The sequence below is a fragment of the Chenopodium quinoa genome, unplaced genomic scaffold (genome assembly GCF_001683475.1).
Source record: "Chenopodium quinoa cultivar QQ74 unplaced genomic scaffold, ASM168347v1, whole genome shotgun sequence".
Taxonomy (NCBI): Eukaryota; Viridiplantae; Streptophyta; class Magnoliopsida; order Caryophyllales; family Amaranthaceae; genus Chenopodium; species Chenopodium quinoa.
The window spans coordinates 296,678-368,766 of NW_018743921.1; the positions used below are offsets into that span (position 1 = coordinate 296,678).

The 72,089-nt window shown below is 40.5% G+C and overlaps 2 protein-coding genes across 2 annotated transcripts; one reads left to right on the plus strand and one right to left on the minus strand.

Moving 5' to 3' along the window:
- The first annotated feature begins 25,521 nt into the window (after positions 1-25,521).
- LOC110688661 lies at positions 25,522-30,538 on the plus strand. Its single transcript, XM_021865395.1, has 8 exons — positions 25,522-26,020; positions 26,110-26,185; positions 26,308-26,406; positions 26,487-27,194; positions 28,658-29,018; positions 29,117-29,198; positions 29,388-29,598; positions 30,180-30,538. Exons 1-7 carry the CDS (start codon positions 25,847-25,849, stop codon positions 29,589-29,591), a joined length of 1,704 nt encoding a protein of 567 aa, XP_021721087.1. The 5' UTR covers positions 25,522-25,846; the 3' UTR covers positions 29,592-29,598; positions 30,180-30,538.
- Positions 30,539-47,527: 16,989 nt separating this feature from the next.
- On the minus strand, positions 47,528-49,601 carry LOC110688662 (transcription factor HEC2-like). The gene has a single exon (XM_021865396.1). It carries the CDS (start codon positions 49,069-49,071, stop codon positions 48,280-48,282), a length of 792 nt encoding a protein of 263 aa, XP_021721088.1. The 5' UTR covers positions 49,072-49,601; the 3' UTR covers positions 47,528-48,279.
- Between the last annotated feature and the right edge of the window lie 22,488 nt (positions 49,602-72,089).

Sequence of the window (72,089 nt, forward strand, 5' to 3'; positions counted from 1 at the left end):
CTAGTATACCTTACGTTCCCAGGGAAGTAGTGATGCCTCGCTTTGGCGTAATCCATCACGTACGCGCATTAGTTCGGTAAGTGTTGTTCTTGGAACGGCAAATTTTAGCTCAATATTATTAAGGGACCTAGGGTTTCTATGTTGGTTGATTTAAGTGAACTTAAATAATCGTCGCAACATAATAGAAATCCTAGACATGCATCTAGCAATCATATATATAACAACAATATATAAGGCATAAAAATAGATGCATTTGGCAACTAGCATGACCCCTTGAAATCTTCAATTTCCATGGGTCTTCATCTTGGCTCGTCTTCGTCGAAACTCCGTCTTGAGACATCTTGGCCAAAAATGAAATAAAAGAAGCTTTCTAGAACGACTAAGATTAATCTAATTGTACAAAAATACTTAACGGTTCGTAGACCGTATTTAGATTTATAAAAATACATAACGGAACGCATTCCGTATTTTCTATCCTAGCCGGGCCCACTAGTTGCCATTTTCAAAGAACCTGTTTTGAAAACAATCTTCCATTCATCCATTCACTATTTGTGAATGGCCCATGCAATTTTACAAAATACATAATTAAACACGTAAAAATAGTAACTAACTTAGGTGGTTAATCCAATTAACGCACCTAATTAAAACTAGTCAAAGTGGTTTAATCCATTATTTCTAAACGCAAAATGCTAACACACTTAATTAAGCTCCCACTAAATTCCGCATCCGTACTTAATTAATCCGATTAATTAAGTTGGCATAACCCATAATTTGTCAAAATTTTGCAAAATCGAATCGAGGTATTTAGCCTCGTTATAATAATTATTTAAAATTATTAAAATGGCCCAAAAATTGCAAAAACATAGCTCAAACTTAAGCAAAACCGTCCCACAAAACCCTTTGAGGGTGCGCACCATGGCTGCTAGGCAGCCCATGGCATGGCTCTATGGTGCGCGGGCGAGGCCTGGAATGCCCAGCAAGCATCGCTGCTAGCCCAACTGCCTGTTAGCATGCTACGCATGCCTGCTAGCATGTTGGTGCTTACGAGCTGCTTGCGTGTTGGGTTGGCGCCTGTTGATGCTAGCCAACATGCACAGGCAGCCCCTGCCTATCCATAGCCCCACGCACAGCTGCGCCCAGCCAGCTCCCCGCCACACAGCCCCACGCATAATCATGCCACACCCTTGTGCGCACCATAGGCAGCCACATGTGGGCTGCTGGGCAGCCCGGCTAGCCTTGGTGGCGCTTGGGTGTTCTTGCCTTTATTTGCGTGCCAATTCTCAGAATTTAATTTCGATTTGTGTGTGACAATAATTAATTCCAAATTACATTTTAGAATTAATTTGAGGAAAAATAAAATAAAATAAAATAAAGTCCTACTTAAATAAAATTTATTTTATTGGTGCACAAGCCTTAATTATCCAAAATTTCAATTTTGAACAAAATTAGGTCTAACTTTATGCTTAAAATAAAATGAGCTATGTCCAAAATTAATCTTGCCAATATGCAAATTAATAATGGATTTGACAAATGGGAGTTGGAAAAATAAATTAACCATCCAATGATAAAATTTTCCAACTTGCATACTTGTGTAAAATACCAAGATTACATCTTCCAATATGAAGATTAATCAAATTTTACTCACAAGTAATTGAACTTGATGGATTTTAATCAACCAAACATGAAAAAATCCAAACTTTGTTCAACATGGAATTTAGGGTTAGGGTTCCAATCATTTAAACCTTTAATGATTAGAACTTTAACATTATTTGGGAACTTAAAATACAAAATCACAACAAGTTTTCACACTTTATTGCAATTTATTTGCAAAATTTGTGAAAAACAAGTTTATGTGAAAAATTGGTATATCAACTTAAGCACTAATAAAAATTCCATTATTATGCTTAAGGATATTTTAAAACCAGTAGATTAGTGATGCAAATGTGCATTTAATCTAACCATGTAATGCTTGCATTAATCAAGGCTTAAAAAGAATTAAAATTTTCGTTGAAAAATAAAAAACTCCATAATAATTGGGTTTCTGGTTTGAATTTGGCTTCTGGACAGGTTTGAAAGGGATCAATCTGTTCCAGAATGTCGATTCCACCCAAAAATCACTATTTTTGAGCCAAAATCTGGGTTTGATAGCCGAATCGAAAATAAAATCGAGTTTTAAAATTAATTAAAACGAGCATCTAATCTAATTAGAAGAACATGAACCAGAAAATTAAATTCTTTTAAATCACTTAATTAAAAATAATTGCAAAAATTAAAAGGAGCGTGGCTCCGTTACCGCTGTAGGGTTTCGTAGTGACCCGACACTACGCGAAAGGAAACCCACCAAGACCCGCCCCTTAATTAAAACAATTAACAAGCATAATAAACTTAATCAAACAAGATTAAGAACAAGAATTATACCTTTGACGCGTGCTTCGCTCCCAAAGAGCTCTTACTTCAAAATCCCGAAAACACGAGATCTCCGACGGATCGTACCCTCGACCCGACCCGAGCGTCCTAAGTCTTGAAGGTTAGTCAAGACCCGGACAAAATAACTATGAGTTTTACGAATCAAAGGTTTACTCTTTCTTAGAGTTGCCTTTTTAATTCCACTCAAGGTTGTATTCTCAAAATCCCAACCAAGTGGGTATTTATAGAGAATGGGGACTTGAAACCCCTTTTCATGATCAATGTGGGATCATGTGCAATTGCCATAATTTATTTAATTTTAAAATAAATAATTAGGCAAAAGCAATCACAAGACAACAAGTGGCAAGAGGAGAGAATGGGTTAGGTGAGGACCATATCCCATGGGGGGACCATTGCCTTGCTCCCCAAGGGAAGCTTGGAGGCTTTGGTCCCCACCTCTCCTAAACCGCCACTCACAAGGCAGCTAGGCTGGCTGCCACCTGGTGTTGCCTGCACGCACAGCCACCTCGCATGTCTGGCTGGCACATCACGCATCTCCCAGCCCAGCACTTGCGTGCTGCTAGCGAGCCACGCCTTGTGCTAGGCGCTGGGCGCTGGGCGCTGTTGCATGCGTGGTGCTGCTACCTTGCTATCGCAGGCACACGCACATGCATGGCTCTCGCATAGCCAGCATCACACGCATCATTGCTGCACCCTTCGCATATGCTCGCACACCCAGCCAGCCAGCACCACTCGCCCATGCTCGCACATCTACGCGCATCCAGGCCAGCACGCACTAGCGTTGTGCTTGGTGCGTGGCCTGCGATGGTGCCTAGCACACACACAAGGCCAGTGCTGCCTGCCAGCTAGCTGTGCTTGGTGCGTGGCCTGCGATGGTGCCTAGCATACACGCAAGGCCGGTGCTACCTGCCAGCTTGTTGTGCTATGGTGCACACGCACACGCACACGCACACGCACACACGCATGTGCCTAGCACTGCGATGGTGATGTGCATGGTGCTAGGGGGCTGCGATAGTGCCCACGCTTATGCACACACACATGGGTACTGTGCTTGGTGCAATAGGGCTGCGGTGGTGCCTACACTTATGCACACACACATGGATGATGTGCTTGGTGCGATAGGGCTGCGATGGTGCCTAGCATACCATGGTGCGCCTAGCACACACATAGTACGCCTAGGCTTGTGATGAGCTAGCCTAGCCTAGCTACGGCTACGCTCATACTTGTTGCTTGTGATTTTGCGACGCTCGGTCCCGACGCCTAGGCTCGATATCCGACGTCTGTATTCGTAAAACTCTGCTGACTCATTAAATCCTTTCGGATATTCGTCGTCTCGGATCGGTGATTTGATTGGGTTCGACCCGAAGGGTTCAGTTAAGATTAAGCTGTAACATCAATTGTACATTGATATTACTGATCGAAAGCGGCCTCCACCCAGGCATTCCGATCACTTGACCTTACTGAAGAATTAGCTCCGTAATAATTCTGAACCCTCCATTGGTAGAGTACACTTGTTGGAAGGACACCATTCCTTTCAAAATTTCCATAATCACAAGTGATTAGGGCCTTCCAAATCTTTGTGAGTCGTTCGGAATAAAATCCGAGTAAAGCAATGTCAGAATGTCTACTGAAATATACATTGAGACTATTGTTGCCTGGAAGGCAATAAAAGGAAAGTGTTCAATGGAAAGTTCGTTGTCGAACATTGATTGTAGGTTGTCAAGTTGAAAGATCTCAAGTCATGAATATGAGTGGGAGCCTTCACTTGGACAATAAATCCTAAATCACATATGATCCATAACACTCTCAAAATCTTGTTATCTTATTATGAAATTGTTCGATAATGAAGATGCTAAGATTTGCAAAGTAAATAGTGGCTAAACCTATGCAATAAGTGAACGACAACATTCGCAATTGCATGAAAGAAATCAAGCATATTAGATATGGGTGTGATTTCTATAAATGTTTAATGAAAAGTATTACTCTTGAAACATTTGAAGAAAGCCATTTATCATAAGATGAAACGTTTAAGAGTTTCATAGTGGAATTAAAATTTTACTAATAAAATTCCACAAACTATTTAATTGTGGTTTAGAATTAAATAATGAGTCCATTCGATTTATGGAAATATTCAAAACAGGGTATCAAGACCATATCTTAGATAAAGAAACACCTGTTAAGTGAACATTGAATATTTAAATCGAAAATTATCCCTAATCAAGGTCATCTAACTGATGGACGATTGATGACCACCAGAGATTAGTGTGTAGTATGATTTACAGCACCGTTTCTTGTGTTGCAAGGACATGATGGTCATAAATCATTTGCACAGGTGCCAGTTTGGAACTACACTGGATCGACCTATGAGAGTACTTTAAGAGATTCAAAATTGTCATAAGTACATTTCTCATTATAGCTATCGGAACTCGTTTCCTCGACCATGAGCATTGTGAAGTTTTCTTGTTTGAGAACTAGTCCCTTTGATGTTGCCTAACGTCTGCCATAACTGGGGATCATAACGAGAACACTCGGGAGATTAGGTCCTCTTAGTAAGAGAAACTTACAATGCAAGACTGGGAATGTTCCCCTATTAACAATAGGAAACATGTCTTTGTTGTTTATAAGGCCGCTCGATGAGCAAGACTGTGAAAATGCATGGTCGTGCTCAGATGGATTTTAGAAATCATCTGCTTATTGACAGTCGAACTTGGAGATCGAGAAACACTTCTGAACGTAATAAGGATGATAATGAATCTTACCTTACAGTTCACGAAGAGACATTAAGTGACATAGGAAAAGGGTTATACACTATATGCACACTTGTCCAGAAGGACAAGTGGGAGATTGAAAGGAATGGTATCCTTCAAACAAGTGTATTATTCCGATAGAGGGTTCAGAATTATCGGAAAGCTAATTCTTCAGTAAGGTCAAGTGATCGGAATGTCTAGGTGGAGGCCGCTTCTGATCAGTAATATTAATGTACAATTAATATTACAACTTAATCTTGACTGAACCCTTCGGGTCGAACCCAATCGAACAACTGATCCAAGACGACGAATCAATCCGAAGGATTTTGATGAGTCGTCAGAGTTTTACGAACAAAGACGTCGGATATCGAGCTTAGAGCGTCGAGATCGAGAGTCGCAAGTCGAATCGTATTTAGAATTCGACAAGACATGAAATCAATCGAGTTACAAGTAGGAGCCTAGACGTAGCCTTGCATTGGCCTAGCAAAGTGAGTGCTAGGCTAGGTAATACCCATCGCAAGCCTAGCATACTAGGCGTGCTAGGCTCATGCAAGCTAGCTAGACACCGCAAGCATTGTAGCCTTGCGTGTGTGCTAGCAAGCCATGCGCCCAAAGCATCGCAAGGCTAGGCCTTGGTTGCTAGGCGCTGGCACAAGGCATGGGCTGGCACTGCTCGCCTAGCCATCGCAGCCTCGCACCATGGCATAGCAGCATGCTATGTTATGTGTGGTGCTGGGCGCTAGCAGCCTTGCTTGCATGATAGGAAATAGCAGCGGCAAGCCATCGCATCCCCGCACCGAGCATCGCATAGCAGCATGCTTAGGCTATGCGTGGTGCTAGGCGCTGGCAGCCTTGCATGGTGCTAGGCAATGGCGCTCGCCCAGCAGCCAGCCTATCGCAAGAAGGCAGCATCGCAGGGCTGGGCCTTGTTAGCAATGCGTGTTGTGCATGCAAGAGCTGGGCTAGGCATATTGCGAGGATAGCATTGGTGTGGGCTAGCAGCCTTGCTAGGCAGCACCTAGCCCAAGGCATGGCACATTAGCAGCTCACATGGTGTGCGTAGCTTGCTGGCTGTGCACATGTGAGTGCTGGCTGGCTTGCTAGCACGCCTAGGCGCCAGGCGCCAGCAAGGCTGCCTTGGCAGCCAGTTGTCCCTAGCAGCCACATGGAAGAACCGGTTTGAGCAAGGTGGGGACCAAGAGTTGTGAGCATTGCCTTGGGCACCAAGGCCATGGTCCCCCCCTCTTGGAATGGTCCTCACCTACCCTCTCCTCTCCATGTGCCACTTGTAACTCATTGATTGCATTGCTTATTAATTTGTTTTTGATTAAAATAAATTAGTAGGAAAATGCATTTGTCCCACATTGATCATGAATGGGATGACAAGTTGATTTTTCCTATAAATACCCAACGGTTGGGCATTTGGGAAGACACTTAAGTAGAACTCAATGAGGCATCTCCCATTAGGTGAGAAAACCTCTAAGTTCGTAAAACTCCAAGTTTTATTGGTCAGGTCCCGACTAACCTTCGGGACTTGGACCGTTCGGGTCGGGTTCGTGGGTACGAGCCATTGGAGGCGTTCACACTTGTGTCGCTCGAGCTTTCGAAGTAAGAGCTTGATTTGCAAGCGAAGCACGCGTCAAAGGTATAATCTTTTATCCTTTTATTATGCTTTTAATTATTTTTTGCTTGTTAATTGCATTTATTTTGGGGGCTGGTCTTGGCGGGTTTCATTCCGCGTAGTGTGGGTCACTACGAAACCCAACAGATTTTATGCATGATGTTGAGTAAAATTGTGTTTCGATGGTGATTGAATTTAGTGGAGATTGAATGGTGGTAGGATGGCGAAAATGGTGGTTTTGATGGTGAAAATGATGGTTGGAAAGAAGACAAAGAGGAAAACAAAGCATTTGATGAAGGCACATGCTTTAAACGTAATAGTCAATACTGGAAAGTGGCGGTCAATGGCTAGAATTTGGAGCAAAGGTTTTGATCAACAAAAAAATTATACTTTAAACATTATTATTATTTTATTATATAGAAAATTGTATTTTACCATCCCTAAAAAGCCTAGTTTTAAGTTTAACCATCCTTTATAATTTTTAAAATGCCACCTAAAAAATTCACCACCACTTAACAGTTTTTGTCAAGGAAACCGTTAAGTGCCACTTTCTAGCCTTTAGAAAAAATTTCTCAATTTTAGTGCCAAAAATTTTGCCCTATGAAGGTTTTTGGGGGTCATTTTGGTTTTTAAGGATTCAATTTGAGGGAAAAAATGACATATAATTATCGTAAATGCTTCATTTTGCATGCCGCTATTTTCAAAACGAGAAAATTGCTTTGGTAAAGTTATTAACCAAGCAATTTTCTCGTTTTGAAATTAGTAGCATGCAAAACGAGGCATTACTTGGCAGGTAAAACGGGACATTTTTAATCATTTTTTTTCAGTTTGGGCCTCAAAACGGATTCTTAAGAGCTTAAATGATCTCAAAACTTTAAATGAGCAATTTCGGTTAGAGAATAAAGACACGTAAAACGAGGCATTTTTGACAACTTATTTTTTGTCCATTTTGACCTCAAACCAAAACTTTAAGGGCCAAAATGACCCAAAAAGGCCAAAATACCTTAATACTCCTTCTGTTTTTTTTTTTTTTTAAATGCATCACTTGAGTTTTCATACATGTCGATGCACAACTTTGACCATAAATATCTTTGATTAGATATTAGTAAAAATTATAACAAATTATGAAAATAGACATTGTAACAAATTCAACAATATATTACATGTCCATATTTATAAATTATATAGTAGTAAAAAAATTCAGTCAAAGGTGTTTTGGGGTTATTTTGAATCACTCGGGATACTGTCTTGAACATAGCCGGATGGACACGGACACCTGCAAAAATAACGAATATACCGGTTGACGGAATATTCGATATTCGCCTCCGACGATCAAGTTAGTGACCGGAAAATGAGATAATTGTAGAGAGAGAAAGTAAAGAGAAGTTGGAGCTATTCAATGCTCTTTTTATGATATGTCTCAATCCACCCCTCCCATCATAAATGATTAGGGTATTTATAGGGGTGGGAAAGTGTGCCATCTAGAGTATGATGACCTAGAATGGTGTGCTCTGATTGGTGGCGCAATCAGGTGAGAGCACGTGTCCTATGGAGGCATCGTTTCACAGCTTTCTCGGGATTAAGGCCTCCTGATGTAAGGAGGCCTTTCTCTCCTTTTAAGGTGCTCTTATGTTTGACACGTGTCATTTTCTATAGGGACAAATTTCGCCCTTTTATTGGGCCACGTGTCTCTATGGGATTGGACCACATTTTGGGTATTTTTTACCCTAAACATTTGCCCCTCAAAGGGGGTGACTCGTACCATATGGGACGCCTCCTCTAATCCTTATCCGTCCAGTGTTGGCCGCATGTTTGGGCTGATGGAGCATCATCATTAGTGGGATACGGGCAGCACCGTCCATCTACCTCTGGGATCTTACCCTTGGGCTGGCTGCCTTGATCGGTCCGCCTGATTTTATTATTGGACCTGAGTCTTAAAATCAGGCGGACGAGTTGTGCCGACTGGCTTTAGGTAGGACACCTGTCTCCCGTAATTTCCGAAAATACTGTTCAGGTTCTGCTTATTGGGTTTCGTGATGTCCAACATCACGCGGAAGCGAACCCGCCTAAAATCCGCACACAAATTAAAGTAACTAAGCATGTATTAAAACCATAATCACATAATTAACAAGAGTAGAGAGAAAGAATCATTACTCTTGATGCGTGCTTCGCTCTCACTTAGAGCTCGGACTTGAAAGCGTAGAGTCCCGCAAATGCGCGAACCTCCGACGGCTAACACCCTCGCTCCCTGAACCACCCGGCCCTTACCCCGAAGCTTAGTTGGGGCTAGGCCAAAAATAACTTAAGAGTATTAGAACGAAGGTTTTGTCTTCTTGGAGACCCCTTCAAGTTCACAACTCAAGTGATTTTTCCCAATGCCAAATGATTGGTATTTATAGGGAAAGAAGCCCTTGAAATCTCATCTCCCATCAATGTGGGAGAGTTGGTGATCCGGAATTGGACCTTGATCAAGACTTGGTGCAACCTAATGAGTCTAATGGGTCAAAAGGTCCAAATACACGGTTCAAGGTTCAGCAAAATCAAGTTCCTTTAGTCCATGGTTTGTTCGTTCATGGGTAGAAGATAAACAAGTGCCACTCATGGGTTTTGATGTTGCTCCATTTCTAATCAAGTCATGCATGACTTGGATTGATGAGTAAGCAAGGCATCTTGGCCTTGGATTCTTGTTCGTGGAAGCCTAGCATAGAGGAGAAATATCTTCTTGTTCCAAGTTAGTCAACACGCAAGAAATGAAGGCTCTAAACATGGCATTAAAGGCAAGGAGGTTACATTCGGTTTTATGAGCTTTAAAAGGGGCGTTACACACCCTCTTTGGACGCCACTTTTGATGATCAACTTCCTTAGTTTTAATTCTTTTCAATAGTCTTAATTTGTATGTTTATTATCAGTTTATTGTACTTAAATAGCTTAACTTAATTGCTGTAATAATAGGCCATAACCACAAGCAGTTGATATGGGGAGAGTTGGGCAGTTTGTGCAGCGGTTTCCGCCATAACCACTGCCTATTAAAGGCAATCTGAAGTGATTTTCCTTAAAAACTGCTGCCTATTAAATGCAACTGATTTCGGCTGTTTGAAGCCTTCAATGAGCAGCATCCCTTTAGGAACCGTTACACATTTGAGGCAGCAAATGGCTGACGGTTATAGTGTGCTCTTTAGCTAGTTTAATTAATTAAGTATACTTAGCTTATTATTATATGTAACTTCCTAAGCCTATAAAAGGAAGTTTTATTCTAGTTTGTAATCATCCAATCTTTGATGAAATACAACATTTTGAGATGTTTTTCAAGTATTTTTCTTGTTTTAACTTGTGGACTCAAGTTGACTTGAACTCGTGGACTCGAGTTTGTAAGCTTTACTCGGAGTGAGCTTGTTTTTCGTGGCTAGTAAAGTGAGTGTTTAACTCTAGCCATAGCTATCCCTAAACTAGTCCATTAACGTGAACTAGTTTGTTGTCCTTAGCAATACCCCACGTCAAACACTAGCCAAAACACTAGTCTAAACACTAAACCACCTAAAAACCTAACCTAAACACTTGATCCCTAACCAAAAATCACCTAACTCAGACTTAGTTTCCGCATCAGTTGGAAAAAATGCAAAATGGAATTTAATTTAATTCTAAATTAAATTAAATATCCAAATGAATCACCAAACGACAAGTGGTAAGGGGAGAGCAAATGGTTAGGTGAGGACCACATAGAGGGGCCATCCACCCCTTGCTCCCCAAGCAAACTCTGAACAAACAAAGCCAACAAGCACATGCTAGCTGGTGGCCTGCCTTGGTAGCCAAGGCAGCCTCGCTAGCGCCTAGCGCCATGGCTGGGACTGCCAGCCAGCCCGCATGCACGTACACACAGCCAACAGACCAAGCACGCAATGCGAGCTGCTGCTGCGTTGCTTGTGCTAGGATGCGCCCAGCTAGTTGTTGTGCTGCTATCGCTAGCCTAGCTAGCTGTTTCTATCACTCACAAGGCCCAGCAAGCATGTGCGTGCTGCTAGCGTTGCTAGCAATGGTGCGTGGCTGGTGCTAGCATATGATGCATGCGCGCCAGCAGTGCTGGCTGATAAGTATCATTTATAACACATTTTAAGGAGTTTTTCTCCCTTAGTTTTAGGTTTATTTCGGTGTTTCTTTGTTATTACTATTCCTTTTAGTCTTGTTTTAGTTATCTTTGTCTTAGTTTATGGTTTTAGGCCTTAGTTGTGAATAATATGCTTTTTGCTCGGTTTCTAGCTTGATTTACGTGTTTTTCTATGTGTTTTTTCACTCTTTTCTCTCTTGGTCTATTTGTGTAGGTGCTTAACACTTTATTTGATGCTTATGACCCAAGAAAAGATAAGAAAGTTCAATAGAAGAAGCTTGAAGCTAAGAAAGAAGCAAAGAAGCTTGAGGCAAGAAAGCTTGAAGCTCATAGAAGGCCTTAAACCGAGTCTTGTTCACTCTTTCAACCATAACGTTTCATCTAAACATAAAATTGAGGCGATTCAAATTGTGTTGGAAACTAGACTTGAAAATCTTTCCAACGGTAGGTCGCACACCCCAAGAGGCCTCCTAGAACAAAAGTTATGCCCATTTGAATCTGCAAGACACTACCAGGCTGCGCGGCCGCCGCGGGCGCGGCTATTGTTGCTGCGGGCGCGGCCCTCTGTTCTTCCCAGGTGTTGCAACTTTCTGGAGATGCCTCGAAGAAGCCTTGCCGCGGGGGCGGGTTTTTTGGTATTGTTCGAGCTTAATTTCCAGATATCTTTATTTCTCATCTTGTAATATAAATAGAGGACTTCTTAGACTTCCTAAAGGGGAGTTTTACATTTCCTTGCTCCTCTAATTAGGATTAGGGTTAGATTAGGATTTTCTCTCGCTAGTTTAGGAGTAGTTTTAGAGAGAGAAAGCTTGGATTTCAATGGAGATTTGAGAGCTTGAAGAAGCAATTTTTTGGTTTCTCTTCTCATCTATTCCATATTTCTAACTTTCTCTCACCTTTATTGCTTTGTTTAATTCTTGTTTTTGCTTATTTCATTTTTTATTAGAGTAGTTAATTAGTTTACTTGTTTGATTCTTGCTTTAATTCTAGTTTTACCTTGTTTTCCATGTTTTCCTTCATTATGTTTGCTTATATTTTGTTCTAGGGAAATGGATGAAGGTTATGTTGATGAATTGAGTGATTGGTTGTAATTAGTATGCAATTGATTCTTGATTATTGTGTTTGGATGATGCTTACATTGACTAGAATCTTTTTAGATAATTGATTCTTGGTTCTTAATTATGCTTTCAATCAATTGTGCGTAAGTGAGTTGATTGAGAGTCTAGATCCTTCCATACCTTTGCAAGGCTATTTGCGCGGGAGTGAATTAGCTTAGTAGGATAATCAGCATGCTTAATTGCAGGGGAGTGAGTTGAGTGTGTTAATCGTTCCTAATTGAGATCATGATCATCTAATTGCGACTTGTTATTGAATTCATTAATGTAATTGGATTCCCCTTTCCCTAATATCTTGTTCATTGCTTTAAGTAGTGTTTTAGATGTTTCTCTCCATATCTCACAACCTTTCTACTAGTCTAATTACCTCAAATTAATACACTTAGTCCTTAAGGTTCGACCCTAGCTTGTCACTATCTAGTGAGAACTTGGTAGAGTTAGGTTAGGATTATAAATTGTAAATTTGATCTAAGGTAGTAGACCAACAACCTATTGTCCCCTTATCACTGGCCTTGTTGCGCGAGCTGGCCAGCAATGCTAGCTAGCTCGGCATGCCGCAGTATCCAAGCCAGCACGCGTATGCTGCGACTGGGCTTGCGGGCATGCCTCGCGTGCATGGAAACCTTGCTAGCCTTATTACCCTAGCCCTCGGTTGGCTCGGCCATTCCGAGGCTAGGGCTATATATTATAATTTGTCGTTTGGCTGATTTTTCCGTCTCGTGTTTTTCTAAATTCGACTGGACTTACGACACTCGGTTTTGACGCTCTAAGCTCGGAATCCGACGTTTTTGTTTGTAATACTCTGTTGACTCATTTAATTCTTTGGATTAATTCGTCGTTTCGGTTTGGTTACACAATTGGATGCGACCCGAAGGGTTCAGTCAAGATTAAGCTGTAATATTAATTATGTGTTAATATTACTGATCGGAAACGGCCTCCAGCTAGGCATTTCGATCACTTGACCTCACTGAATAATAAGCTTTCTAATTAATTCTGAACCCTCTATCGGAATAATACACTTGTTCGAAGGACACCATTCCTTTCACTGTTGACCTGATCGTCTATTTTGACGCGCCGTTATGGTGGCCGTACACCTTCCCGTCTTAAATGACGGAGCGGTTTTTTAACTGTTTTAGCTTCTAGATTAAACTTTTCAAAAGTTATCATTTGAGCTTCTGAGCGGGAAAAGAGGTTATACCATTTTGCCCACATATATTTTGCCTATAAATAAGTCCGATTTGACTTCATAAAACACTTTGGATTTTTGTGTTTTCTAGAGAGCAGTCAGAGCTTCTAGAGAGAGAAAGTGATGTTCTTCGTTAATCTTCAAGAGCAACGCCGAGTGTTTGAGGTTTCCGGTCAAGGGTTTGAGTTCTCCGGTCAACTTTGTTTAAGATTTTCAAAACTTCTTGAACCTCCTACTCGTACAGAGGTAACCGCTCGTTTCCTTTCTTTTAGATTTTTTCTTTTTCTTTTTCCATACTTGTTTTATTTTTTAAGCACGAATTGGCACAACACTCGGCTTCGTCCATTTCTCCTCATGAGGCCATCCGTTCGCCTGGGACTAAGGAGTCTAGAGTGGACGGGGACGAGTCCTCTTCTCTATGGAGGGGGTCCATTTCTAATGCGTACCAACTCACCCCCACCTATTCTTCTCTGTCCCTGCAGTCGAACATGGCGCGTACAAGGCAAACATACGAGCGAGACGTCCCCAGAAACCCTGATGGGAGTATGGTGGACCCCCTGATCCCCTATGATCCAAGTAATACGGACAAGGAAACCACAAACACTACTACTAGTGGTAGTGCCTGCTCCGTAGTAGAAGTGACGCCTCATTTTCTAATAGATAAAATTAGCCAGGCACTTCTTCTTCCAGGGGAGCGTCCAGGCGAAATCCAATATACCAGCTCGGTCCTGATGCCGGTCGAGCTACCTTCTTCTGAGAGGCATCTTTCTTCATTTCAGGCGAACGCTAAAGCGTCTCTCCAAAATCTTCAATAACCCTCAATCCAAGCTACCAGGTCGGTTAGGCCTAGAACTGACATTCATATAGCTGAGCCGGCCGACCTGCTCCCTCACAGCGCTCCTCCTTCTAGGAGTTAAGCGGACGCTGAAGGGAAGAAAGATAAGGGTAAAAACCCTCTGGTGCCCGAAGGTCTGGTGATGGCTATGCCGGGGCAAGGCTCGGCTGGTGGTAGCTCAGCCGAGGCGACTGAATTAGACAGAGTGTTGTCCTCCGACTTTGGTTCGGCCAAGATTGCCGAACCACAACCAGCCGAGCAGGGTGGCTGAAAACCCTGACGCCGAGGGAGCTAACAAGGGCGAACTTGCAATAAACTATGACGACCCGTATGCCTGCCCCGTTGGTGATATCCCCTTGGCTTTTCTCAACGATAAGTTTGAGAAATTTGAGAAGTTCCTCATGTTGGGGGAAGACTACCAGATCCGGCTACCCAGACATTCTAATTCGATGGTCTCTTTTGATGACGAGGGAGCCCAATCGCCAAGGCTTCAATGTTTATAGGGCCTCCCTAGAGGCCGGCCTGCGCTTTCCCCTCCATCCAATCGTCCAGGATCTGCTTGAAGAATATCGGATTGCTTTGTTCCAGCTGGCGCTAAACAGCTTGGCTAATATCTTTGGGTATTTGGTGACTTGCCTTATGAAGGGCTTCACCCCTAACTTCCCGGTGTTCTGCAAGATGCACAATATGATGGTCTTCTGCGAGATGCACAACATGATGAGGCTGAGAACACCCCATCCGGACTACCTGGTGGTCTTGCACAAGCCGTCCAAGTGGCGTGACTGGAAGCATCGCTTCTATCGCATTAAGACCAAGGACAGGAGCTTCAACCGTGAGATGAACTGGTTCAATGCCGAGCTTGTTCAGCTCGGACAGGGGGATCACTGGCCATATAAGCCTCTTGTCCATCTAGACCACGCCCATCAACTTGACTACTTTAAGGTCAAGAAAGTGTACCGGGGTGGGAAGCAAGTGCCCATCATTCCTAAGTGGATTCCCCTGACCGACTGGCTCAGGGATCCACTCTTCATGTCGTCGTTAGGCTTGCTCCGGAACTATACCCCAGGTGGATTTTCATGACATGACCGTCCGAATGAGTTTTTAATAGAAATATAATCTAACTTTCTATTCTTTTTTGTTAACAGAATGAGCCATGTCTCAGCTTGATCCGGAGCAAAAAGGGGAAGTCGATATGAACCACTTCAATTTGGAGCGTTACAAGCTCCTTAGGAAGAGGTACGAGGAGGCCAAGGGGGTACGAACTCTTTTCAGTTCCCACTTCTCTCTCTCTCTCTCTTTTTTTTAGTGTCCGATCTGCTATGCAATTAAGGACATCCTTCTGACTTCTACTCGGACGCATTAGCCTTTTTCCATTTTAGCTGAGTTGATATGCTGGAGAGATCTTTGTTCCCACTTTCACTCAGACCGGGTGAATGGGTTGATGTATTTGCCAAGCTGGTATGTTAAGAAATTTATACTTTCCAATTTTACTCGGATAGCGCATCTTACTATTCTTGTTTTTATTTTGTAGATAGCTACCCCAAGCCAACAAGGAAGCGGTCCACAGGAAATTGAAGTGGCCCAAGATGAGGGGTCGTCCAAATCTCGCAAAACCTCTACGTCCAAGACCCCCTCGAGGGCGCAGGCAGCCAAGGCAAGGTCGCGGGTTGCCAAGAAGTAATCTAAAGGAGGAGAACCCTAGCTGACACCAAGTGGGGCCTCCAAGACCTCGGAGCCACAGGAAATTGAAGTGGCCCAAGATGAGACCGTCCGCAAGGACGAAGAGGAAAAGTCGTCCCTTAACCAAACGGCCGGCAATGACTCGACTCCGCATGTCGAGTACCTGGGGACTCGGTTGACAGGTTCCCAGATGGATGAAGGGTTGCCATCTCCGCCTCGGATGGCCGAGCAGCAACCTACGCCTACTCCTACTCCGGAAAGGCGTCCACAAGCACCACCCTCCTTCTCGGAAGGTATTCCTCCTGCCCTTTCTTGTGAATTTGGCAATTTAACTATGCTTAAATTTTTTTAACGTGTGCTTTTCACAGATATTGCCAAGGACATGGACGTTTGAGCTCCTGGCACATCGCTAAAAGGGGCCGAACAGAAGGCTGTTCGGGAGGCCATGTTGAGGGTCGTCCCGGCTGAGACACAAGATAAATTCCGGGGTATCCACGAAGGATACCTCGGCCCAATGTTAAAAAACTACGTTGAGGTATTTAAGCTTATTTTAAACTTTGACGCTTAACTTATTTTCTGGTTTTTCTTTTAATAACTTGTTTCAATTCGTCCACAACTCTTTCTTAGGCTCTCTGCCTTCCAAGACTAGTGTCCGCGGGAAAGGTGCGAGATCCAATCAGCCTGGGAGGACATCTGGAGAATCTAGGACGAGAACACCGGGCTGCTGGCCCTCTAGAAATTTCAGCATCAAACTTCCCTTGATGCCGTGACCGAGAAGTCAGCAAAACAGACCAAGGACATCGTCAAATTGGGCGATGCCCTCAAGAAGGAACGGCTGGCAAATGAGGCTCTCGCAAAAAAGAAAGATGAGGCGGTCACTCATGCTGCCGAATGGAAGGAGGTGGCTAAGGCTTCGTAGAAGCTCAAGGCCGATTTGGAGACCAGCCATCAGGCCCTCGAGACGACTCTTAAGGTGGGAGAGGAGTGCAACCAGGAGGCCAAGCACCTCAAGAAGGAGGTGGAGGAGCTGAAAGAACAATTCAAGGCTTCCAAGAAGATCTCCCCTCAGGAGATGGTCCAAATCGAGTAGAAGGCCATCACTCGTCTCGAGAATCCCTTTGAGGAGGCCTTCTCTATGATGGTGGACATCAGTGAGATCGGCTACTATCTAGAGCGCTTCACCAGCCGGCTGGACTATGTCACCATTAAGGAGGAATGCCAAGCTATCGAGCAGCCTGTCCCTCCATTTGTCGCCACCCCCTCTCCTGCTCAGAGTGATGATGAAGAACATAAGGAGGAGGAGGAGGAGGAAGAGCCGGCCAAGGACGATGAGCCGACCAAGACGAATGATGCGGCCAAGGAAGGCGAGTTGGCCGCTGGTGATGGTGGCTAGGAGGCGGCCAAGTGAAGAGCTCTCCTCTTCTTCTGCAGCTGTTTAAGCTTTTTGTTGTTTATTTTTATTTCTTTTTTTGAAATAATTTCATCTTTGTCGCCTGTTTGAGCGGTTTTGTAATATACTGTTGCTAATTTTGCCGCCTGTTTTTAGCAGTTTTTAATTTATGCAAGTTTCAACCTTTCTTCATTCATACTTAGCATTTTAGCAAATTTTTCAAGCCTTTATATGCTTTTGTGTACGAATGCTTGCTTTTTACTAGGGGTATGCCCCTTTATTCAGCATTTTCCTAGTCCATATTCTAAGAGGTTTGATTAACTTAGTAGATTTTATACCTCAAAGGGTATGATGACTAATAAGTTAATCAAATCATAGTAATGATTTCCCTTGGACTAGGTGAATGCCGAATCAATTTTAGTTAGACGACCGCTTAATTGGCTTGTGCTGAGCTGTCCTTTTGTACTATCTCTCGGACACGCTCATGAAATATCAAGTATTTTCTTAACTTGATTATTTCTAGGTTTATTGGGCTCGGACGCCTAGGTATACCTTTGTCATTTGGGTAAAATTACCTTATGCAATTTTTAGGCTACCTTGTGTTATATCCGTCCGACCGTTCTAAGGTCGGATGGAGTATTTAGCATTTTGACCTATATGGCCGAGTTGCTTGGTTGGGGATGCCTTTTCTAGGCATTTTACTCGGCCACTCTATCATGCCCCCTCTTAGAGGCCAAGCTGTTATATTGCAAGCAGCTTTGGTTCATTTTTAGAGGTGGCATTGCTTATTTATCTTTGCCCTTGTTAGGGGTCGAGCTGCTATGTTGCAAGCCACCCTTGTTTTTGTTTTTAGTCGTCATTTTTGCCCATAAATAAGTAAACATAAATTGCAAGAATTTTATAACAATGTTTGACTTTTTCATTAATATTGTCAAAATTACATTGTTTTTTGGTCGTATGGCTTTAATTACATTACTCGGCCGTTTAGACCTAGTTGTATGTACAACTTTTGGCTAAGTACAAAAAATTTATACATAATATTTTTTCAGATTGTCCGTATTCCACGTACGGGGAATAAGATGGCCATCTAAGGCTTCGAGACGGTAGGTACCATCTCGAACTTCTTCTTTAATTCGGTAGGGCCCTTCCCAGTTTGGGGTTATCTTGCAATCCTCTTTAGCTCGGCCTACCGCTTCCATCTTCCTTAAGACCAAGTCTCCAATCTTAAGCGGCCGCTAAGACACTTTGCGATTATATGCCCTTGCCATCCTTAGACGATAAATTTCGTGTCTAAGCGCCGCATTGCCCCTAACCTCTAGGAGGAAATCTAGGGTGGTCTTTATGGCCTCCCAATTGGCTGATTCATCATATAGAATCACTCGAACAGTGGCCTCATACATCTCAATCGGGAGCACGACCTTAAATCCATAGACTAAAAAAAATGGGGTCTCCCCTGTAGAACTTTTCGCTGTCGTTCGAATGGACCATAACAGCTGACCAACTCATCAGCCCATAGGCCGCCTACTTTCTCAAGCTTGCCCTTGATACCATTTGAGATCAACTTGTTGTATGCTTCAACTTGGCCATTTGCCTTTGGGCGCCTGACCGAGGCAAAAAAATGCGTTATGCCCTGGTCGCTCAGCCAATCTTTGATTTAGCCCGTCTCAAATTGCGGTCCATTGTCGAACACCATTGATTGCGATACACCAAAACGTGTGATAATGTTCTTCCAAATGAAGGCAGATACATCTCTCCATATGATCCCTCAGACGGCCTCGACTTCTACCCACTTTGTGAAGTAGTCAACTACTACTAGCACATACCGCCTCTGTCCGAATGCAGGAGTATACGGCCCCAAGATGTCCATGCCTCATTTTGCAAAGGGAAGTGGACTACTTATGGCCGACAAGTTGTTTGTCGGGCGCTGAATAAGGGTTGCAAACCTGTGGAACTTGTCACATTTTTTCACCATTTCCATGGCGTTTGAATTCATACTCGGCCAGTAATATCCCAGGTGGGTAACTTTTTCAGCTAAGGCTCGTCCACCTATGTGTGATCCGCAATGCCCCTAGTGGAGGTCGTCCAACACCTCATGCCCCTTCTCGGGCGTAATGTATTTCAAGTAGGGCTTTACAAAGGCTCGTTTAAAAAAGTCTTCCCCCTTCATCTCAAACCATGTCGCCTTTTTCTTCATCAGCCGGCTCTCTTTTGGGTTATCCGGAAGAAAACCATCCTTGAGATAGGAGATAATTCCGTCCATCCATGTGGAGCTTCTGTTAATGATTTGTACGGGCTCGGCATCAATACTCCTTTTTTCCTTGAATTCCCAGAACACAGATCTTAGAGTATCATATGACGCCAAGGAGGCTAGCTTGGAAAGGGCATCCGCCTGATGATTCTCAGACAGGGGGACTTGCTGCAACGTGTAGTGCTCTAGGCTCTCGGCCTCATCCTTCACCATTTGTTGATACTTCATCATTGCGGGCTCCCTAGCCTCGTAGTCACCATTCACTTGGCTGACTATCAGCTGAGAGTCTGAAAAGGCATCAATTTTTGTCGCCCTGGCTTCCCTACACATTCTAAGCCCAGCCAGAAGGGCTTCATACTCGGCCTCGTTGTTAGAGGCTTGAAACTGAAATCTTAATGCATACTCAAACTTGTCTCCTTTCGGAGATTGACATATGATACAAGCGCCACATCCGTTCGTTGTTGCACTTCCATCCACAACAACCTTCCAAATCTGATCCCCTCAACTCGGCCAAGAAATCTACAAAGGCTTGGCCCTTGATTGCTTTTCGGCCAAGAAATCTGCAAAGGCTTGGCCCTTGATTACTTTTCTGGGTTCGAATGTAATATCAAATCCTCTCAACTCCAAGGCCCATTAAGCATTCGGCCATTGGCCTCCAATGTTGTGAACGGCTTCTTCAAATGTTGATCCGTGTAGACCACAATCGAGTGAGCAAGAAAGTATGGTCTTAGCTTCTTTGATGCCATGAATAATACCAAGCCGAACTTCTCAATGGGTGGATACCTAAGCTTGACGTTGTGCAGAACGTGGCTAATGAAATACACAGGATTCTGATGGCCGTCCTATTCAGCGAGCAGGACGGCACTTAAGGAATGATCTGAAATTGCAAGATACATGCATAGCTTCTCATCTGTGAGTGGACTGACGAGCCGAGGGAGGCTATGCAAATTATTTTCAACTGTACGAAGGCTTCCTCGGCCTCCTCTATCTACTCGACCATTGCTTTCTTCTTGATAGTCTGGAAAAAATAACGGCACTTATCCCCTGATCTTGACAGAAATCGTCCGAGTGCTGCTAAGCAACCGGTCAGTCTCTGGACTTCTTTTATGGTTCTGGGCGATTTCATGTCTAAGACCACATGGATCTTTTCAGGGTTGGCCTCAATGCCGCGCTGATCAATTAAAAATCCGAGAAATTTGCCAGACTCAATACCAAAGACACACTTCTTTGGATTTAACATCACCTTATGCCGCCTGAGTTCGGTAAATGTTTCTCGGAGGTCACCTAGATGGTCGGCCGACCTTTTTTATTTAACAATCATATCATCAATATAAGCCTCCATGTTCCGGCCGACCTGATCATTGAAGACCGTATTTACAAGTCTCTGAAACGTAGCAGGGGAATTTTTCAGATCAAATGGCATAACTTTGTAGCAATATAGCCCCTGCTCGGTCATAAATGCTGTTTTTTCTTGATCTTCCTCCCACAAAGGGATCTGGTGAAATCCGGAGTATGTGTCTATAAAGCTCATTAGGGCATGCCCGGCCGTTAAATAACCCAGACGATCAAACTTAGGCAAGGGAAAGCTATCCTTAGGGCATGCCTTGTTGAGGTCAGTGTAATCCACACACATCCTCCAAGTTCCATTCGGCTTTTTGACAAGAACTATGTTGGCTACCCAATCACGGTAGTAACATTTCCAAATGAAACCGGCGTCCAACAACTTCTTAACTTCAGCTGCTGCCGCCTGTTTCTTTTCTTCACCATGATTTCTCTTCTTCTGATGAACAGGTCTCACAGTCGGATTCACTGCTAACTTGTAAACAGCTAAGTCTAGGCTGATACCCGACATCTCATGAACTTCAAAAGCAAACACATCTTTGAATTCTCTTAACAGATTCACCAAGTCATCTCCAAGCAAGCCCATGGCCATAGTGCCCACTTTGACCGTCTGATCAGGCTAATCTGGGTCAAGCACTACATCCGTATGATCGCCGACCAGCTGTGGCCTCAACTCTTCTGGCCAATCGAGGGTCATTAGTTGCTATGCTTGCTCTTTCTTGATCGACTTACGCTTCTGGCCGACCTGGTATGCTTGGAGTGACCCTTCTTCAGAGTTTTTCTCAAACGCTTTTCCTCGTCCGCAAGTTGTGGGCTTCATGGCCAGCTAATTGCATTCTTTTGCCATCTTCTGATTTCCTTGAATGGAACTTATCTTTCCATCTGACCACTCAAACTTCATCAGCATCAACTAAGGGACAATTACCGCCTTTGCTGATGTCAAAGTTGGGCGGCCAAGGATAACATTGTAGCTCGTGAGCTCTTTAACAACTAGGAAGCGGACGACCATGTCCCTTCCCTCTCCTTTCTACCCAAATTGAACCGAAAAATCTACTCGTCCGACCGGGTAGATAATACTCCCACCGAACCCAATTAACGAGTGGGAGATATCCTTGAGGGCATCCTTTGGAAACTTCAAATTCTTCAAACAAGCTAAACTGATTATATTGGACGAGCTGCCTATTTCTATTAGCACTCATCCAACCTTCAAATTGGCAACTTTCAAGATGAACACTATGGGGTCAATGTGAGGGGCCTTGATATTGCCTCGGTCTATCTCACAGACCGTCACTTCTAAAAAGAGATCAGCCTTCACCCCTTCGGTGTGCATCACATTTTAAAAATTCCAAGCATCTTGCTTAATTCCCTTCATGGTCGGACTGCCTACAGCAAAGCCGCCTGATATAACAGCCACGAACCCTGAATCAGTGTTGTTTCCATCATCTTTTTCTTTGTTTTTCTTCTTCTCGGACTTGTTGTCTGTGCGAGAGTAGGTGAACTTGGACTTCAGAACGTACGAGTTGAGCATGCCCTTCTCGACCAACTTATCCAGCAACCTCTTCAAATTGTTGCAGTCGTTCGTGTCATGCCCCACATCTTTGTGGTAATGACACTACTTGTTCTTGTTTCTGTACTGGGTCAGCCCTCTCAAAGGCTGAGGCTTCTCGAACTCGGACTTGTCTTTGATTTCCATCAAAATTGAATAACAATCTTTGTTGTACTCGTACTGAGGCTCGTACGTCTTGGCTTTCTTTGATTTTGTCTGTTGGCAATCGGCCACCTAGACTTCTTTTATTTTGTTGTCTCCTTCCTTCTTTTTGCCAGCCGAGTCTTGCTGAGAAGATTGTTTCTTCTCGGCCCCCTTGGTCGGCTCTTCTGATTTTATAAGAGAACAAAAATCAGCTGCGTTAATATATGATTCGGCCTCCCGTAGAACACCTGCGTATGTCCGAATCTTTTTCCTGACCAAATCAAACTTGAAACCATTATGCCTTAAACCTCGAAGGAACTCCGAGTAGGCCATTTGATCCGGCATATTCTGAATTTGAGCTTTCTCTTGATTGAACCTCTGGACGTATGAGCGTAACCCCTCTTTCTTTCCTTAGACGATAGTCGCCAAATTAAGACTAGTCTTCCGTGGTGGAATATTGTAGGAGAAGTTTCCAACAAATAACAAACTGAGAGTTTTGAAGCAATCGATGCATCCGCCCGGCAGAGTGTTGAACCAATCTTGTGCCACACCCTTGAGGGTGGCCGGGAAGCATTTGCACCAAGTGGCATCATCCACACTTTGCAAGTACATCATGTTTCCGTACGAGGTAACATGCACTTCTAGGTTGCCCGTACCATCATAAGCACCCACAAGTACACTCTTCACTTTAGCTGGTTGAGGAGAGTTGAGAATTTCTTGAGAAAACGGAGGCGTCTTGTCACCAAGATTCAACAAGCGCATTTGCCAATCAATGGGCTGAGGTTATGCGGCCGGTCCGCCCAAGTAAACTGCCTGGTCGTACGGGTGGCCATACTGCCCTTACTGCCCAATGACAGGGGGAGTAAGCGGCAAAATTGTGCCACAATTCTAAGGCATTTGAAATCGAAGTGGTTGAGTTAACGGAACTAGAGTTGGAGTACGGTGAGCTTGACTCTTGCTGGTCTTGGCCGAGCAGTATGCTTGGAGAGGGTGTGGTTGGAGAATTTATCCGGCATGGTGGGAATGGAGGTAGTGTCCGAGTAGTTTGCCCGCTCCCGCCGCTTGTGCCGGAGATAGTCTCTCGCATCCTTCCAGCACTGGGATGGCTCGGTTGGCTGCCTGAGAAGTTGATTGGTCTGCCCCCCCAACCGACTGTGTTTTCTCAAGTAGCCTGGACCAGTTCATCCGAGGCACCCTTGGTGACCTTACATGTCGTCGGAATGGAGTATTCCCAACATCCTCAGAATTGGCCGCCTTGCTTTGAGTTTTCTTTTGGACACCTTCTCCGTCTCTCCTAGGAAACTATCTAGAAGAAGAAGGGATCTTACTCTCCCCTCCTTTTGGAGCTTGCGCAAAGCGACCTGCAAGGAACCAGCAGTCACCGAAGGATCCTTGGCCTCATGAAATGAAGCGGTCAGAGGATTGTTGGTGTTGATTGTCTCAATGAGAGTCTCTACATGTCCTTCTTGACCAGGACCAGGTGTCTGACCATCTTTAGCCGTTTCAGACAAGTATCCCCACAGACGGTGCCAAATGTTTCGGGGTTTTTTTGGAATCCCTTGGGATACTGGTCTTGAACACGGACGTATGGACACGGACACCTGCAAAAATAACGAATATTCCGATTGACGGAATATTCGCCTTCGACGATCAAGTTAGTGATCAGAAAACGAGATAATTGTAGAGAGAGAAAGTAGAGAGAAGTTGGAGCTACTCAATGCTCTTTTTATGATATGTCTCAATTTACCCTTCCCATCATAAATGATTGGGGTATTTATAGGGGTGGGAAAGTGTGTCATCTAGGGTTTGATGACCTAGAATGGTGTGCTCTGATTGGCGACGCAATCAGGTGAGGGCACATGTCCCATGGAGGCGTTGTTTTATGGCTTTTCTCGGGATTTGGGCCTCCTGATGTAAGGAGGCCTTTCTCTCATTTTAAGGTGCTCTTATGTTTGACACGTGTCATCTTCCTATAGGGATACGTGTCACCCTTTTTATTGGGCCACGTGTCGTTATGGGATTGGACCACGTGTTGGGGTATTTTTTACCCTAAACAAAAGGTAACATATGAATAGTACAAAATCTCAAGTGATGCATTTAAAGAAAATGGAGGAAGTATAGCAAATTATTCGACATGAAAATTGAGGAAAATTACTTTAAATTCTGGAACGTAGCATTTAAATGTTTTTATGATTTAAACTGTTAAATGGTAGTGAAATCGAATTTTTTTGTCTTTTAGGTGGTACTCTAAAACAAAATTAAAAAGGGTGGTTAAATAAAAAAGGTTGTAAAATACAAATTTTCCTAAATTAAATGAGTCAATACACGTTATCTTAAACCACTAGGTTAAATCCCGTGCAATAGATGCACGATTGTTAAATAATTATAATGGCAAAATATTACTCCATATTATAAAAATAGTATAAACAATAACATCCACTCACCAATATTAAAAAGTACGAAGTTTGAAGTATATTAAAAAAATAGCCACATCTAACCATTATAATGAACAATTTAGAGATTTAGAAAGTTTAGTTTATATTTAATGTAAAACAAATGTTATAATTTAGATAAAACCCTTTTTTGTTTTTTTTTTTCTTTTCTTTTTTCTTTTTCTAGTAAGAATAATTTTTTTATAAGCAAGTATTTTTAGAGGCAAAATTTTTAATGTAATAATGTCAAGTGTCCTTATTGGTTTCGCCTTTAATAATATGTAAATGATTTGCTTTCAACTTCATAGAAGTAGTTTTTAAACATAAAAATCAGAAATATATTCTAGTTCTTTCTAAAAATTTGAAGAAGATTATTATTATTCGAGATTTGACACAACTTATTTCTACAAGTTTGTATAATTGAATTTGACGTCAGAAGTAGAGGTGTCAATTCGGATGTTCGAATTGGGTTTGATGAGGTCGGCCTATTTTTAAACGTGAGTCATGTTAAATTATTGTGTCCACACGTGCTGAAATCTGAATTGAATATTTTCGGATCGACTTCGAATCAGTGTGTGCTTTTGAAACCACTAGTAATAAAAATTTCCTTAAACACTTTGTCATAGCCTAGTTACTTTATATAGTTAAGCGATTATCAATCCTTAAATTATGCCATGCAAAATGTGCTAGAGGGCCAAAAAGTCATTATCCATTATAGTCAAAGCAATAGTCAAAAACTCCATTAATCCTGCTAAAGGCCGACACCTTCAAAATCCAAGATTTATCATCATTAATCATCATTTTAATTCCTCACTCCCACTGTTAATTTTTTAAAATTAAAACAAACTAACCCCAAATACAATACTCCATTTAAGTAATTAACCATACTTGTTTGTTGGTACCAATTAACACATTTGACCACAAAAATTAATTATTTCAACCCCACAAACAAATTTCCTAATTACTTCATCTTTTCTCCTCTCTTCAATAAATCACCCATGTGAGTTGGTTATACACCTCACTTCATCGTTAATGGCGGAACCCAGAAGAACTCCAGCTGTTCGTGATGTTAGTCCTGACTCAGTCATTCTTACATTCGAGTCAAACTTCAGTAGTCTCTTCTCCTCTGCTTCTGCTAGTGTTGATCGTTGTTCCTTTGCTTCGGATGCTCAAGATCATGATTGTCTTTCGTCCGACTTTTCCCAGGTTGCGAAAGTCTTGATACTATGCATGTTTTTTTACTAGCTACATTGTTGATTTATGTTGAGTATTTTTCTGGATATTGTTTTTTGCAGGATTTGAGTGGAAATGGAGGCTCAGATCTAAGTAACAATGGGAGATACCTCAGCAAAAAAGTTCAAAAGGCTAAAGGTGCAAGTGCAACTTTTGTTGTTATTAGTATTACAGTAGTTTAACTTTTTGGGTTTTGAAATTTCAGTTTATATGTATAAAATTTTGTTCAATAATTGTGGTTTTTTTGGTTGTGTGAATAGTTTACAAAGAAGAAAATAACAAAGTAGCACACCATCATGTTGATCATGTAACAGAACCCCTAGATTCTGCGAGAAATTCGTTTTCATTAGCTCTTAAAGGTAACAATTGAAAAAGGGATTGAATTATTGAAGTTTTTTGGGAGTTTTTGTTTATTGGTGTAACACTTTTGGTTGATTAGAGTGTCAGGAAAGGAGATCTAGATCTGAGGCTGTTAATAAGAAATCAGACCGGCGAAGACCGGCTTCATTGGATCTTAATCACTCATTGAGTGTGAATGTGGTGAGTTCATCATCGCCTAAAATTGGTGGGGTGATGAAGAAGGGTGTGGTTACGCCTCGAAAATCCGGGAATTTTCCGAGCCCAGGGACACCCAATTATCGCCATGGGAGTGTTGGAATGGCGAAAGGATGGAGTTCGGAGAGGGTTCCTTTGCCTTGTAATGGTAATAATAGAAGGCAAATTGGTGCTGCATTGTTGCCATTGAGTAATAATGGGAGGGGGTTGCCTTCAAAATGGGAGGATGCAGAGAGGTGGATTTTTAGTCCGGTGTCTGGGGACGGAGTTGGGAGGACTTCTTCATCATCGTCGTATCAGCAACCTAAAAGGCGGCCTAAGTCGAAGAGTGGTCCGCTTGGGCCACCTGGTGTTTCGTATTATTCACTGTATTCACCTGCTGTTCCTATGTACTATGAGGGAAACCATATGGGAAGTCATACAACAGGATCGCCTTTCTCATCAGGAACAATGCTGGGAGATGGTTGGTCTTTTCGTGCAAGTGGTGAAACTAGAGATTTTTCGAATACTTTGGAGCCCTGTATTGCCCGTTCTGCTAGCGTACACGGGTGCACTGATCTCGTCTGTCAAGGATCTTTGACCAGCTCTCAAGGTATGATTGTTTGTTCTGCATTGCAATGACTCTTAACGAAGAGTTTGCATTTTCTTAGCCTTTGCCTTCTGTTGTAATTAATTCTTAGTGGCAACATAGCTGAAGAAGATTTTCAGGTCTTGAATTTGTTAATGTTGATGCTTTAAATCCTTTAATCGTGCAACATATTGTCAATCCACAGATACAAACAAAAGATTGGAAGGAAGTCCACTCAAATTTATTTTAGTAACAAAACAAAAACAATTTTTTTTTGTTGGGTCCAGGTTTTGGAATTGATTTATGATATAAATAATAAATTAATTATGTAAACTTCTAAAATATTGAATGTGTAAGTTAATTCTTAAATCAATATAAGTTTGTCTTGTCCCCACTCTCCATTTTGATATCACTTTCAGACCTTAAACTTCTTTTTTTCTTTTTTTTTTTCTTTTTTTTCTTTGTTGGTACAAACATTAAGCTCTTTGTTTTGGTGATATGAATGTGATCAATTTGTGAACCTGAAAATACTCCTATAGTCTATATATTTGTAGAATATGATGTGTTTCATCTTGAAATTCAATTAGAATTTGTAAATTGGTAAATGAAGTGGCTCTGTTGTGAATCCAGAGCAAGGTAGAAATAGCTATAATTTTGATTTAATCAACAATAGCTAGAAGCTCTTTTAAAGAGTTAATTCTTCATTTGAATTAAATGACCTTAGTTTATGAGAATCCTAAATACATCTTTTTATGCATTATGCCATATTACCTTTTGTTTGCATGAAAAATTTATTGTCCCAAGGATTGAATGGGTGCATTAATTCATGGGATCAAGCAATGAAACGAGATGGAGGTACTAGAAAAAATGATCAACTTGGATGAATCTTCGATGGGAAAGAATCAAATCTTTGTCTTTTAGGTAGGGTGGTGGTTAAAATGTCCATTGAGAGTCTAGATTCATAGGAGTTTCCTTTAAGGGTCTATCTTTGGTTTGAGTAGCATATATCTACTAGCTTAGCAAAATTTTCCATTTCGTTGGTCATTTATGCATGAGTTTGAGAGGTGTTATTCTCTCATCTTTTGATTAATATTTGTGATTACTAAAGGGAAGTGGAAGCTCTAAAAGTGCTTATAGTCATCGTTAAATTGCTAATATCAAGATTTGGAATTATGCCTTACCTCTTCTCTTCATTTCTCTCCCTTTTATGTTCCTCCCATTCTATCTTGAAGTGTTTAGGTCTCATTTCCAATAAATTATCTACTCAGTAAAAAATAATGAGTGGCAATGATCATGATTTTTTGTCTTTATGGATTATTCATGGTCAAATTGATAATGGTGTCACAAGCATATTGCGGTCTCGAAAGGTTTTCATCAATATCTTAATTCATATATGTTCTGATCTAAAGAGCCCTTTGTAGCTAATTAGTTGTGAAATTATTGTTGCAACTATACTCAATCGTTTTCTTGTATGTGATTGAACATAGATGAAAGAGTTGACGGTGTGAAGGATGCTGCCAGCACTGTGTCTCGTGCTGTTTCTAGAAGGGACATGGCAACCCAGATGAGCCCTGAAGGTAGCTGCCATTCCTCTCCTAGAAGGTCTTCTTTCTCTCCATCTATCCCTTCCATCCTACCAATTATGGAGGTCCAGAGCTCTAGTACTTCAAAACCAGAATTGAGGGATGTGCAGATTGATGAGCGAGTCACAGTGACACGATGGTCCAAGAAATATAGGGGGCGCAATACTAGTAAAGAATCTGAAGTTGTGGATGAGTGGAAATTGAAAGAAGTAGAGCCACGTTCTTCTGCTTGGGAAGTGTCAGAGACGGTGAAGAGCCTTTCGAAGTGAGTCATTCTTACATAAACTGTGGCCTTTGTTGAAATAGCTCTGTAAGAAAATAAATCTCATTGTAAGCGAGTTTTCCCTGCAATATCTTGAACAGGGCCAGGAGAGATGAAGCTAAAATCTCAGCATGGGAAAATCTGCAGAAGGCCAAAGCTGAGGCAGCCATACGAAAACTTGAGGTTCTTATTTATTATTGTTTTATGTGCCTTGAGATTATATTGTGTGATAATATCTCGGTAGTGTTAGTCATGATGCATAATTATAAAGATTTCTCTGAAATTTGATCAAGTAGTTCATGCATGATGCAACTAGGTGATTGAAATATCACGACATTAATAGGCTTGTGCTGTCTGAATTGCATGATGCAGATGAAGCTGGAAAAGAAGAGGTCATCATCAATGGATAAGATTATGAAGAAGTTGAAATCTGCTCAGAAAAAAGCTCAGAACATGAGGAGCACAATACTAGCCAATCAGACGCTTCAGGTGTCTAAAATGAGCAATAATGCAGTGTCTTTCCGGACTCGTCAGATGGGTTCCCTCAGTGGTTGTTTTACATGCCATGCGTTCTAAACTAAAGGTAAATTATTTATATGCTAGGGGAATGTTAATAAATTTAATGTCATTAGATTATCAAAAGAGTAGTCTCTGTTTCTGCGTTGTACTGTCCATATGAACTGTATGTTTGCAATACATTGACACTTTGTGCGTGTGAATTATAGGGCATCTATAAGTATATATTTGCTGTCAGATTTCGATAAGGATTCTATTCAATGCTCACAACCTTTTATAGAATAATATAGGTAACCTTATTATACTCGATGGTGAGAAATAGGGCTCAAATTATTTAGTCTGATTATTGGTAGCCTAAGACATACATTCTTATGCTTAAGGTCCTTGCTTTTGGAGGCAACATTAATCAACATTTGATTTATCAATTGACTTGACCAATTATCTACTGCCACTCTTAACATTAATCAACATTTGATTTATCAATTGACTTGACCAATTATCTACTGCCACTCTTCATTTCGAGGGAAAGTGTAAGCTCAAAGATACTGTAAATGAGCTTTTCTCGACCATTCTTTTCACGATATCCTTCCTTTTCCTTGCAACATTTTAATTTATTTTCAGAAGCAAACTAACTGATCAATTTTACAGGCTCACAGCAGGACTCTTTCAGCTGGAACATTATACAACTGGTACATAGCACGCTGCATGCTTCATATACAATGCTACAGCTGGTCAGCCGGACAGCCGGTGCCCATTTAGCTGAGTACTTGAAACACTTGTTCGACCTCTTTGAAATTTTGTTTCGTTCACTCAGCTCTAGGGGGTAGTGGGGGGATGTCTAGCAGGGATCCAGATTATATTGTAGAGTATTTAAATTGTTAAGATGTGGATTTGACGAATAATGTATGGCTATTTTTTTGTTCACTTATTTCATTTTCCCCTTCTTGTTGGATGTATCATGTATGTAAATCAAGTTTTTAATTTGTTAAGAGTAACAATTCTCTAGATCAACTTTTGCATGAGCTCCATTTAGGATAATTGTTTCAAAATCTTTGCTTATACAAGTATATACTTCCTCCGTTCTAGTAATATTGCAACGTTTATACTTCCTCCGTTCTAGTAATATTTGTACTTTTACAGTATTCATCATGCTTGTTTGACCACATATTATGATTTATACATAAAGTAAAATACAGTCTTGTGGGGTCTTGTTAGATTCGTCTCGTAAAATACTTTCACAATATCAACTTTTTATAACTTTTACTCTTATATAATTATAGATATTTAGCATATAAAATGTGATTTGGGATGCGTAATTTCATCCTTGTTGCAATATTTGTGGAACAGAGGAAGTATAAAGGAGTACTATAAATAAAATAGCAGGTATAAATGTGTTTCCAAAACTAGCTAAACTTTTAAGAATTAAGGTTTAGCGGCTGGCCAGTGGGCTGGGTTGGACACAACCCACCCTAACCTTCACGGCTGGTGGGTCATCTGGGTCGGCCTGTCTTGACCCGGCTATCAACTGACACAGCTCGGTTAAGGTATGGGTGTGTCGTGGGTCAATTTTTTCCGGCCTTACCCACTTTGACTCATTAAATTAAGCCCACCTGCATAACCTAGTTGATATAACCCACCCAACACATGAGCCCATCCAACAAACCCAACCCATTTTGCACAGCTAACCCACCTATCCCAGTTATTGAAGGCCGGTCTCGAGACCAGGTACATATTCATGGTCCCTCATTAACAAAAATGAACATTTTCTAATTGAACATATTGTACAATAATTTTGTATTTCTCAATAATTAAATGTTTATTTTCATGTAGTATAATGTTCATTCTTATAAAATAAATGTTCATTTTCATGCAGTATAATGTTTATTCGTATAAAATAAACATTGACTTTGTTAGGAGAAGGATCGGCCAAGAAAGCTTCGGTGAAACCAAGGATAGGGTCTTTATTAGGTGTCGGATCCACATGACCCCACCACGTCGACGACGACGACCATCGAGCTCCGCCAATCAATGGTGGAGTTCTGGAGGTGACTGCTCGTGATATGGCAGAGGATGTGGCTCGTAGTGCTGCCGCCATTTTAGGATGAATTTGAAGGTTTGGAGAGAGAAAATGACGGTGGATTTGGAGGAAGACGATGACAAAAAATTGGTGGGGTTTTTCAGATTTAATTTAACGGAGGAAAGTGGGAATACTTTAATATATTGAGTGACAGAGTCAGTCAGTCATAGTCAGTATAATTATGAATATATATTGTTAAAATTGTGAACATTTATATTATAAGAATGAACATCTGATAGTATGAAAATGAACATTTAATTTTGTAAGAATATCCTATAGCAAGAAAATGTTTATTTTTGTTATATCAAGTTATGTACCTAGCAAAGGGCACACAAACATTTCCATGAGAGAAAATCTATACTAAAAAAGAAAAGAAATGAAAGCAATAAAACACGGGTTACTTCCCGAGAAAGGCTTGCTTAAGGTCTAAGCTTGACCGCTCTAATAAATAATATTGCAACGAACGCTAGAGCTTGTCAAATGCACTACTAAACATTTCATAGGATAAACGGTAGGCAAATGACGGGAGGAGGACGTGCAACAAGATTATTGCACGCAAATGAGGAGGGAGATGCCAAAAGAAAGAAGAAAAATCAAAAGAAAAATCAAGAAAATAAGAAAAAGAAAAGGAATAAGAAGAAGAAGAAGACGAAGAAAAGGAAAAAGAATAAAAAGGCAAAACCTCCTCAAAATCTTTTTGGGTGGAAAAATCACCCTTAGAAGGAGGGGGCCCAATAGGCTCTTTGACAAAAGAAGGGAGGGACATAGGATAGTAGGGGATATGGTTAAATCTTTTTGAAAAAGGTACATGAGAAAAGGGAATAAGAGCAATGGTCTCACCTATGAACTCTTCCTCACCACCATTCCTCAAATCACCAATAAGAGCATGGAAATTAATCATAGAGTCCTCAAAAAGAAGAACACTCATGATCTCCATCTCCCTCAAACATCCAACCTCCAAGAGAAACCACATCTTCCTCTCTATCACAACGATAAACAACAACTCCCTCAACATCCTCAAAGCCTAGAGTCTCAAAACACTTTATGAAAGGATGCAAATTCATTTCAAACTCATTTATCTCCCATGAACCATTATCATTGAACTCACTCAAAAGGCTATGAGTTTTCGTTACTCCTTCAATGACCACACTAGTCATAACCTCAAATGAGTCCAAATACTCATGGATCGAAGGGTCACAAACATGCAAGGTAGACTCATCAAGACGGGGAAGGGGGTTGGAATCCACAAAATCAACAATTTCTTCATTCTCAACTCCTTCTCCATCATCCAAGGGACTCTCAATCTCTCTTGGTTGCTCAAATTCATCATCATCCTCCTCATGAAATCCCTCATCCAATATTGAAGATGGCTCACTCACATCCTCACCAAGGGTAGCTCTCAAAGGGGGTGAATAAGGGGAAGGAAGGTGATCAAGCTCAAAAGGGGAATGAAAAGGATCAAAATCCTTAAAAATCCTCTCATCAAAAGAAAATATCTCCTCACCTTTACACCCTTGGCCCATATCATCCTCAAAAGCACTCTCACACTCAAAGTGAGGTGCCTCGCATCCATTTCCAACAACCCTAGCACTCATCACTTGGGCAAGTCTCACTTCTCTCAACTTTTGTTCCACTTGAAGCTCTTGGACTTGTTGGGTGAGATATTGCATTTGGACAAGAATTTGGGCATCAATGAGGTTCATGATCAAAATCAAATTGCATATCATCAAAATTGGCACAAACCTCATCACAATGAGCATAAAAGGGGGAGGGGTCAACATGCATAATAGGTTCTTCATAAGAAGCATTAGGCACATTAAGGGAGGTCATGCAAAAATTAGAAGGATTTTCAATATTTGCATCAAGGCTAGAAACATGAGAATCCCTACCACAAGTATCCCTAGCAAACCAAACAAAGAAATTCCAAGCATCATCCAAGGACAAAGCACAAAATTCACTATTAAACATACTTTCAACCATACCCTTAGTATACTCATTCATACCCCAATAAGCTATTTCACATGCTTCCCAAAGAGAACACCCATGAAAACTAAGGAAACCATCTAGTCTTTCAAAGTAAGCATAGAAGGGTTCATCATCAAATTGAGGAAAAGATAAGCATGCCATTTTTTTACACAAAGCAAAGAAAAGCAAACAAAAATCAAAACTATACACAAGAACTTAGCTAATCTAATCAACACAAACTAATGAACGCCTTAGTCCCCGACAATGGTGCCAAAAATTTGATCGCCGGATAATAGGTCGTGGTCTACTATCTTAGATCAAATCATTAATTTATATTCCTAACCTAACTCTATCAAGTTCACACTAGATAATGGCAAGCTAGGGTCGAACCACAAGGACTAAGTGTATTAATTTGAGCTAATTAAACTAGTAGGAAGGTTGTGAGATAGAGAGAGAGAGACAACTAAAACACTACTTAAAGCAATTAACAAGATACTAGGGAAAGGGGAATCCAATTACATTAATGAATTCAATAACAAGTTGCAATTAGATGATCATGATCTCAATTAGGAACGATTAACACACTCAACTCACTCCCGTGCAATTAAGCATGCTAATTATCCTATTAAGTTAATTCACTCCCGCGCAACTAGATAGCCTAGCAAAGGTATGGAAGAATCTAGACTCTCAATCAACTCACTTTTGCACAATTGATTGAAAGCACAATGAAGACCCTAGAATCAATTACCTAAAAAGATTCTAGTCAATGGAAGCATCATCCAAACACAATAATCAAGAATCAAATACATACTTATCACAACCAATCACTCAATTCATCAACATAACCTTCATCCATTTCCCTTGAACAAAAACTAAGCAAACATAATGAAGAAAGACATGAAAAACGAGACAAAACTAGAATTAAAGCAAGCATCAAACAAGAAAACTAATTAACTACTCTAATCAACAATGAATTAAACAAAACAATAATTAAACAAAGCAATAAAGGTGAGAGAAAGTTAGAAAAGCTCATTGAATAGATAAGAAGAGAATCCACAAAATTGCTTCTTCAAGCTCTCAAATCTCTATTGAAATCCCAAGCTTTCTCTCTCTAAAAACTACTCCTAAACTAAAGTGAGAAACTCCTAATCTAAGCCTAATCCTAATTATAAGAGAGAGAAAATGTAAAATCTTTTTTAAGGAAGTCTAAGAAGTCCTCTATTTATATTACAAGAAGAGAAAGAAGGAAATCCGGATTTTTAGACCCTCTTCGTCGCGCCCTCTCCCTTCTTCGCCGCGCCCGCGGCTTGGCCTGAGAGGCCTCTCCGAGCCTTCTCCAAGGCATCTCCAGATTTTGAAAAGGCTGGGAAGAAAAGAGGGCCACTCCCGCGTCACCATTAGCCGCGCCTGCGGTGGCTTGGGCCGCGCCCGCGGCGGCTGCGCAGCCTCGCAGCGTCTTGCATATTAAAACGACCATAACTTCTGTTCTAAGAGGTCTCTTGAGTGGTGCAACTTACCGTTGGAAAGCTCTTTAAGTCTAGTTTCCAACGCATTTTTAATTGCCTCAATCCGATGTGTAGATCAAATGTTATGGATGAAAGAGTGAACAAGACTCGGTTTAAGGCTTTCTACGAGCTTCAAGCTTTCTTGCCTCAAGCTTCTTCTATTAAACTTCCTTGCCTTCTCTCGGGTCATAAGCATCAAATAAAGTGCCAAGAACCTACACAAATAGACCAAGAGAGAAAAGAGTGAAAGAACACATAGGAAAACATGTAAATCAAACTAGAAACCGAGCAAAAAGCATATTATTCACAACTAAGGCCTAAAACCATAAACTAAGACAAAGATAACTAAAACAAGACTAAAAGTACTAGAAATAACAAAGAAACAACGAAATAGACCTAAGACTAAGGGAGAAAAATGTCCTAAAATGTGTCATGAATGACACTTATCAACACACCTTTGGGAATGAATTATGATATTGCTTTTGATCGCCTTCACAGTCAAGGATTGATTATGCCTACTGGGTCATTTTCAGAGCCTAAACCTAAAAATAGAAGTTCCAGCTATGACTCTAATGCTCATTGCAAGTCTCACAATGTAGGGGTCACACTATCGAACAATGCTGGAAATTGAAGGATGCTATCCAAGACCTGATTGATGCTAATCAGCTTCCTATCCCTCCAGGGTCCAAGAAGCCAAATATTCAAACAGGTCCACCCTCTGATGCTTTGACTATTCGTTACTACTCATCCAATCTGAGGATAAGCCTCTTCCAGAAATTATTTTTATTCCAAACCATGAAGAAGTTAATGGAATTTGGGATAGTGACGATGAAGACGTCTATCTCAAAGACATGGCTTGTCTACCTCTTGGAGCCAATAATTACGAATTTAGTGCAGATGTTTAGGGCGATCTCGAAGTTGAGGTCCTCACCAGGACTGGAAGGTTACTAGGCATGCTTAGGTAGGCGTGCTTCGAATGACGCCTATAACCTCGGATGGGTCACCTTTTCATCTAAGGCACGTCTGCCTGTATTTGATCCGCAATGCCCCTGATGGAGGTCGTCCAAAACCTCATGCGCCCTCTCAAGCGTAACACACTTCAAGTATGGCTTGACAAATGACTTCTTGAACAAGTTCTCTCCCTTCATCTCAAACCATGTCGCCTTTTTCTTCATCACCCAACTCTCCTTTGGGTCGTTCGGAAGAACTCCATCTTTGAGTAGGAGATAATTTTGTCCATCCATGTGGAGTTTCGATCAATTATTTTCTCAGGCTCAACATCAATGCTCCACTTTTCCTTAACTTCCCAAAACACAGATCTCCGAGTATCACATGATACCAAGGAGGCTAGCTTGGACAGGGCGTCCGCTTGATTGTTCTCAGATCGAGGAACTTGTTTCAGCATGAAATGCTCTAGGCCCTTGGCCTCTTCCTTCACCATCTAAAGATATTTCATCATTGTCGGCTCCGGAGCGGTTCCATTTGTAGGGAATGGCAAGTGATTTTGGCGCCAAACCGCTTCCCATTTGCATTTCACACATGAAGTGGAATGTGTAATGGGGAGCGGTTTTGGCGCCAAACCGCTTCCCATTTAGCCTTTTTTTTTACAAAATTATTATTAATAATAATAATATAATAATAATAATAGTGACCTGTCATAACAATATCAGTGACCTGTCACAATAATTTTAATATTATTAATTAATAATAATATTAATGTTACAAACAATAATACAATGATATATATATATATATATATATATATATATATATATATATATATATATATATATATATATATATATATATAACATGAAATAATTATATATATCAAAAGTAACATCATTAATATATTTAATTAACAATAATATGTAATTACACCAAAATATATTAAGATAACATTTACAAATACTACGTACTAATTATAATTAATTTTAATATATAAAAAACATATATAACTAAATAAAATAATGTTCATAATAACTTATACACTCAATCTCACTAATTAATTGGGTGTGTGTGCACCCACTCCTCCGACAATTCTTGATTCCATCAAATGTCACGAAAAAAGCCCACATGTCTTGAATTTCATTAATTTCTTTTCTTGTTAACGAGCCTTCCCTTTGAATCTTGCAAACCCTGGGAGAAAAAAAACCAAACATTATCATTAGTATCACAAAAAATGTATGTCAAATATTTCAAAATTAGTCACCAAAATCCGCAAATACTTAGGCATCAAAATTCACAAACAATTAGGCACCAAATTCACCAAAATTCACCACATTCACCAAAATTCACCAAACTCACGTATAGGGCTGTTGCCTTTGGCTACTGCAGCTGCCTGGGCTGCTGGAGCTTCCTTGGTTGTGTGTTACAAGGTTCGGTGCTTGGTGATAGCTATGTTATGCTTGTGTTTTGTTCGGTACAATAATGGAAGCAAGTAATAGATGGAAGAAGATAAAAGCATACCTCATCAAGGTGTTGTGCTTCCGTGCAACTATTGACTATGTCAAGCATAAACCTCATCACGTATAGGGCACAATCAAGTCCGTTGTCTTGTTGCGTACACTGACATGCCACAAAGGTAATCTAATCATGCATAGCCATAACCGAAGCCAAGTTTATTAAGCAAACCACTATATCAAGACATAACCTTTGCATATTTCCACGTAGGACACACAACAGAACGACAATTTAGCTTCTTTATAACACTTTAGGAAAATAAGTTCAAAGTTAGAAACATAAATACTCAATGACTTAGGTGAGGTCATTCAACAATAGGAAGCAATATGTTATTATGATGCATAAATAAAAGTACCTTATTCGAGTATCCCTTCATTGTGGTCCGATCGAATATAATTTGCATCATTGTCTATATCATTTGCTACATCAAGTATAGGGGCAGTGAAAGGAGGCGAATCATCAAATGCATCATATTCTTCCTCGTCTTCAACATCTCCAACCCCTAAAATTCTTCTTTTGCTAGCAAGGACGATGGACCATTTTGGATCGGCTGGGTCGGTTACATAGAACACTTGCTTAGATTGAGATGCAAGGATGAATGGTTCCAAACTATCCCACAAGTGGCCAAGGTCTACAAGAGTGAAGTCATCATGTCTGACATTGCGCCTATTATTATCGACCCATTTACACTTAAATATACCTACCTTGAACTCACGGTAATCTAGTTCCCATATTTCCTGAATTCGTCCGTAGTAGGATAATTGTGCGTCAACTGGTGTTGTATCCTTTGCACTTGCAAACTCTATTGATGAAGCCACAAGAGTGACACCACTATTTTGAGTCGATGAGGATTTCTGATCACGATGCTCAGTCCAGAATATATACCCATTTATGTCATATCCCTCAAATGAATGAACATTTTCCTTTGGACCATAAGCTAGCCACTTTATTGTATCAGAGACACTCTCATCCAATTTACGCATCACTCGATCATGGAACCACGTCACAAACATCTTATTATGCAACTGCATTAGTGCCCTTTCCCCTTTTGATGGAAATTCGGCACGCAAACTATCCATGTGCTCTTCTAAATATGGGTGAACCTCTGCAACATGATGAAGCACAAATAGGTGAGCTTGCAAGAACTGATCTCGAGCAGGTGAGATCCGTTTCGACCCAAGTGTTCCATGACCATCAAGTCTCCCTTCATGTCGGGAAGTGGGAAGCCCAATTGGTTCGGCAACGGCAACATACTCTGCCACGAAATTACCAATCTCCTCAGCCACAATCCCTTGAATCATACTACCTTCTAGATGGGCTGGATTTCTTACTTTATCTTGCAATGTACCCATGTGTCTTTCAAAAGGATAGCACCACCTCATAAAGACGGACCGCACAACTTAACCTCACGAACCAAATGAAGAATCAAATGCACCATTATGTCAAAAAATGATGGTGGGAAATACATCTCAAATTTGCACAAAGTTACAACTACATTCGCCTGGAGAGCATCAAGTGTAAAAGGATCAAGCACTTTGCTGCATATGGTATTAAAAAACGAACAAATTAAGGCTTGTAATAGCTTCTCTCACGTGCTTCAGTAGAATACCACGAATTGCAATCGGTAGGAATACTTGCATCATCATGTGACAATAATGGGATTTCATACTTGTCAACTTTAATTTTCCGTTTAAGGAAACGAATCTTTTCATGTTTGATGAGAAACCAGATGGAACCTTAATGACATACAAACAAGCACAAAACTTTCGTTTTTCTTCCTTTGACAATGTGTAGCAAGCTGGAGGTAAATAAACCTTTTCATTCTTGCCTTTTCCATCATCTTTCTTCTTTGATACACCGGTGCCCTTTCCGTTGCGCTTCCCCTTACGTTTTTTGCCACCATCTTCGCTTCCCTTTTCCATTACCTTTGCCTTCGCTACCTTTGGCTGGACCCACAATTCCGGACGAACCCTCCACGCTTCCAAATCTAATCGCGCACTCTTTCCATCCTTTGTTTTGCCATGAATACCCATAATTGTCCCAACAATTTCATCACAAACATTCTTCTCTATATGCATCACATCGAGAAAATTATCTAACATCATGTTCTTTCCAATACTCAAGCTTCCAAAAGATCGATTCCTCTTTAAAGAGAGCATGTGGATCTAAAGGTTTCGATGTTTTACCAAAAACAGTTGGTATACCCTTCACTCGACCATACACCTTATTTCCACTCAATGACCTAGGCGTAGCCCCCTCTTCCACTTTCCCATTGAAGGCCTTTTTCTGCCTACGATATGGGTGATCACGCCTAAGTAATCTTCGGGTCCTCACGTACACATCTTTGCCACAGCGATCAAGGTACACGTTTGGTGTGTCATCGATATAAATGGGACATGCTTTATGCCCTTTGTTCTTGTACCCGGAAAGGTTGCCATATGCAGGAAAATCATTAATGGTCCACATAAGGACTGCACGCAATAGGAACATCTCGTTCTTATGGGCATCAAAAACAGAAACTCCTTCGTCCCACATCTTTCTCAAATCATCAACAAGGGGCTCAAGGTAAACATCTATGTCTTTTCCAGGTTGCCTTGGCCCTGTTTTCAAAAGTGAAAGCATTACGTATTTCCGTATCATGCACAACCACGGAGGCAATTTGTAGATCACTAAAAGTATCGGCCATGTGCTATGTTGGGTACTAAGAGTGCCAAATGGATTCATATCGTCCGTGCACAACCCAAGCCTTGAATTTCTGACTTCATCACCAAATGCCCTAAACTTCATATTGATGTTCTTCTAATCCGGAGAGTCAGCCAGATGCTTCAGCAAACCGTTTTTCTTTCTTCCCTCTGCATGCCATCTCAAGTTCTTAGCATCTTTTGGTATTGAAAATAGACGCTTTAGCCTTGGAATGATGGGAAGATACCATAACACCTTGGCAGGAGGTCCCTTCATACTAGTATTGCAGCTCTTTCACTTGTAACGCGACTTACCACAACGTGGACACTCCTCCAACTCTTCATATTCATTTCGATAAAGAACACAATCATTATGACATGCATGTTTCTTCTTATACTCCAAACCAAATGGACACATGAGTTTCTTTGCATAATAGTAAGAATTAGGAAGTTCATTCCCATCTAGCAACATGTCACATAACACAGTTAACAAAGAAGTAAAACTATTGTCACTCCAGTTATGCTTTGACTTAATGTTAAAAAGTGTTAGCACGGCTGAGAGTTTGGTGTAGTTTTTGGACCCAGGATACAAAGGCTTTTTGGAAGCCTCTGATAATGACTCAAATACATCAGATCGGTCACCAAATTTAGCTTCAACATCATGCATCATCTTATCCAAGTGATCACCACCACTGTCCTCGATCTCATCCCCCTCCTCATCCCCATCTCCACCATCATCAGTCCCATATTCCTCTTCCACACGAATTTCAGCACTTTTATCATGCGTATCATTCCCAACAATATTCTCCCTATACGATCCCTTTTCATCGTGCCAAACCCACACATGATATTGAGGCCTAAACCCATGACATACCACATGATCCCTTATTGTATCAACACTATCGACCATTGTGACATTGTTACAATTGACACAAGGACAATAAAGGTCATTCACACTCGTTCTGAGCTGATATTGTGAAGCACTCTTGCAAAAATCTTGGACCCCACTAAAGAATTCCAATGTATCATGTCTTCCATATATCCAACCGTGATCCATCGACGTTTTAAATTTCCTTTAGACATACCAACACATTACAAATAATGTATAAATGCAACATATATTATGTCAATCAAGGTACATATATATATATATGTATGTATATATATATATATATGTATGTATATATATATATATGTATGTATATATATATATACATATATATATATATATATACATATATATATATATATACATGTATATATATATATACATGTATATATATATATACATGTATATATATATACATGTATATATATATACATATATATATATACATTTATATATATATATAGTGTAAAAATGAATGCTCCCAAAAGGTCCTTATCACTCCAACCTAACCCGTCCTTGAACGTCTAATCTCACTAGTAAATGTATGTCAACTTTCCAATTTTAAGGAAAATCCGGCAGCATTTCCCCTCACTTCTTCAAGTACACAATGTAGGTAATTACTTACCTACATATGCACCCAGAGAACATGGTGACAAAATGATAAGCCGAGATATTCCTTAAAATCGAAAAAGAGACATACATTCCCTACCTAAGTGAGATTAAACGTCCAAGAACAGTCCCAACCAGGGACTATTCAAGACTTTCTCCTAATGAAAAAGACTCGAACGGGTATCTAGGCAAATGACGATGCAAGCATTCAATAATTTGCATTTGTTTGACATTCAACAAAACACAAGTTAATTCATTCATATAATGCTAATTAGACTACCTACAAGCAAACTAAGCTTACTTACAATCCATTCATTAATTCATCACTTTTAGGCTACTCAAATTCAAACAACATATAGCATTTAAACAATTAATGTAACAATTAACATTATGGATACAAATAATTAATAAAATAATTAAGATAAAATTGGATTAATTAAAATTGAAACCCTAAAATTTGGGAAATTGTTGAGAAAATATAGATAAGGAAGTAAAATTCAGCATGAACTCACCCTAATTTGAGAGGGACAAAGAGAAGGGATGCGGGGTAAGAGGGAGAGGTGTGGTGGTGGTGTTGTGTGAAGTAGTTGCAGCAATGGATCAAGAGAATTCAAGGTGAGAGGGGCAGCAGGGACTACGTAGCAGCAACAACACGTGCCTGTGGTGTGGCCGACTGTGGTGGAGGCGGCAATGGTGGCTGCGGTGGTCGCGTCGTGTCAATACCCAATGCAGCAGCAACAACTAACAGTAGTAGCAATGTTGGGTGTGGCGTTGGTGTGATGTTTGAAGCAACGACTTGGTGGTGGTGGTGGTGGTGGGGGTTAAGTGAAGCAGCAACAGCAGTAGCAATGGTGGTGGTGGTGGAGTGTCGGTGTTTAAGAGTGAAAGGGGAACGCGAAATGAAGGAGGAGTGAAACTCTGAAAGAGATGAAGCGGGGAAGGGTTTCATATTTTATTTGGATCCCGCTTTTTTTTAGAAAGGGCAGCGGTTTGAATCGCTTCCCATTACATTTTTGTGAGCGGTTCAACCCAAACCGCTTGCCATTTGAGTTCTGATGTTTTTTTTTGGGTGGGTTTTTGTAGGGATTTTGAAGCGGATTTTAAGAACCGCTCCCCATTTGGGGCTTCCCATTAACTTTTTCCTACTAGTGTCCCTTGCCTCGTAATCACCATTCACTTGGCTGACTATCAGCTGGGAGTCCGAAAAAGAGTTAATTTTTGTTACTCCAACCGCCTTACACATTCTAAGGCCGACCAGAAGGGCTTCATACTCGGCCTCGTTGTTGGAGGATTGAAACTGAAATCTCAAGGTGTACTCAAACTTATCTCCTTCCGAAGATAGACAGATTATACTAGCCCCACAGCCGGTCATAGTTGCACTTCCGTCCACAAAAACTTTCTAAATCTGATCCTCTGCCGGCTATTAATTCGGCCGTGTCATCTCAGTTAAAAAATCTGCAAAGGCTTGACCCTTGATTGCTTTTTAAGGTTCGAATTTAATATCAAATTCTCTCAATTCTAAGGCCCATTTAAGCATTCGGCCGCTGGCCTCCAATGTCGTGAATGACTTCTTCAACTGTTGGTCCATGTAGACCACAATTGAATGAGCAAGAAAGTATGGCCTTAACTTCTTTGATGCCATTAACAGTGCCAAGCCGAACTTCTCAATGGGTGGATACATAAGCTTGGCATTGTGCAACACATGACTGATAAAATACACGGGGATCTGGTGGCCGTCCCTTTTTAGCAAGTAGGACGACACTTAAGGAGTGGTAAGAAATTGCAAGATAGATGTATAGCTTCTCATCTTTCATCGGACTGACTAGCCGAGGGAAAGTATGCAAATGATTTTTCAACTGAATAAAGGCCTCTTCGGCCTGGATAGTCCACTCGAACATTTCTTTTTTCTTGATTGTTTGGAAAAAAATAGCGGCACTTATCCCCTGATCTTAATAGAAATTATCCGAGGGCGACTAAACAGTCGGTCAACCTTTGAACTTCTTTTATGTTTCTCGGCGATTTCTTGTCTAAGACTGCTTGGATCTTCTTAGGGTTGGCCTCAATGTCGCTCTGATCAATAAGAAATCCGAGAAATTTCCAAACTCAACACCAAAGACACACTTCTTTGGGTTTAACATCATCTTATGCCGCCTGAGTTCGATAAATGTTTCTCGGAGGTCCCTTAAATGATCGGTCGGCTTCTTTGATTTAACAATCATATCCTTAATATAAGCCTCCATGTTCTAGCCGATGTGATCTCTGAAGACCGTATTCACAAGTCTATAAAACGTGGCAGGGGCATTTTTTAGGTCGAATGACATTACTTTGTAACAGTATAACCCCTGCTCGCTCACAAATGTTGTTTTCTCTTGATCTTCTTCCCACAAGAGGATTTGATGGAAACCGGAGTATGTGTCCATAAAGCTCATTAGCGAATGCCCGACCGCTGAATCGACCAGTCGGTCGATTTTTGGCAAAGGGAAGCTATCCTTAGGACATGCCTTGTTGAGATTAGTGTAATCCACACACATTCGCCAAGTTCCATTCGACTTCTTGACCAAGACCACGTTGGCCACCTAGTCAGGATAATAACATTGTCGAATAAAACCTGCGTCCAACAACTTCTATAATTCATCCACGGCTCCCCGATTCCTTTCTTCACCATTATTTCTCTTTTTCTTCCAGACAGGCTACACGGCTAGATTCACTACCAACTTATGCACGACCAAGTCTGGGCTAATACCCGGCATCTCATGAACCTCGAACGCAAACACATCTTTGAATTCTTTCAAAAAATTTATTAAGTCATCTCCAAGCATGTTCATGGCCATAGCGCCAACCTTGACCGTCCGATCAGGCTGGTTTGGGTCCAGTACTATGTCCATATGATTGTCGGCCGGCTAAGGCCTTAGCTCTTGTGGTCGTTCGACGGTCATTAATTGCTATGCCTGCTCTATCTAGGCTGACTTTCGCTTCTTGCCGACCTGTTATGCTTGGAGTGACCCTTCTTCAGAGTTTTGCTCGGACGCCCGTTTGTGTCCAAGTGAAGTTGGCTTCACGGCCAGCTGATTACAATCCTTTGATATCACCTGGTCTCCTTGAATGGAGCCTATTTTCCCATTCGACGGCTTGAACTTCATCAGCAATAAATGAGGGACAATTATAGCCTTTGTTGAGTTCAAGGTTGGACGGCTAATGATGACATTGTACCCTATAAGCTCTTTGACAACTAAGAAGCGAATGACCATGTCCCTTCCTTCTCTCTTTGGCCTAAACTGGACTAGAAAATCTATCCGGCCTATTGGGTGGATAATGCTGCCACCAAACCCAACCAACGGATGGGAGATATCCTTCAGCACATCTTCTGGAAACTTCAAATTTTTCAGACAAGCTAAGCTGATTATGTCGGACGATCTGTCTGTGTCTATTAGCACTTGTCCAACCTTTAAATTGGTCACCTTCAATATGAATACCATTGGATATCATGGGGAGTTCTAATTTTGCCTCGGCCTGCCTCGCAAACAGTCACCTTTGAGAACGGCTGCAACTTAACATCCTCCGTATACATGACCTTTCTGGCTTGCCAGATATCCTACTTAATTCCCTTCATGGTTGAGCCGCCTGTAGCAAAGCCACCTAAAATGACGGCCACAAACCCTGAGTTTCCTTTGTTCCCATCTTCATCTTTTTTCTTTTCCTTCTTTTTCTCAAACTTGTTGTTCGTCCTAGAATAGGTGAACTTTGACTTCAGAATAGTTGAGCATGACCTTCTCGGCCAGCTTATCTAACAACCTTTTCAGGTTATTGCATTCATTCGTGTCATGCCCTATATCCTTGTGGTAATGGCAATACTTGTTTTTGTTTCTGTACTGGTTCGGCCCCCTCAAAGGCTGGGGCTTCTCAAACTCAAACTTTTCCTTGATTTCCATCAAGATTGAATAACAGACTTTGTTGTATTCGTAATGTGGTTCATACGTTTTGGCCTTCTTGGACTTAGTCTATTGGTCGTCGGCCATCCAGACTTCCTTTCTTTTGGTACTTCCTTCTTTCTTCTTGTCGGCCGAGTCTTGCTGAGAAGGTGGATTCTTCTCGGCGCCCTTCGCCGGCTCTTCCGCTTTTGTAGGCGAATAGAAATCAGCTACCTCTATGTATGATTCGGCCTCCCACAGAACACCTATGTATGTCCGAATTTTTTTCCTGATCAAGTCGAACTTGAAACCATTGTACCTTAAGCCTCGAAGAAACTCCGAGTAGGCCATTTCATCCGGCGGATTCTGAATCTGTGCTTTCTCCATGTTAAATCTTTGGACGTACGAACGCAACCCCTCCTTCCGTTGGACGATGGTCGTCAAGTTAAGACTAGTCTTCCGGGGTAATATATTGTAGGAGAAGTTTCCAACAAACAACAAGCTGAGAGTTGTAAAACAATTGATGCATCTGGCCGGTAGGCTATTGAACCAATCTTGAGCCACACCCTTGAGAGTGGCTGGGAAGCATTTTCACCAAGTGGCATCATCCACATTTTGCATGTACATCAAAATTTCTGTACGAGGATATATGCTCTTCTGGGTTGCCCGTACCGTCATAGGCACCCACAAGTACACTCTTTACCTTTCGGCGGTAAGGAGAGTTGAGAATTTCTTGAGAAAACGGAGGCTGCTTGTCACCAAGAGTCAACAAGCGCATTTGGCAATTGATAGGCTGAGGTTGGGCGGCCGGTCCGGCCAGATAAGCCGTCTGGTCGTACGGCAAGCCATATTGCCCATGCTGCCCATATATAGGGAGAGTAGGCGACAAAATTGTACCATAGTTGTGGGGCATTTGAAACTAAGCTGGTTAGGATAAAGGAACTAGAGTTGGAGTACGATGATCCTGACTTCTACTAGTCTTGGCTGAGCTGGTATGCTGAGAGAGGGTATGGTTTGACATTTAATCCGGCTAGTAGGAGTGGAAGCAGTGTCCGAGTAGTAGGACTGTGCTCGCTCTTGTCGCTTATGCCGAAGATAGTCTCTAACATCCTTCCAGCGTTGGGACGACTCGCTTGGCGACCTTATAGGCTGCTTGGTCTGCCCCCCAGCCGACTTTGTTCTCTCAAGAAGCCTCAACCTGTTCGTTCGAGGGACCCTAGGGGACCTCGACAGCCTCCTTAACGGGTGACTCCCGCATCCTCAATATTGGTCGCCTTGGCATAGGGCTTCTTTTTGGTGCCCTCTCCTTCCTTCCTGGGCGGCTGCCAAGAAAAAGAGGGTAACCTGCCCTCAAACTCCTTTCGGAGCTTGGCCAAAGCAGCTTGCAAAGAGCCGGCCGTTATAGGAGGATCCTCGACCTCATGGAATGTGACGATTAGAGGATCATTACTGTTGATGTTGACGTCAATATTCTCTACATGGCCGTCCTGACCAGGACCGGGTGTCTGACCATCTTTAGTCATTTCAGACGTGTATCCCCATAGATGGCGCCAAATGTTTTGGGGTTTTTTGGAATCCCCCGAAATACAGGTTTTGAATTTAGCCGGACAACCGAAGACACCTGCAAAACAACGAATATTCCGTTTGACGAAATATTCGCCTCCGACGATCAAGTTAGTGATAAAAAAAACGGTAGTATTTTAGAGAGAGAGTAGAGAGAAGTTAGAGCAAATTAATATGCCGTGAATGATATGTCTTAATCCACCCCTCCCATCATAAATGATTGCGGTATTTATAGGGGTTGGAATGTGTGCACTCTAAGGTTGGTGCCCTAAAAAGGAGTGATCTGATTGGCGGCGCAATCAGAGTAGGATATGTGTCCTTTGGGAGCGCCGTTATGACGCTTTTTCAAGATTTGGGCCTCCTGATGTAAGGAGGCCTTCTCTTTTTCAGGTGCTCCCTTGTTCTGCCACGTGTCGTCTTCCTATTAGGACATGTTTCGCCCTTTTATTGGGTAACGTGTCACTATAGGATTGGACCACGTGAAGGGATATTCTTTACCCTAAACAAGTCATATATTAATCCCAAATCGAGACCAAATTGTAAACCATATTTTTTTTTATTTTTCCAAATTGGACTAATCCAAATTATAAAAAAAAAAAAAAAAAAAAAAAAAAAAAAAAAAAAAAAAACCAAATACTAATTCAGTTTTATTTTAAATAGAATTACTTTCACCTCTATCTACATCAGGTACTGCAGCTCTTGCATAGCTATCAACATTGATGCTATCATGCTAAGAAAAATAATAATAATAATAATAATAATAATAAAAAAAAAAAAAGAGGAGCATAGAAAAAACTAGATATTTCATCCATAAGAATATGAAAGGGAGTACACCAATTTCAATGGAACAGTTCCTTTACAATTTGCTCACTTTACAGCCTCCCCCCCCCCCCCCCCATATAATTAAGCATATATTTCTTTCTCTTTACAACTTTTACTCCCTAAACAAATTACATCAATAATGCATGACCTTAAAACTAAACATTAAAAGAAAAACTTGGAACACAACAACAAACAAAACAAAACAAGTAAAAAAAAAAAAAGAACCTCATGTGTAACTCTTAAAAAATTGAATTTGCTAAAATTCATCATGCATCTAAATAATGCTGGACATTATGAGTTGCAACATTCATATGAACTTGATGATAACCATTACCGCCGCTAGCCACAGCCACGGGAAATCCGAGCCCGGTAGAGGCCGGAATGGGACGGTGGTTATTGACAGCTGCTCGCTCAAGGGACTGCACCTGATTCTTCAAGAACTTGACGTAATGAATAGCTTCGTCCAACATTGATGCAGTGTCCATCTTCGTACCTCCAGGTACGAGTCTCTGCAGGATCCTAACTCGCTCGCTGATTCTCTCCCTCCTATGCCGAGCAGCAACACTCTGCGGATCCTTTGAGATTCTTACATTTCTTCTCTTAGGCAGCTTTACTGATTCTGGGTCGATGTAGATCGGCTGCATCGCTGCTATTCGGAATATCATCTCTCGCATCGCTGCCATAGATGTTTGCTTATGTGATGAGGGCGATGATGTTGCTGAAGATGGAAAGGATGTTACATTTTCACTGCTGTTATTGCTGTATGCAGGGAATGAATTTGGTAGCAATAATGAAGACGACAAATTATTATTATTGTTGTTGTTATTGTTATTGTTGGAGAAAGATAAGGTTGTTTGTGGAGAATTTAGCAAAGGTGGTGATGAGGTGATATGATGAGGTAAGCTACCACTACCACCCCCGGTAAATGACATCATTGCATTCGTGTCGAGGTAAGGCGGCGGGCAGGTGATATCGGAGGTGGGCTTGTCCATGTGCATTGTCCTTAGCATCATGTCAATTTGGTCATCCGGTGTGGACTTTAATAGGTCAATGTCCATCTTCGAGGTGTCAACTCAGGTGACTGGTAGACAAGGTAAGAAAAAGCAGAAATACTGTTGAAAAAGAGTTATTATTGAAGAGAAAAAAGCAGGTAATGGGGAAGGTAAAGAGAAGAGAGTGTTTAGTCTGTTAGACTGAGAGTGTTATCAGAAATCTGAGTGAGAATGAAAGGAAGATATAAAGATAAAAAGAGAAAGAAGAAGAAAAAAATATGAAAAATAGCACTGATATTTTGGAACAGTATCTACTTAAGGAAAGTGGCATATATAGAGAAACCAATTTACGTGTAACAAGTTGTTTAATATTTTTATGATATCCCTCCTTTTAAAAAAATAATTTATTTTATCTCAAAAATAATTGTATTGTTCAATTAAATGCTCCTGCGAATACATATTTTATCATATCTCAGAAATTAGAAATTGTTCTAGAAGTCACTTTTTAATTATCACAAAGTAGTTGAAAATGAAATTATTATTTTTTTTTTAATTTTTTTTTCATAATGTATGCATGTATCTTTTATACAATGCATTTCGTGTATGATATATTGATATGTCATCAATCTCGTCATATATATGCTCAAATATAATGATGGTGCAATATCAATAATTTCATTATATAAACACCAATAATTAACCTTATAAATTAATGACTCATTTGTAATCTTGAGAGTAATTTTAAATATAGTTATGTATCACGTTACACCATCAATTACTAATTCAATGCATTGTGTACAAAAATTTATGTTAAATTAAATTTTACATTGAAAAAAGTAATGTAAGTCTTCTTTCAAGACTGTAATACTCCTTTTGATCCATCACATAGTTTATGCATGTCCATAGTTCTTTTTGAATATTGTGCTCAATTGTGAATCATTATTTTTAAAATTGATAATAAACAAGTTTAGACCACATAATTTTCTGATTTTTTATTTTAGTTTGTAAAAAACAAAAAATGCAGACAATGAGTCCTTAGCTTTCTAATCTAATTTTTTTATTTTTTATTTTATATATATATATATATATTTATTTATTTATTACTCCTTCATTCTTATATAATTAATATGTTTGACTTTTTTTCACTTTTTTTAAACTTACTATAATCATCGTTTTTAACAACGTAATGTGTTAAAAAAAAAAAATTATCATGAAATATATTGTTAATATTAATATAAGTTTTCATACTAGCCACTTTTTAGCAACGAAGGGAGTAAGGCGTTGTTTAGTTTAACTTATTTTTACTTATTTTAGAAAAAAAAATCAGATCAGATCAGATCAAATTTGAAAGCATAAGTTCAGGTCAGAAAAAATAGGTTTTAACGCACTTTATCGTTTTATGTGCAGTTTTTTATTGCTAAATATCTTTAATTTCATAAGAAAATATTATGAAAATTATGATGTGGATTGAAACCCCTTAACTTAATAAAGAATCTAAAATCACACAAGTAAAATAAGCCCTTCGAATCTCCTTAGAAAATCGAACAACTTAAGGATAACAAACCGGATATGACCTTGAAAACGACCACTCCTGGAACGAATTCAACGCCTCTCAAACTACCTAGACCACTCCTGGAACTAAGTACCTTGATGAACAAAACTTAGACTACTCCTAGAACTAAGTGTTGCCCGAACTAATCATCAAAACAACTCCTTGAATTGAAAACTAGTGAAAGAGATTGTAAGCAATTAAGCTAAACAATAAACTTGAATTTTAATTTTCTGGTTGTGTGTACAAAGCCACGAAAAATCCCTTATTTATAGACTAAAACTAACTATTCCTAAGTCTATTCGAACTAGGAAAATGTTTCGCGGTTTTCTGATGTCCTGCGGGAGAGTTACAATTCCGAGACTGGAACCGGACGCCTGTACTTGCAAAACAAACGGATGCTCCAGATGATTGGAGATCCGCCTCCGACGGTCAAGTTAGTACTTGATTAAGGAGTAATTAATGCGGAAATTAAAGTGATTGGGTCTCTCTAGGTGAGAGTGTTTAATGTGTGTAATCTGCGTTTTTAGCGTAATCCCCCTTAATGAGGATTAAGGGAGGTATTTATAACCTCGGGAAATGTGTCAATCTAGGTTTAGGTTAACCTTGGGCAAATTGGGCTTCCCTCGGAAGTTGGGCCTAGGTGACCGGTTATCCCAGGTGTCATGGGAAGGACACGTATCGTGTCGTAATTGGTCCATAGTGGACGGATCATTGCTTGACACGTGGCAGGCTCCTATTGGCCCATGTGACGGACACATGGCGGAACCTGATTGGTCCACTTGTCAGATGGTGATTGGTAGGGAAAAATCCCCTAATCATTTGCCCCTCACAGGTGGCACGTGACTGGTCACGTGTTACCTGTGACAGGTATCGCCTTGTAACAGGCGACGGCCTGCTACAGGTGTCACTCGGCGAGAGGCCAAGAGATTCTCCCGCCAAAATTTTGAATTCTGGAAGTGACCCTTCGCCTTCTCACTTCGCCTATATAAAGGAGTGTTGACTTCGGTCATTTTCACACTTGAAAACTTTGTGAGAGAACATTCGGACCCCTGAACTTGCTCTGACATTTTGGACCCTTTCTGCCTACCGCCTGCTCTGACAAGCCGACTGCAAAGGATTTTCAGAACTTCATCAATCGTCACTCGTTCAGGTAACCGTCGGTTCTCTTACTCTTAATTTTCTCTTTACTTTATTCTTTTTTTGAAATGGCACCACGGAAGCACACGACATGACCTAGGTTAGTGATCAGCCGGTCACCGGGGACGGCTGAATCTAGGACTAGGAGTGCCGCCTGCCCTTTTCTGGACCCATCTTTGCCTTTTATACAAAGTCCGACTGTATCTGTGTCTATGCAGAGCATGATGGCCAGAACAAAAAAGACTGTCAGGATCTCAAACTCAGACGGCTCCTCCCACAGGGTGCCGATTAGTGAAACATCTGACCAGGCGCTAGATGTGGAAGTGAAACAAAGCGGCTTGAAAGCCGGCAGTTCTGAGGGAGGAGTCAAAGTGACCCCTTCCCATTTTACAGTTGACAATTCTACATTCTCTCCTGCTCCTTTTAAAGGAGAGGAGGCGGGCCCCTCCGGGAGAGGGGAAGAGTCGTCCTCTTCGGACTCGTCAGAGGACGATTCCGAGTCTAGCTCTTCTGGCCATGCTTCCCTGGACACAGAAGAGAAAAACAGTCGCCTACAAGAGGCGAGGCTTTCTCACGCAGTTGAGAAGGGGGACGATTGGGCGGAGCCATCCGCCTCTCACCGAGAGCAAAATACCCCCTACTACTGCACGGTACCTCGGGGCCGGATCACGGCCATGCAAGAGAAAGTGGAGAGCTTTATCGCAAACCACATAATGGGCCCCGGCTTTTTAGTGTTCGTGCCGGATCCAGAAGACACAGTCGTATGGCCGGCTGGTACCAGTTATGATGGCGCCTGCTTTGGCTGCTACGAGGCGGCCATCAAGGCTGGGCTGCGCTTCCCACTACATCCAGCTGTTTAGCGGATCTTGGATGGGTATGAGTTGGGGTTATGGCAGTTAGCCCCGAACTCCTGGGTCAACGTACTCGGCTATGTGGCCGGGTGCGAACTGCACGGGGTGGAGCCGAGCTTCGAGGCTTTCGCCCACATGAACTACCTCAGCCGGACCCTTAAGGCAGGCGGTTCCGGCTGGTATCAATTGACGAGCCACAGGGGCTACCTCATGATGAGAGGTAAAGCAAACAAATGGAAGGACTGGCGGAGCACCTTCCTCATCATTGAGAGTTCAGACACAGAGCTGAACAAGCGCTTCAACAGGTGGAACAGGAATCCGCCCCTTCTTGCAGGCGGCCGCAGCATGCCGCCTGTTCCCCCCAAGGCTAAGAAAGAGATCCTAGATAAAGGACTCTTCAAAGTAGAATCGAAGGTGAACTCTACTTCAGGGGTACGAGAGCAAGTACCCCTGCACTGCGTCCCGAGCTTCAAATGGCTCTACGACGAGTACTTTTTGGCCGCTTGTGGCCTCAGCAGTCGGTGCTCAAGAGGTAGCCGGCCTGTCGAATACTCTGCTGTTCCGTGCATTTCTTGTTATGACTTTTATTAACTTTGCTATTTGTTTTTTGCAGCGGACGCCATGAGCAAAATTACCGCCTCCAAGACTGCGGCGGCCATGTTGCGGGCCTCCATCATGCAACAGTCTTCAACCGACTCCCCCAACAAGGGGGCACCCTTGGTGGGCTTCGAACCTTTCACCCTCTTTTTGGAGTTGTGTTTATGCATATACTGACTCTTTTCTTCTTTTTTAGACGGGCGCTCCAAGAGCTACTTCTTCCCAACAGCCGGACCCCAAGGCCCGGAGGACGACTGTTGCGAGCTCTCCTGGTTCTGCCAGGAAACATGCGGCGGCTGAGAAACAGCCGGCCACTTCTTCTAAAACTCCAGCTGGGCCACCTAGAAGTATGAAATTGTCCTTGTAAATGTTAGACTTGCTCCCTTCTTTACTAGGTCTAATCCGTTTGTTTATGCTTGATGCAGCCGGCCCTCAGGAGCCCGACTTGGTCGAGGTGGCCAAGTCTATGATCAAGGTCGTTCCTCCAGCTGAAAGGGAGGCGATCAGGGGTGTCGGCACCCTTGACCTAGACGGGATTGCAGGGGTCCTTGCTGAGGTATACTTAGCATATTTTTGAGTATTTGAATTCCAGGACGCCTGTTTTCTTTTTGTTTGGAAACTGACGCCTGTTCCCCTTTTTACTTAGGCCCTCGAGTGAACGGCCTTCGCAAGCCGCTTGACCGGAAGAACAAAGAGGTAAAGGCTGCAAAAGCTATGGCCGCCTCTGACTGTGATAAGGCAATGTTTCAAATTGCCCAAAATGAAGTTCTGACCATTGATATTCTTTATTATCAGGCGCAGGCTACCGCCGCTATCCGGGCTCAGTGAGATGCGGCCCAGAAGAGGAATAGCGAGCTGGAGGCGACCATCAACAACCTCAAGGCCGAGCTGAGACCTCTTCGCCAAAAGATGTCCTCATACGAAACCTTGGAGAAATCCTTGGCGAGCGTAAAGGTACGCCTGGTGACCCAGGAGAAGAGTCTTACTCAGGAGCTCTCGGAAAAGGCCGAGCAAGAAAAGAAAGAGCTGGTCCGGGAGAAGATGGAAGACTCTGCTCAAATCCAGCGCATGACTTGGGGCCGCCTCTTCCCGAATGCCGACTTTGCCTCATGGGAAAAAACGTACCGCCAGTGTTCTGATAGATATAATCAGGAGATCCTGGCGGCTGCTGAGGAAGAGGCGTTGGCGGCTGCTAAGGAAGAGGCGTTGGAGGAGGAGGAGCAGTCGGTAGTGGCGCTTGTGCCGCTTGGGGGTAATGCATCAAAGAAGGATGCAGTTGAAGCCGAGTCCAGCAAGAAGAGTGCTGACCAGGCGGCAGCTGCTAATATTGAAGATCTGCCCCTTCTTAAGCTTTATGTCTTCTTCCCACGGCCTGCGTGCCGTTTGTTTGTATTTACCCGACCAGGGGGCCGGGGCTCTGAATATTTTGCCGGTCTTTAATTACCGGCTTCCTTTTAATGAATATTTTTGTTTTGCTTCAAACTTGTTCAAGTATTGAATATTCTGATATCCAATTGTACACTATACCGACTGTTTTACATGGCCGATAGTTGCAGACAGGTACAGATAGTTAGTCACGCCGCCTATGCCCCTAGACGACTGGTCGTCTGTTTCCAGGCTAGACGATCAGTCGGCCATTTATCCAATCGGTATTCGAACCATTTTAAAGACTGGATCCCCTTTAGGCAGGCGGTTCTGTCATATAAAATTAACCAAGTAGGAAAGTGGTTTCCTACTTGTCATGTTTTTAGGCTAGAGACTTTAGGCCGTCTAGGTCGACTGTTCCCCGCCATATTTAATTTAGTGTGAGCCGGTGCTGTATGAACACCTTTTTAGTTTCATACTAAATTTTTAAGGAGTGACCAAGTAAACATGATTGTTACCTAGTCGCCAAGTAACTGAGTAGTAGAGGTATCAAGCGGTGGGTACCGGTTGTTCCCCTTTATTCGCCAATGTTTGTTGGCTTTTAACTCATAGGTTGTTAACCTAGCAGGAGTAGTGGTTGAGAGCCCCTGTTTCTAAAAATAGGCGGACGACTCATACCTTTTAGGCTCCATACTAAGTTTGAGAGAGTGACTATGAGTTAACTTTGGTGTTACTCAGTCGCCGTCATTCCTGCTTGAGTAGTAAAGGTACCAGGCGGCGGAGGCCGGCTGAACCTTTTGATTCGCCAATGTTTGTTGGCTATGAACTCAAGAGGTACCCCCTGCATTTATCCCAAGTAATACAGGCGGTCATCTGACTCAGATGTCAACTGCTACCACTGGTTTGGTTAGTGATAGAGTTATCCTTGTCTCAAAAACGGCTACGTGGTTGCCCTTGGGGACAGTCGTATAGGTGCAGTGTAATTAGTTTATAGAGAAATGTTCCACCCAAAAGAGAGCTGCTCTGCGACGAATTTCATCCGGAGGGATGCCGCCGGACGCCTGCTATGATGTTGGGATAGGTCGTATTAGTTTTGAAGATTGGATCAGTGGGCTTGGCGCCTGGTGTGATCATTCGGCCTGTGGCCTTGGTTAGTTCTTGGTGAACGTAGGTGCTAAGTAAAAGGAGGGTAGCCGCCTGTTTAGGCACAGGGTCGGCCAGGCCCTGATCACTTTTAGTTAAGTATAAGGGGGGTGGCTGTGTGTTTGGAACCAGTCGGCCCTCTTCTATGGAGAGTAGCCGACTATATGTCCAGACGGCGTGCCCCTATGGTGATAGAGTAAAATATTCAATGGAGAGTAGCCGACTGTAAAGGTACAGGCGGCATGCCCCTCTGAAGATAGAGTAAAATACTCAATGGAGAGTAGCCGTCTGTAAAGGTACAGACGGCATGCCCCTCTGAAGATAGAGTAAAATACTCAATGGAGAGTAGCCGACTGTAAATGTATAGGCGGCCTGCCTTTCTTAAGTAAGAGTAAAAATTAAACATGGAGAGTAGCCGACTGTTTGTCAGCAGGCATGCCCCTCTTAAGTAAGAATAAAAACTGAGTATGGAGAGTAGCCGACTGTTTGTTAGTAGGCGTGCCCCTCTTAGTACAAAATTGAATATTAAGTATGCAAACTTTTATTAAGTAGCCCTTGACTATTTACATCATTCAAAAGAAATATTTCTTAAGATTATCTACATTCCAAGTTCGAGGCAACGGTTGTCCGTCTGGTGTTCCCAGACGGTAGGTACCGTCCCTGACCTCTTCACAGATTCGGTAGGGTCTTTCCCAGTTGGGAGTTAGTTTGCCAGACTCATTAGCCCTACCAACTGCTTCCATTTTTCTAAGTACAAAGTCCCCCACTTTGAGTGGACGCCTGTGTACTTTTTTGTTGTATGATCTAGTCATTCTCAGGCGGTAAATTTCATGGCGCAAGACAACATTGCCCCTCCTTTCAGGAAGTGAGTCTAATGCCAGGCGCATGGCTTCCCAGTTTGCCTCTTCGTCATATAGCATTACTCGAAGAGTCGGCTCGTAGTGTTCTATTGGAAGAACAGCTTCCGCACTATAAGTTAGGAGGAATGGAGTTTCTCCAGTCGCCCCTTTTTCAGTCGTCCTAATGGCCAAGAGAACATGTGGTAATTCATCCGCCCATAGGCCGCCTGCTCGTTCAATCTTTTTCTTGAGACCGTCTGAGATGATTTTATTAAAGGCTTCTACCTGGCCGTTTGCTTGTGGACGGCCGACAGATGCAAAGTAGTGTGCAATTCCTTGGTCACCCAACCAGCTTTTGAGAACAGACGTCTCAAATTGGGGACCATTATCAAAAACCATAGACATGGGAACCCCGAACCGAGTGATGAAATTTTTCCAAATGAATGAAATTACATCCTTCGTCTTGATTCCCTTTACAGCCTCCGCCTCTACCCATTTAGTGAAGTAGTCGACGGCAACAAGTATGTACCTCCTTCCGCCTGTAGCAGGCGTATATGGACCCAGAATATCCATGCCCCACTTAGCAAACGGTAGTGGGCTATGAATGGTAGTGAGGTCAGTAGCCGGACGGTGAATTAGTTTGCCAAACCTTTGGCACTTGTCACATTTTTTCACCATCACCATCGCATCTGCTTCTAAAGTAGGCCAAAAGTAGCCCTGCCGCCTTGCCCGTTGAGCAAGCGTCCTACCGCCTATAAGGGAAGCACAGTAACCAGAGTGAAGATCGTCCAGTATCTCTCGCCCCTTTTCTGGAGTAACACACTTTAAGAAGGGTTGAAGGTACCCCCTTTTGTGAAGTTCTCCCTTTATTATTTCAAAACTGGTTGCTCGTTTTTTCAGTGCTGCCGCCTGTTGATGATCATCCGGCAGGGTACCATTTGTCAGATATGCCCTGATAGGATCCATCCAGGTTGAGCTTCTGTCTAGGATTCCAATAGGGTCTTCCTCGATGCTTCTTTTCTCCATTACTTCCCAAAAAACAGTTCGAGGAGTATCACAGGAGGCGGATGATGCTAATTTTGAAAGTGCATCCGCCTGGTTGTTTTCTGATCTCGGCACTTGGGTCAGATGGAAATCCTCAAGGGAGCCGACTGCTTGTCGGACCGCCTGTAAATACTTGATCATGGCCGGATGGGTTGCTTCGTATTCGCCATTGTACTGACTCACTATCAATTGTGAATCGGAACAGGCGTCTATTTTTCTTACTCCTGCCGCCTTGCACATGCGGATTCCGGCTAGTAAAGCTTCATATTCTGCCTCATTGTTTGAGGCCTGAAAACTTAAGCGTAGAGCATACTCGTACCTGTCGCCCTCTGGCGACTGACATATGACGCCTGCTCCACAACCATTTGAAGTAGAGCTTCCATCCACATATACCTTCCAGACTTGGTTTGTAACTTGAGAGTCCGGAGGACGAGTCATCTCAACAATAAAGTCAGCAAAGGCTTGCCCCTTCACTGCTTTTCTAGGCTCGAAAGTAACTTCGAGGCTCTGTATTTCTATGTCCCATTTGATCATTCGGCCTGACGACTCAATGATGGTCAGTGGCCGCTTGATAGGTTGGTCTGTATACACGACGACTGCATGTGCCAAAAAGTAGGGCTTCAATTTTTTAACAGCCATGAAGAGTGCAAGACCAAATTTCTCCACTAAGGGATACCTCAACTCGGCATTTTTCAGTACATGACTGACAAAGTAGACCGGGAGCTGACAGCCGTCTCTTTCAGCAAGGAGAACAGCGCTTAACACATGATCAGAGACGGCCAGGTACATGTAGAGTACTTCTTTGGGCAAAGGGCTGACCAGCCTCGACAAGGAATGCAAGTGAACTTTCAATTTCTAGAAGGCCGCCTCAGCATCTGGCCCCCATTCAAACCTTGCCTTTTTCTTAATTGCCTGGAAAAAGTATAGGCATTTGTCGCCTGATCGGCTTAGAAATCTTCCCAAGGCCGCCAGACAACCTGTTAACTTCTGAACCTCTCGGATGGTACGAGGCGACTGCATGTCAATGACCGCCTGCATCTTCTCAGGGTTCGCCTCTATTCCTCTCTGATTGATAAGGAATCCGAGAAATTTCCCAGACTCAACTCCAAAGACACATTTCTTGGGATTGAGCATGACATGGTGCCGCCTGAGTGTGGCGAAAGTTTCTCGGAGGTCCGACAGATGATCTTTCTGAAGTTTAGACTTGACAATCATATCATCAATATATGCCTCGACATTTCTCCCAATTTGATCAAAGAACACAGTGTTTATCATTCGCTGGAAAGTGGCCGGGGCATTCTTAAGACCAAACGGCATGACCGTGTAACAGTATAACCCCTGATCAGTGACGAAGGCCGTCTTCTCCTGATCTTTCTTCCATAAAGGAATTTGATGGAAACCAGAGTAGGCGTCCATAAAGCTCATCAAAGCATGGCCGGCTGTTGAGTCGACCAGGTTATCAATTTTTGCAGAGGGTAACTGTCTTTGGGGCACGCCTTGTTTAAGTCTGTGTAGTCTACACACATTCGCCAGGTGCCATTCGGCTTTTTAACAAGCACCACATTTGCAACCCAGTCTGGGAAGTAACATTGCCGAATGAACCCTGCATCAAGTAATTTTTTAACTTCGGCGGCTGCCGCCTGACTTCTTTCTTCGCCATGGTTCCGCTTCTTCTGCCGTACCGGCTTCTTTTTCGGATCCACGACCAGTTTATGTACCGCCAGATCAGGACTAATGCCTGGCATTTCATGGACTTCGAATGCAAAGATGTCCTTGTATTCTTTCAATAGTTTGTGAAAGTCGTCACCCAAGACTCTCAGAGCAGTCATCCCAACTTTGACTGTTCGCTCAGGACGTGAGTCGTCTAAGATCAAGTCCGTATGCTCACCAGCCGGCTGAGGGCGGAATTCATCCGACCGCTCCTCTGCCAATGATTGCTATTTTCTGTCTTTTCTTGCGGCCCCCGTCTGGGCTGCCTTTCTCTTCTTGCCGCCTGCTTCTTGAACAGGCGCACTCTCCTTGACATTGTCAAGGTCTATTTTTCCACCACTCGACCCAGTGGCCATAACAGTGGGCTTGACATCCGAGAGATAGCACTCTCGGGCCATCCTCTGATCTCCCCTTAGGGACCCGACTGTTCCATTATCCCTCTCAAACTTGAGCAACATAAGAGATGGGATTATAACAGCCTTGGAATTATTCAGGGTTGGTCGTCCCAGAATCATGTTGTAGGTCGAGAGTTCTTCTACTACCAGGAACCGGACTACCATGTGTCGTCCTTCCCCTTTTTCGCCTAGGCGGATGGGTAAATCCACTCGTTCCACTGGGTGGACGACTCCTCCTCCAAACCCTACTAAAGGGTGGGATGCCGGATGTATGCAATCAGTTTGATATTTTAGTTTCGACAGACATTTGCTACTGATGAGATCTGAGGAGCTTCCGGTATCTATGAGGATTCGGCCAACTCTCTGGTTGGCCACTTTACATTCAATAACGATAGGGTCGTCATGCGGCCCTCTTACCCCTCCTAGATCTTCTTCAGTGATGACAATCTCAGGAAATGAATATTTGGAGGGTCGTTCTTGGTGAACGGAATTTACTTCTAACCGTCTGATATTGTCTTTGTTGCCCCTAATAGTGGGGCCGCCTCCTGAGAAGCCGCCTGCAATGGTGTAGACGACTTCATCATCTGTATCGGAGCTGTCGGCCTTTTGATTCTTTTTGGTCAACTGCTTTTTTGAGGAAGTGTTCCCCGTAGATTTCTTGACATAAGTGTCAAGATCACCTTGCTCAGCCAGGCGGTCCAGATACCGCATGAGACTGATGCATTCATTGGTGTGATGACCAACATCTTCATGATAATCACATAATTTTTCTTGGTTCCGATTGTTTGCAGAACCCTTCATGGGGACCGGCTTCTCAATTGAGATCCGTCCCTTGATTTCCTTTAGGATAAATTGGCTATCCTTGTTAAACACATACTTTGGGGAGTATGGTTTGAATTCTTTTTTCTTCTTCTGGGACGGCTGTTTAGAGGAAACAGTTGCCCAGACCTCTTTTCTCTTCTCGTCTTTGTTTGACGACTGCTTCTGTCGTCCTTCTCTTTTGTCGGACCTTTTCCCGTCTGACTGTTTTACCGTACTACAAAGATCAGTCGCCTGTATATAGGCTTCCGCTTCAATCAAGGCCTCTTGAAGAGTCGCCACCCTCCTATCGGACCAAATCAAATTTGAAGGTCGACCCGTCTTTGAGACCTCTGAAAAAGTCAGTATAGGCTACTTCATCCGGTAACCCTTGAATCTGTATTCTCATCAGGTTAAACCGCCTGATGTAAGAACGAAGACCCTCCTTCTCGCCCTGCTGAATTGTTCCTAAATCAAGGGTCGTCTTCTTCGCATGGATGTTCATGGCGAAGTTGGAGGTGAATAAGTAAGCAAGCGTCTTGAAGTTATTTACACAACCAGTCGGCAGGTTGCCGAACCATTGTTGTGCGATTCCTTTGAGAGTCGCTGGGAAACACTTGCACCAAGTGGGATCATCCAACCCTTGAAGGTACATCAGGTTGGTGAATGCCATCAGATGGTCTTCTGGGTTAGTAGTGCCGTCATAGGCGCCTACTAATACATTTTTCACTTTGGCCGGCTGAGCGGCTTCAATAATTTCCTTGGAGAAGGCCGACGGCTGTTCACCAAGTCTAAGCAACCGTAGCTGCCAGTCCATAGGTTGGACATTTTTTGCTGCATGTCCACCAAACGGAGGTGGCTGTAAAAAATACTGTTGTTGCGGTACAAACGGTAAGTTTGGTACCGCCTGGTCGCTATGAAAGCCGGACTGACGGGAGGTGCCGCCTGACTGACTCTCATGATACGACTGAGTATGCCTCATCGAGGTATTTCGCACACTGTCTTGGAAGTTTGAAGTAGAGGCCGACTCTGACAATCGGTCACTCTTCTTCTGCTCTAGCAGTAGCCGAGCGTCTGTGTATGTTTTCCTCGACCCGTCCGCCTGAATATGACGAACAAGTTTCCTATTTCCTGGAGTAGGAAAACAGTATTTTGTGAAATCAAGGGCAGGTGGCTCCCACTTCCTAGATTTAGGATGAGGGGTCGCCTCTCGCCCTTGAACTGGTTTCCTCTTCCGTGAAGTGGAGGGTTTCTTAGCCGACTGCTCCTTTTCCAGAGCAGGCGGCTTCTTGTTGATCAACTCTTGAATTTCTCCCTTGAAGTCCCTCATGAAGGTCATGAGTTCGTTCCTTGTGATGGGAGCAGACCCATCAGTCGGCTGCTGCCGAACAGGCGGTGCGCCTGCTGGCTCGCTTCTAGTTTGAAGATGTTCCCGTTCCCTCCTTTCGGTATGACGGGTACGTCGGGCCCTTAGGGTCCCGTCTGAAGCTGTGTGAGCTTCAACTTCAAATTCATTCTCAGTATCGTGGTCCGACTGAACTAGAGGGTCGTCCAGGGGACGTCTCTCTTCAGGAGCCGGTACAAACGTGGATGCCATCTCAGAAGTACTCTCCCGACAGACCGCGCCAAGATGTTTCGGGGTTTTCTGATGTCCTGCGGGAGAGTTACAATTCCGAGACTGGAACCGGACGCCTGTACCTGCAAAACAAACGGATGCTCCGGATGATTGGAGATCCGCCTCCGACGGTCAAGTTAGTACTTAATTAAGGAGTAATTAATGCGGAAATTAAAGTGATTAGGTCTCTCTAGGTGAGAGTGTTTAATGTGTGTAATCTGCGTTTTTAGCGTAATCCCCCTTAATGAGGATTAAGGGAGGTATTTATAACCTCGGGAAACGTGTCAATCTAGGTTTAGGTTAACCTTGGGCTGATTGAGCTTCCCTCGGAATTTGGGCCTAGGTGACCGGTTATCCCAGGTGACATGGGAAGGACACGTGTCGTGTCGTAATTGGTCCATAGTGGACGGATCATTGCTTGACACGTGGCAGGCTCCTATTGGCCCATGTGACGGACACATGGCGAAACCTGATTGGTCCACTTGTCAGATGGTGATTGGTGGGGAAAAATCCCCTAATCAGAAAATACCCTAGCCTTGATCCCCAAGTATCCTAGATAGAATAGGAGAACCAATTCCACCTAAACTAGGAAACTAGTAATAAGACTAATTCTACTTAACCTAAAACTCCTTACACAATTCCTAATTGACTTAGAAATCATTTTAAACTAAAATAACAGAAATTAAGAAGAACCCTAATTTCTTAAACCAAGAAAAACCATTTCAAGTGAAAGGTAAAAACTTGCAAGCAAAAACTCTAAAAAAAACTAAGGAAAGTCATCCTTTTCGTACTGTCGCCGCCAGACCACCTCACGCGCTGCCTTAAGGGACACGCGCCTGACCGGCGTGGGACCCATATTAGCGCGTGGCCATCGTGCTCCTCGCCGGAAGTGAACTGCTCCATTTCTTTTTCTTTGCAAATCATGCTTCCTTCTTTCCTTAGTGAACTATTGGACCTTTCTTTGTTTATTTCTTTGTTTGGGCAGCCTATAATGGAGCTATTTGGACCTTCTAAAAGTGTCTTGGACCCTTCAAAGGAATTAGCCTCTTGATTCACATCAAATTACATATTAGTAAATACGCATTATTACGAATCTAACAAGATCCCACTTGATATATTTTTTCATTATAGATTATCGTACACTTAAGGTCATAGTATTCTTAATTAAGGTAGATATTCATTAAGTTATTGTAAGACTGGTTAAAGTTACCCTTATATACTATAAAAATTACCATTTTCCTGGAATTAATTTTACCCTTAAAATACACTTATGATGTAAGAATTATTAGATTAATCATATTCACCTTCATAGTACGTATCTATTAGTAATTACACATTAAAAATACAATCAAACCTCATTACAAATCAAAAATTGCCCTTAAAGGGATAAAACTTACCATAAAAATTGTTAAACTTACCCTCAAATTAACCGTCTTACAATAAAAATAACGTAAGCCCGCTTTATACAAGACTTATTATTAATCAAATTAAATTAGATAATTAGAAATAAGGCCCTAATAAAAACATGATAAAGGCTAGAAAAGGGAACATTGTATTATCTATCTATACAATTATAAAAAGAGAATTAGAGAATTGTTGGTTGGGGAAAAGGGTAATTGTGCAGTAGTAACAAATTCAGTAATACCCTCCATGTCCTTTTTTTTTTAGACTTAATTTTTTAAAGCAAATAAGATAATGCTGGGTGGGAAAAGCAACTGGTTTTTGTTTTTTAGTTTTGCTGCATGTGTTGGTTTAGGTTTTTTAATTTTTTTATTGTATTTTTTATTTTTTATAGTGGATGTATACTGCTTTCTCCGTTCTTTTTTACTTACTGTTTTCATTTATCATGCTTGTCAATGAAGAACTTTTACTATCAATAGCTATAATTAATCGTAAGTAAAAATTATAAAAGTTATATACTTCGTATTATGATAGTGCTTATTGAGATGATTCTAACAAGATGCTACATGAATTATGAATATGTTTTTTTTTTCTGTTGTTTTTTTTTTGTATTGAAGGAATACGCATATGCTTTGGTTTTTTTTTAAATTTTATTTATTTTTTTAATTTCTTTTTTGTTTTTTTTTTTTATAATGGATACATACTATGAAGGACTCCCTTCATTTCATAATAATCTTATCGTGTTTTTTACCCATTTGTATATGTCTTCAACAAATAGCTTATTTACTCTAGCTAACATATATATATATATATATATATATATATATATATATATATATATATATATATATATATATATATATATATATATATATATATATATATATATATATATATATATATATATACATATATATTTTGAAAGAATTTGGTAGCAATATATTAAGCCATAAAAAACGAAAGTCTCATTCAATTCGGAGACACTTATTATAGGCTAAATTTTTTTATTTTTTTTTATTTTGAAGGAATATAAAGGCTCAATTCGTAATCAAATATGCTATGACATTTTTTTTAGGTAGTAGAGTAAGTTTGAGGAGAGAGAAGAGAGTAACGAGTTTTGAGAGGACCATTAGTTAGTAGAATGTTATTAAAAAGTAGATGAAAACAAGATATTAGTCCAAATATCACCTTTATTGCAAGTTTGCAATTAATCAGACATTACAAATCAATTACATAGCAACAATCCAAAAGACCAAAACTACTAAAATCGATTGATTAGTAAAAATTAGTTTTATATAGTAAAAAACTCATATAAAAAATAGATGTTTTTTAACTATTTATTGAGATGATTTCAATAACTACCCACAAGATTATATTTTCCTATATATAAATCACAATTATATTTTAGTCAAAATGTATTAAGTAAATAGTGTATAAAGTCTGAATGTTTCACTTTCAAAATATACAGAGGGAGGACTAATTTATAAGCTTGGATTTATACAATTCTCTTTTTTTGAGGATTGGAAAATAAAAACATTTGCCATAAATAATAAATGTAGTTGCATTGTTTTTGTCAAAAAATGAAAAGTTAATTAACATTAAAAAAGTGTGGTAGATTTGATTACGAATTGAGTCTTTATATAAGTGTCTCCAAATCATTGAATTATGCCTCTCCTCTCCTCTTCTCTCCTCCTCTCTTCTAGGGTTTCTCCAAATTCTTGGTCATTTAGGACGAAAATAGTCTAATTTCATAAATTAAACTATTTCCGACCCTTTTCCCTTAATTTTCTTTAGTTTTACAATTTCGTTTTCAATAAATCTACACGAGGAGTGTAGGTATTTGATCGTCTCCCTATGGTAGAGTGTCTCCCTATGATGGAGTCGTTAGTTTTTATTTGTTCGTTTTGTTGTTCGTTTTTGTTTAGGGTTTTTTTGTGTGTTAGGGCTTATTAAAAAGGTAATCATCTTTTGCGCTATTATCAATTTGTTGGTAAAGAGTTGTCAGGGATCGCAACGGTTGTCAATTCTTCAAAGGCGTTCAAGTGAATCAGATGAAAATCATCCTTTCGGCTACAACAAATCGTTATTTCGTCTCCCCAAAAAGGTTGTTATTCCAGCAATGTGTTCGAGAGATATATCTTAGTGCAAAATCTATTCAACGATCGTTGTTTTAATGAAGGAAACTCTTATTTGATTCATTTTTATGTATTTGTTGATTTAGTTTTCATTTGCAGATGTCGTATGGCTTTTGATTAATGAATTGATTTGTTTCAAAAAAAATATAAGTGTCTCCAAAATTGAAAGAGACTTTCGTTTTTTATGGCTCAATATATTGCTCCCAAATTCTTTCAAAAAGAAAAAAAATATTACTTCCTAAGTCTGATGAGCTATTTGTTAAAGACATGCACAAATGGGTAAAAAGTACGATATAATAAATAATTAAATTTTGATTTTTAATGTATTCTTTATTATAACACAAAATGTTTTACGAAGTATAAGATATGTATTAGACATGATTGATATTTATTTAATTAATCATTTTTGTGTTTCAATTTTGTATTTATTTTACTCGTGTCACTTGGGTGAGAATCATATAGAGTTCTAAATTAAAGTCAACAACACTTTTATTTTTATTTTTGTCATTTCTATTTATTTTAACATTTATTGAATTACTTTTTTTTTTTTTTTCTTGTGATGCATTAGCTCTACTACACATAAAAGATAGTCTATAATTTAGGTTTAAAGGGTAAACGCACAGTACAATAATAGAATACAAACTTAATAATAGAGTGAAGGGAGTAAGTATTATTTGTTTTTAGAGTTGGTTGACGCGTGCGTTACACGCTGCGATCCAACTAGTATTTGAAAAAAAAAAAAAAAAAGTGATGGCGGTCAGCCTGCAAATTAAACCTGCTACCATAAGGGAATCAAGTGGAAATTTGGCATGCTAAGTTAATAGTAGGAAGATTGACAAAAACTTTATGTTGTGGGCCATGTAAAATCTAATTTCATCATATCCTGATTAAAAATATTTACTTAAATACCTTATTATAAAAATTTCTGAATAATCTTTACATTTTGATCAGTTCTACCACGAGTTCATGTCTTTCTATGGTTCAATTCTCAGATCATACATGAAAGTTATGGGTTGAATATATATATTGTAAGAAATTATCTTTCTGTAGCAGTATCATTTATTCCATCAGAAATACAATTCGAACTACGCATGCACTGCTTGCCATGTACACGGAATGGTACTTATTATTAGCACACCGGCTAGGATCCAAAATATGATGCTCAACAAGATTGGAGAATTGGTCTTAATTAGCTAGGGTGTAGTGTAGTAAGTAACATATGTTTTGAAGTGATGTAGAAGGAATTTGATCCGAAGCCAAATTTTCGGATTCAAAAACTCTATCTCCTCGACACTGCATGACATCCACAATTCCATATGCAGCTTGTTGTGCATAGGCGCTAACAGAGGGAGCAACATGTATACATATGAAATTAAAAATCTTGGCCATGTCAATTTCATTTTTTTTATTAAAATATGGACTACTAGTATCTATTACTTAGGCCCTGTTCATTTCACCTTACAAAAATAATATTCAACAATAATAATTTCAGTTCTGCAAAAATAATTTAAATTCAGTAAAAATAATTTCAGTTCAGTAAAAATCAATAAGTTTAAAGAAGAAATATAATAGAGAATCAGTAAAAATAATTTCAATTCAGTAAAACTAATTTCAGTTCTGTAAAAATAATTTAAGTTCAGCAAAAATAATTCAGTTTAGTAAAAATAATTTCAGTTCAGCAAAAATAAGGTGAAGTGAATGAGGTTTTACTCCATATTCAAATAAAAGTTTTATTTTATTCAAAAAAACTTATTGCTAAATAAAAGTTTATTCGAAAAATCTACACTCAATGGGCGTCTATCAAGATGGATAGTCAAACTTAGCCCAGTTTGATGTAAGGTTCATGCCACAAAAAGCTATCAAAGGATCTGTTGTATCGGATTTTCGATGGAAATAAACTTGTAATTAACAACATAACACTAAAAAAGACACAAAAAATGACACGTATTATTTTTTGGTGTTTTTTCCCCTCCAAAATCACCTTTTTTTTCATAATCTTCTTCAAATTATATTTACCATATTATTATAATATAACCTTTCTATTTGAGCTCCATGGAAAAAAATCACGTCATTTATAATATAGTAAATATCTAAAATTATCACCAAAATATTTTTCCTTTTTTTTTGTTTGCAAAATTTCAAGAAAACAATTTAGAACATGTAATATGTTGTTTTTGAGTTTGACAATTATATTTTTTTTCCATATACAATCAACTAGAACTTTTTTTTTTTTGTGGCAAATCTTCAAATTAGTATATATTGTGTATTAAAAATATGAACAAAGATTAAGTAAATATTAAATTAATATTTTTATCTAAAATTATCCTATAATATTATCATTTTTTTTCCTTTATTTCAACTTTACTACTTTAGCAATAATAATTATTTCAATTAAAAAAAAATCATTTTAGTAACATATATATACAAGTATATCTTTTATTTTTTACACTTAAAGGTAGTATTAATAATAGCACGGTATTAAACTATAAATTTATTATTTTAAATATAAAATTCCATATATCTTAATTAGTATTTTTGAATAAAGTCTAATAATGCTTCAATAGTCTTGACATTGATATAACTATAAAAAATAATAGTGTACCATTATTGTTGAATTAATATTGCAATTTGTTACATTATACTCCATTGCATAAAATTTAGGTTCAAACATTTTATCTAGTAAATTAAATAATAAACTCCGCATCCATATAGATAATCTAAGTATATACTCCCTCCATTTTATATAAATTTTACATACGCATTTATTAATTTTAAAATTATTCACTCTTCTATAACCATCTACAGTGATATAAGGGGAGTAACTCCAGTGCCCTGGCTATATTAGTAAATAAGTTTGCATTGGTGAATAGATCGTACTTGATTCAATTATGTACACAATAGTTGATTGCTATCACATTATTTACGAATAAATATATACGGAGAAGAATACATTGATTGGATTATCAAGATATATGATAATAAAGACTTTACCAACATTTTATTTAATTTGTAAGAAAGGAATTAATATAGATAAGAATTTTATTCTTTCATCTCTTAGGTTTTGAATTGAAATATGATGACAAACGATTCACCAACTTATAATTAAGTTAACTAAAAAATATAGCTTGGGTGACAAGTAATCCAATGATTAGCTTCTGGTTAAAATGACATTTATTGAAAAATATAAATATAAAACTAAAATAACGTTTCAATAACTTTATTAATAAGAAAGATAATACAGGGACCATATAAAAAGTTCGCCTACAATCTATTACATATATATTCTCACTTCTCCCTCACTCTTTGATATATATTGACCTTACTTGTAGAATATGGCATGACCTTATTTAGTTATTTGTAGCCCATTTGCAAATTCGACTTGTTATCTCTTGACTTGCATAAAAAATAAAGTCTAACCTACTTATAAACTATGCCTTAAAAAAAAAAAAACCTACTTATAAACTAAATCTGTAGTAACAAAAAAAAAAAAAAATAGAGTTTAAATTAATACCTTTTTTTTTCATAAATTCCAAGAAAACAAAAAGAAATTTTCTATAAAATTTTAATGATTTTCGGTGAATTAGTTTACCACCGATAAAGGACAGATACAATGGATTACTATTACACAAATGTCGAATGCATTGAATCATTTATCTCATTTGACTGAAAAACACAATTTTTATGTAAGAGCAATTGATTGGAGTAACAAGAAATCAAACTTTTCCCAAAAAAATAAATTCAACTTTGATGGAAAAAAGTAGAAATAATGTAAAGAAAGAGCCCCCACTTCACATGAAAGTAGTCAGAGAAGTAGAGGTCTCACCTAGACACCTCTTTCCTCTTTTTAATTGGTAAGATAATTTCAAATTCTTCCGGTCGGTGGTCGGAAGAATCAGGTACTGCTGATCCATCATGGACATACACGTGTAGATTTAGTCCTACATTATTATTGATTTTGAACAAAAATAAATTCAATTACTCCAACTATGAACTATCTAAATTTAATCTTTTGATTCAACCAACCCTACATTGCACGTATAGTATTAAATTATATATAATTTTAATTATTTGTTACCCCTTTTGTGTTTTAATTATTTGTTACTCTCTAACTAGCGCATAATTTTATGCAATTTAGTTGACTTAAATAAAATAAGAGGTATGTGGGGGTATTTGGTGTATTAAAAATTTGTAAAAGAAAGATAGTGAGCTAATAATTTATTGAAAAGTAATAAATTTGATAAGGAAGAAATATTAAATAAAAGCAATAGTGGGTTTGGATGGGAATCATGATAATATTAAAATGTAGTTTCTTGCCAAAAAAGAAAATGTATTAGTTTGATCACATTTTTATATAATTAAATACTAAAAAATTATTAAAAAAATATATAATGAAATTTTATATTAATACCTCTTTAAGTATATATTTCATGATAAAATGTATTTATTACTTGTAGAATATTATACTCAAATTTAATATATAAATAGTGAAATAAAAATCCAAAGTGTCAGATGTTCTAGGACAAATCGAGGGAGTAGTAGAGAGTTATTATGTTTTTTAATGTTGTCTTTTTTGTGATTGAATTTTTAACAAAGAGACTTGATAGAATAAATTTGATTAACAAAATTCTACAATGATGTATGAACAATAACAATACTAACTTACTCAAGGTCAACATGAATAGTACAAAAGTTAAAGTGTTGTGATTATTACGAAGCGGAAGGAGTAATAAAATCAATAGCATATTATAAATCTAATATCATATAATAACAAATATATATAAAGTTAAACTTTTAGCCAAATCAAGAGATAGCGACACTTGGCGTCTTATAACATGTATTAGATTTGACAAAGTAACTAAAAATGCTTATAGCAAGACTTGAACTCAAGACAACAAGTCTTAATTTATAAGTATTACCATTTTAGCTATTCATTTATTATGCTTTTCTATCAAAGAAAATTATAGTTAACATAGATAAGATAATTAAAGTTTACAAATCTTTTTCCAAGTTATGAAATTTCAAGATAATTATCAAAACACAATAAAAAAAAGTAGTCGGACATAATTAGCAAACTAAATAAGTACAAACTAGCATTCCAGACATCGCCTGCGCAACAAACTAGTCAACTATTAATAATTGAATTTATTTTTATTCAAAACAAACAATCGAACAAACAAAAACCAAGTTGTTCAATAATAAGTGGGAAAATGAAAATTTTGAAAAAAAATTAATTAATGGAGGAAATACACAATTTAGATTGTTCTCGTTAAATTGCATTCTTTTATATTTGTACTCTACGAATTATTCAATGTTCGATAAATTAATTTTTTTATCTATTCAATTTTTTAATAGTTTGTTCAATTTTTTCAAACTGCACCAATCTTTCGGTTGAATTTCTTTTTCCCTCCTATATATTTAGGGGAGGGAGAATGAAGGGTGTGCAGTTGGGGGGCCCAGTTATCTTGCAGCAGCAAACAACCTAAAACAGCTCCTCTAATCGCAACAAAATAACGCTTCTCGAAAAGGATCAAGTTCTGATAGTGATGCCACTAGATTTACTGTCTCTACTCTTTGTTTTACTTCCTGGAACTTTCTAACTTGTTCAACCAACTACGGATAAATACAAGTTCATCTCCGAAATACACAATTATTATTTATCACATAATATTTTAGTTAATAAATCAATAACTATTTTAATATAAGCGAGTCCCGCAGTGATAATGATTGGATAAAGTTATTAATTTATTTACTAAAATACCATGTGTTTGGGGTAAAAATTACCCCTGCCACGTGGTCCAATGAGGGTCTGACACGTGTTACCCTCATATAGGCCCAAGGGAATCCTATCAGAGGATGCCACGTGGTATTGAACCCCCAATGGGGGATCAAATTCTCATCTGCTATAAATAGAGGAATCCTCCTCATTTATTGGGCATCCAAAAATACATACACAAAACCCGAACAATATTAATTGCGGAATCTCTCTGAATCAGGGAGAAATACCAATTTACTTTCCACACGTTTACCCATTCGTAAATCATACTAACTTGATCATCGGAGGCGGAACTCCACCCAACCGGAGTTTCGTGGTTTTGCAGGTACAAAAGTCAGGCGCGCATTCTCCGTATTGTAACTCTCCCGAGGGACATAAAACACCCGAAACATTTGGCGCCGTCTGTAGAGAGAGTACTACTAAGATGGCATCTGATGCTGTACCGAATGCAGAGGGCAGCCGGCCTCCGGCAAACCCTGAGCTCCATACGGACCATGAGAGTGGCAGTGGGGACGACTACGATGTCGAAACCTACATGGCCCCAGACGGGTCATTCCGTTCTAGGCACACCTGTTCCAAGGAAACAAGGGAACGGGGTCACGATAAAATTGGTCCCAGCAACCCCGGCGGCAAGCCTGTGGGACAACCCCAGGCGGCGGAGGGTGGTGCCCCCGTCACCAAAGACGAACTCATGAATCTCATGACTAGTTCCAAGGGGGAAATCAAGGA

Coding starts and splice junctions, on each gene's coding strand:
- LOC110688662 (XM_021865396.1), bottom strand. CDS start 49,071: ATGGACATTGACCTATTAAAGTCCACACCGGATGACCAAATTGACATG.
- LOC110688661 (XM_021865395.1), top strand. CDS start 25,847: ATGGCGGAACCCAGAAGAACTCCAGCTGTTCGTGATGTTAGTCCTGAC. Junction 26,407..26,486: donor GTTTTCATTAGCTCTTAAAG/GTAACAATTGAA, acceptor TTGGTTGATTAG/AGTGTCAGGAAAGGAGATCT. Junction 27,195..28,657: donor ATCTTTGACCAGCTCTCAAG/GTATGATTGTTT, acceptor GATTGAACATAG/ATGAAAGAGTTGACGGTGTG.